At 47.7% G+C, this 71,111-nt stretch overlaps 1 protein-coding gene across 1 annotated transcript; it reads right to left on the reverse strand.

Annotated features, from left to right (window-relative positions):
* Positions 1-20,115: 20,115 nt before the first annotated feature.
* Nfkbia (NFKB inhibitor alpha) lies at positions 20,116-23,237 on the reverse strand. The gene is made up of 6 exons (XM_021659122.2): positions 22,891-23,237; positions 22,352-22,460; positions 21,828-22,038; positions 21,471-21,559; positions 21,087-21,347; positions 20,116-20,652 (listed from the first exon to the last, which is right to left on the reverse strand). The coding sequence occupies exons 1-6, from the start codon at positions 23,115-23,117 to the stop codon at positions 20,605-20,607; spliced, it is 945 nt and encodes a 314-aa protein (XP_021514797.1). The 5' UTR covers positions 23,118-23,237; the 3' UTR covers positions 20,116-20,604.
* Between the last annotated feature and the right edge of the window lie 47,874 nt (positions 23,238-71,111).

A 71,111-nucleotide genomic window follows, 5' to 3' on the forward strand; every position in this document is an offset into this window, starting at 1 on the left:
GAAATGTCTTTCTTTGGCCTGGGGCGCACGCACATGAATGCCGGCAGCCATCGTGAGACAGGAAACATTCAGAGGCTGGTCCACACCTGCTTTTTCCTCGTCCAGAGTCCCACAGAATGTATCCTGTTACCATAACATGAGTCACGCAAATCCTGATGTGGCCTCTTCCCCGGGTGCAGAAATGTAGAGCCCTGGGGTCAGGGTGGGGACTGGAACGCAAAGGAACCTGGACTTTGCAACTTAGGGCAGAAGTTAGGGAGCCTGTGTGACTAACTCTCTGCATATCCTCCGCTCACAGGCAGGGGAAGGAAGGAGCTGGGAGCTGCGGCCTGCCCGTGAGCTGCTAGGTGACCACAGTCTAGGACTCCTGGCCTGGAGCAGCACCTTCTCCACTCCACATGGCCCTCATGGAGCTTTCTTTGTGCTCTCTCTCTCTCTCAACACTGTCTTTTTGGTGTAATTTTGAAGCAGACTCTTCTTGGACCGATCCTCCTGCTGTCTCTTCCGGAGTGTGTGCATCCTGTAGTGGGTGGAGTGCTGGGAATCAAACCCAGGGCTTCGTGCACACTAGGCAAGTCCTCTGCCAACCGAGCTACGTTGCAGCCCTACCATTCTGTCTTCTGTGGCTTTTCTGAAACTCTGGCCAAAGGCTGAAAGAGAGCGGTGGGCTGGTGTGTGGTTGTGGGTGTGTGTCTCCAGCAAATTACTTCCTCCTACATCCAAGGTGAGCCACACGCAGGGACTGCTCCTCTGCTGGAGGCCCCTCTCAGAATTGTTCTAAGTAGTTCCGAGTGGCAACACTGCCAGTCTCCTGCCTCTCTGTGTGCTACCTGTGGCCTTCAGTGGTGGTCTCTGTCCCCTGTTCCTGCCTAGCCCAGGGGAGCTTGGTTGAATTTGGACAATCATTCCAGGACAGAAGCCACAGTCTGTGTCCTGGGGCCATCCAGCTGGGGCCAGGCCCTTGTCTAGGCACCGCTGAGCTAGGTACTGGGACTGGATTAAGAGCTGCTGTTGTGCCCTGAAGAAGACAGGCCAGAGAAGGTTTCACAGGCTTCCTAGTGCCCTAACAGGGATGCTCATAGTTGTTGCTGGCAGCACTGGAGATCAAACCAAGGCTCTGACACATGTTAGACAAACACTCCCCCACCACGCCGTATCCCCAGCCCAGGGCCTGCACAGAGAGCTCACCTTGGGACAGCCATTTGTATTATTTCTTTTACCACTGTAGATGAGGCCTGACCAGACTCCAGCCAGCCCGAACATGGAAAACATGCCTCTGGCAGGCCTTGCCCTTCTCCTGCTCCCTCTGCCTTGCTAAAAACTGTTAGGTTCCTAAAGCTAGACCCCAAAGTCAATTCCCTTACTTGGCCTCTTCCTCCTCCGGAGGCTGATCACCAGGGTGCTGAGGTGCTGATAGCACCAAGGTGCTCTCAAAGTACTGATAGCAGCAATCAAAAGCCCCCTTTGGCTCACCTAGTTAGCGTGCCCAATTAAAGTTAAACACCTCATCCTGACATGGTTTCCCCTTTTGCCTTTAAAAACGGCTGTTTTCCTGTGTGCCGTGTCTGTCGCCTCTCTATCCAGAGGCAGTCTTCTTCTGGGACAAATACCCCTTCTCCCTCTCCTTTGTTCCCTTCCCCTTCACCCTCAATCTCCTGTCTTTGTCTCTTCTTCCCTGCTATTTGTCCCTCTGGGGTAAATGACTCTTCTTTGTGCTAAGAACTGAGGGGTCCTTCGCCAATAAGGACCTCACCTCACCCAGTGTAAAAACTGCTGAACTGAACCAGAAAAGCCACAGCTGTCCACAAGGCCTCGTCTCCATCGCTAAGCAATCCACCTATTGTCCTTCCCCTGGAGTGACTGCACCTTGACCCTTCTACTTGTGCGGCCCTCAGGGGTCCTCTGAATAGGGAGTCACAATGACTGACTAGGCAAGCTGCAGTTCAAGACCAAAGTTGCTCCCCCCCTTTGTCACTCACAACGAGGACTTCCAACAGTTCCTTGACCCTGAACTGTGCCCAGACCTCACCCTCTGATGTCCAGTGGCCTGGGAGACAGTTGTGGACAGCCTGATTCAGGTCCCATTCCTGCCTCTGTGTGCAGAGCGGAGAGCGGGCTCCATTAGCGAGGCCTCAGAACAGTGAGGGCAGCCAGAGAAGGGAAGAGCATCTTTCCTCATGGAGGTCTCGGGGGCCTGGCCAGGGAGCAGCTGGGACAGAGAGTTCCAATTAGGACTCAGAGGGCCGTGATGGGGCCAGCTTGGACGGCAAGTGACACGGTGCAGCCGGACACTCCTTTCCCAGGGGAGGAGCTGGGCCATCTTCCCATCTGTTGAGCAGTGCTGGGCAAAGAGGAAGGGCAGGTCCGGTCCAGGGTTCCTGTCCCCTGCCGGGGTCTCCCCACCCTTTGCGTTAGCCGCTGGGTGGCTTGCCGTGCTCATGTCTTAATCAAGGAAACCTGAGATAAAAAGGGAGTCTTGGGAAATCTAGAAAGCTCATTACAGGAATAACCCACAACCATGACTCAGGGCCTCAGTGCAAAGGAAGCCAGAAGTGTCGCAAACGGTAATGCTCTTTGCCCTAAATAGTGTGTTAAACACGATCCTGGCTCCTAAACTCTGCAGAAGCCCAGGCTCGGTTCTCAGAGGGCTTGGCAGGAATACCGCTGCCCCCTTTTCAGGCAGCTGGGTCTGGGACTAAATGACATGAAGCGCTTCTGTGTGAGGAGCAATGACTATCGCAGGCCCAGTGGTCAGTTCGTACTTCCTTCACCTCGGAGACCAGAAGCAAAGTTGTTAACCGACTTGTGCCTGGCTACCGAGCAGCACATGAAATCACAACCAACCCTGCACGGCGTGACCGACTCGTCCCCCAGTCCTCCCTCCCGCCCCCACGAATCCATTTGCTTTTACAAGTGCTTTAGAAAGATATTAGCATGAGGTGGAGCCCGCAGAGAACGTGGAAGAATGGAAATAAAGTTTTTGGCTTTTTTGGTTTTGTTGTTGTTTTGGTTTTATTTTATTTTATTTTTTTTGAGACATAGCTTGCTATGTAGCTCAGGCTGGCCTTAAACAAAGAGATCTTCCTGTCCCGGCCTCCCAAGTGCTGGGATTACACGCCTCTACGCTGGGCTAAGTTTTGTTCTTATAATAGCTTGTTTCAACAAGATAGCTTTTTTTTTTCTTTCAAGTCTAAGATGTCATGCCCTCCTTACCCACACTATAATTTTCTTAATTTTGCCGAGGCTTCACGTCGCGTGTATTTCAACCCACAAAGCTCTGTCAGCCTTAGAACATGGCAGCTTTGTATATCTCATTGTCCCCTGCTTGCCGGGCACAACCGCAGTGCGGTTTGGTCTGAAGCTGAGTCGAGGAGCTGAGAGAGTACTGCACTCAGCCAAGAGTCCCAGAAAGGCTCCAGAGCTGCCAGAGCTGGGCCAGGACCCAGACATGTGGGCCCAGGACATTCTCTTTTTTAATTGTATAGATAATGTCTTTTCCCTGAGACAAGACACACACACACACCAACACACACACACACACACACACACACACACACACACACACACACACACTCAAAATCCTTTCGTTTGGTGATATAATTTCTTCCTTACCTAAAAAGAAGATGAACCGGCCCTGGTGGCTCATGCCTTTCATCCCAGTGTTTAGGAGGCAGAGAGAGGTGGATCTCTGTGAGTTTGAGGCCAACCTAGTCTAAAAAGCAAGTCCAGGATAGCCAAGGCTACACACAGAGAAACCCTGTCTTGTAGGAGGTTGGGGGGGGGGATGTCATGCTCCTCTGAAGTCATTCAGCCAGCCCCAGAATGGCTACTCAAACCTCTCTGTTCCAGGAGTTATCAGGGTTTCCCTTGAGCTGCCTGGTCCTACCTTTCTGAAGGACTGGAAGTTCTGAGAACAGGAGGAGCCACGCTGAACTATTTTTTTTTTCTACCTTCTGTTTTCTCCCTGCTTCTCCCTCACAAGCCCTGGCATGCTCCCTCACGTCCCTTCATACCTGATTTTTACGAAGTGCCGCCCTAGCACCTGCTCTGCTTAGCTCTGTTTCCGGAGTCTCGCGTGGTTGGGCTGATCTAGAACCCGCTCTGTAGCGGAGAGGTCTGGAAATCTAGATCTCTCTGCCTCAGCTGCCCAGTTCTGGAGCAGAGAGATGTGAGGAGTGGCAACTGCACTTGGCTCACGCACAGCACTTTTGAAATCTGTGCTAAGAAGGAACCTAATGAAGCCGATGTGCAGGCATGTGCCTGAAATCCCAGCTCAAGGAGTTCACGGTCATCCACAGCTTACAGCTAGGGGCCAGCCTGAGCTATGAGATCCTGTCTCAAAAACAAAAAACAAATGACCCAAAGAGTAACCCAATGAGCTTATTAATTTTATTTTCTTAAAAAAAACAAAAAAACAAAAAAACAAAAAACTATGCTGGATGTGGTGGCACACACCTTTAATCTCAGCACAGGGGAGAGCAGAGGAAGGAAGATCATCTCTGTGAGTTCAAGGCCAGCTAAAGGGTGAGACCCTATCTCAGAAACAAAACACAAAAGACACCACATACACACAAATAAAGAAAAGAAACCAAACTACAAATACACAAAAATATTTTACTATTCTGGTTACAGCACACATGTGGAGGTCAGAGGTCAACTTTGTTCCCCCACCCCCCCACCTACCAGAGACTGGACTCAGACAGTCCACCCCAGTAAACACTTTTTATAATTATGTTTTTGTGGGGTTTTTCCTCCCAAACCCCAGCCAGGGTCTCTAACTCACTATAATCCTCCCGCCTCAGCATTCCAGCAGCTACGATTGCATACATGAGCACCATGCCCAGCACATTTTTGTTCTGTTTTTTCGAGACAAGGTTTCTCTGTGAAGTCTTGGCTGTCCTGGACTCTCTTTGTAGACCAGGCTGGCCTTGAACTCACAAAGATCCGCCTGCCTCTGCTGGGATTAAGGGTGTGCACCACCACACCAGGCTCCCATATACATTTTTTAAAAAAATGGCTTTCTATTCTAGTTGCTCTGTAGGCATAGGCTTTATTAGTTCACTACGTGTGTTTTCTTTGTGTTTCCCCTCTTCACACTGATTGTCCATGGCAGTGTAGCTCGTCACCTCGTGCAGCTTGCCACAGGCTTCATTTACTGCTCCTCAGGACCCCGGGGGTGGGGAGGAAGCATTCCTTTGCCCACCTGTTACTCGGTGGCTTCGTCCAGCAGGGCACTCAGCCAGTGACCTCTGTCCTCCGGGGGCGGCCTCCCTCTTGAGCGTCTCCACATGGCAGCTGGCTAGCCAGGCTTTCCTGAAGGCCTGGCTCTCCTTGTGTCAGGCTTTAGAGCCAGCCCTTTGGCCAAGGCTGGTGAGGCACCGCCAGAACCTACAAAAGGGTGTGGATTCTAGGCAAGGAGTTGTTTGGGCGGCACAGTAGGGGTTAGGAGTCCACCACGACTCCCTGCTTAGTGCAGGGTGCCGTTAGTAGTTGGACAAATATTTGAGGGCAAACCTGATGTCACAACTTTGACTTTGTGAGAGGACACAAAGTCACCTCTAGCCCGTGAGGAGAGGCGCCCCCGCTGAGGAGTGAGCCCGGCCACCCACCCAACACCCGTCCCTTATCAAGGCCTGGTTGATCTCGGCTTGACTTGACCGAAGTCAGGGGTAGGGCCAAAGCCTTTTCTCTTTGTGAAAAAGGAAAAAGAACATCATGTAAAAAGAGGTGAGAATGGACAAGACACAGAGGAACCTTCTGAGGACGCAGCTCAGTTTAAGGAGCCGGACACACACTTCCGCTCCAGCAGAGCCCCGGGCAGAGCTGCTGCAAACACCACCGAGTCACCCAATAAGCATTCACTGCTATTAAATGTTCAGTTTAAACATTCAGGGGAAATAACTCATCCGGGGGGACCCTCTGATGCTTCCTCTGATGCTTCTTTACTTTGCTTATTCGTTTTCCATTTCTTTGATATAAGATCAACGCTGGTTGTTCTGGAACTTTCTTTTTCTTTTTCCTTTCTTTCTTTCTTTCTTTCTTTCTTTCTTTCTTTCTTTCTTTCTTTCTTTCTTTCTTTCTTTCTTTCTCCTTTCTTTGAGATAGGGTTTCTCTGTGTAGCCTTCACTGTCCTGAATTCTATTTGTAGCCCAGATTGGCCTCAAACTCACATCAATCCAGCCACGTGAGTGCTGGGATTAAATGTGTGCACCACCATGCCTGGCTTGTTCTGGAACTTTCTGTGTAGCCCTTGCTGTGTGGCCCTTTCTGTGTTGGCCTTGTGTTTGCAGCAATTTTCCCATCTCTTCTTCCTCGGTGCTAAGATTAAAGGCATGTACCCCCAAGCCTGTTCGTTTTTTGTTTAGATAGAATCCTGCCATGTAGCTCAGGCTGACCTTGGACTCTGCATCTTCCTGTGTCTGACTCTCCAGTGCTGGGATGACAGTCATGCAACACCATGCCTAGCCTGAACACCTCTCAGAAAAGAGACACCGCAACGGGCCATGGAGGTGCACGCTGTGGCCTCGGACTACCGTCCCGGGGTCGCAGGCCCGTGTGCGGCTTTATCCGGCTCATTATGTGGATGCTCAAGTCTTCTTACTTGCTGTCTTATCAGGGTTCTAGTGCTGTGAACAGACAGCAGGACCACAGACGCTCTTATAAAGGAAAACATTGAATTGGGGCTGGCTCACAGTTTCAAAGGTTTAGTCTGTTATCAGTTATCATCATGGCTGGAAGCATGATGGCCTGCAGCGGACACGGTGCTGGAGCCGCTGGAGCTCTGCATCTTGACCTGAAGGCAGCAGAAGTGGTTCCACCCTCAGCCTAGCTTGAGCGTGAGACCTTGAAACCTGTCCTCGCAGTGGCATACTTCCTCTAACGGTGCCACTCCCTATGAGCCAAGCTTTCAGACACATAGTAGAGACTCTATGGGGGCCATGCCTATTCAAATACCACACTTGCATAGCAGATACTTTGCCCACTGAGCCATCTCTCCAGCCCCTGAAAGCTTTTAATTTGGGGGAGGTTCTCTTTCTTTCTTTCTTTCTTTCTTTCTTTCTTTCTTTCTTTCTTTCTTTCTTTCTCTTTTTTTTTCTTTCTGTTTTTATAAGACAGGGTTTCTCTGTGTAGTACTGGCTGTCCTGGAACTCACTCTGTAAACCAGGCTGGCCTTGAACTCATAGATCCACCTGCCTCTGCCTCCAGAGTGCTGGGCTTAAAGGTGTCCACACCATGCTCGGCTCAAGATTTATTTCTACCAAAACAATTCCCAAACAATTGAATAGCTTCTTTTTCTTTTCTTCGTTTTTAATGAAAGTAAATAATAAGATTATTGGAGATGAGAGGACTTTCTACATTTAAAAGAAATGATCATAGAAGAAAAGATGGATAAATTTGATTCAAACCATGTTAGGTCACACTGATCTGAATGAATAAATTGCTCTTCTGAAGTGAGGGGAAGGCCGTCTCCGCCGAGACCACTGGCTCTTGTGTTGAATTAGAAGGCGGTGAGGAAAAGCCAGTCAGGCGTGTCCTGGAAGCTGTTGTGAACAGAACAGACTCCGTTAAAACAGCAAGCCGTGCCTAAGGCACAACATTGTGATTGAACATTTCTTTCTTTTTTGTTTCTGTTTTTGTTTTTTTGAGACAGGGTTTCTCTGTATAGCCCTGGCCATCCAGAAACTCACTATGTAGGCCAGTCTGGCCTTCAGCTCACAAAGATTTGCCTGTCTGTGCCTTTCAAGTGCTTGGATTAAAGGTGTGTGCCACTACACCCAGTATGATTGAATATTTTAATCAAGTAAAATACTATCATTATAAATATAATTTTTAAAATTATGTGCATTGGTATGAGGATGTCAGATCCCCTAGAACTGGAGTTATAAACAGTTGTGAGCTGCTATGTGGGTGCTGGGAATTGAACTCAGGAACTCTGAAAGAATAGCTGCTGAGCCATCTCTTCAGCCCCATATATATATATATATATATGTTTATATATATAAACATAGCTTCACCATTTGGCCCTGACTGACTTGGAACTCTCTGTGTAGACCAGAATGGCCTCAAACTCTCAGAGCTCCTCCTGCCTCAGCCTTCCAAGTGCTGGGATTAAAGGCATGAGCCACAATGCCTGGCTTGATTATGCTTTTTTAAACTAATTGAAATCTGTAAAAGGGTAGCAAAGGACTGGTATTCAAACTGTGTCTGTAAAAAGCGCAGCTGAGTATGAAACAGACGCTTTAACAACCAAATCAAAGCACATTAAAAATAAGATTTATTTTTCATCTAGTGTGTGCAGCATCTGGGGTTGCCTAGGTATGTCGAGGAACACGAGTTTCCGCCACCCCACCACAGAAGGACTTGCTAGCAGAAGATGAGCCGACTCAGCATGTGTTCGGAGAACCTAAGCCTGCTCTGGCCCAGCAGCGGCTCTTGTGGAGGCTCCATTCTAAAGCAACAACTTAGCCAGGTTTGGTCCTTTCAGCCCCATCATTCGGAGACAGAGGCCGGCAGGTCTCTGTGAGTTCAAGGCAACAGCAAGTTCCAGGCAAGCTGGGATCACACAGTGAGAACCTGTCTCAGAGAGACAGAGAGAGAGACAGGGAAGGAGAGAGAGAGAGAGAGAGAGAGATAGATAGATAGATAGAGAGAGAGAGAGAGAGAGAGAGAGAGAGAAGAGCTTTAAATACCAAAGATAATAGTCAACATTTATGTTTTCTACTTTATTTCCGAGACAGGTTCTCTTTTCCTATAGCCCTGGCTGCCTTGAAATTTGATAAGTAAATCAATGTGGCCTCAAACTTGTGACAATCCTTCTACCTTTGTTCCCAAGGGCTGGGGTTACAGGTGTGTACTACCATGTCCAGCCTTTTATTCATTTCTAATTCTAAAAAGTAGAAATAAAATATCTAATACTAGAGAAATAATCAGGCAAATTATAACAACACAGTCATTAAAAGTAACATTTAAATGAAGTTTATCATAAAATAACTGCTTATCCTAAGTCACACTTAAAAATAGGTCACCAGGCCGGAGAGTTGGCTCAGCAACATGGAGCACTGGCTGTTCTTGCAGAGGACCCAGGTTCAGTTCCCAGCACATCAGGTGGTCCACAACTGTAACTCCATTTCCAGGGGCTCCAAAGCCTTCTTCTGGTCTCCAACACCTTCATGTGTATGGTAAAAATACAGGCAAGTGGCCATAGGTACTCACACATGCAAATAAAAAAGGTTTTAATCAGTTGCAAAATTATAGATCTCCAGCTTCTTGAAGAAGAAACTGCCCAAGGCAAGGAAAGTGATTGCTCACCGCAGCCACACTGAGAACCAGCTGGTCGCCATAATGAACCACTGAGAACCATAATGAGGCTTCCATTTGTTAAAGTCCAGTCCTGTTTTCTCTACATTGGAGGGCATTTTGTTCAAGAAAATATCTTTGCAAGGAAAAGGGCAAATTCTAAAGAAAAGAATGCATTAATGACCACAGAGAGCTTTTTTGTTGGCAGGGATTTGGCTTTAATGATGACTGGAAAGGGCCGCTTTGTACTCATTTTACTTTTTTCCCAATATTGAGCAGAGCAGAGGGTATGGAGTAGGGAGCATGGAGAGGAAAAGGAGGCCGTATGTGGGCTTTCTTTTTTTTCCTTTTTAGTTTTTTGTTTTGTTTTGTTTTTAGATTTGTTTTATTTTGTGTGAGTGAGTTCTCTGCCTGCATGCGTGTCTGTGCATCACATACATGCCTGATGCGTGGTGAGCCTCCATACCAGTGCTGGGAATCAAACCCAGTTCCTTTGCAAGAACAACCAGTGCTCTCAGCCACACAGATATAAACGAATACATGTAATTTAAAGTAATAAAAATACATCTTTAAGGGGCTGGAAAGATGGTTCAGAGTTTAAGAACCCTGGCTTCTCTTCCAGAGGACCCAGGTTCAATTCCTAGCGCTTACATGTAGCTCACACCTGCCTGTAATTCCCCTCATACAGATATACATGTAGGCAAAACACCAATGCACATTAAATAAATTAAAAGACCAAACAGTATGGCTCCTGTGTGCACAGGTCAAATAAGATATCCACAGCCTGGCGTCGCAGGCCGACCCTCTGCTATCTGATCTGGGAAGCCTGTATTCTCCTGAGTGGGTCCAATGGACCACAGTGCTGATTTCCCCTGATGTGAGGGCCTGCCCCTTTCTTTTTGTCCACTGCCTGGTAAGAGGGTTGGGTCTCCGGACCTGCATCTCACTTCGGGGATTCAATTTGGGGCTGTCACTGACCTCCCCCAGAAGCTACTCCTGTTCTCTGTGGAAGGCCTGGGTTGGGCTGCGGTCTGGTCCGTGGAGGAATCATTCAAGTATTCCCTTTCTTTGCCTCCCTCCCACACCGTGACAGTCCCTTGACTGTCACTGTGGTGCAGGTGGGCTTACACCATCGAACCTTAAGAACCTGGGACCCCCATTGCTGCTGGAGAAAGCCCATGGCGGTGAAAAAGTTCATTGCGAAGAGCAAGAGGCAGGATAACACCACATTTGCCAGCTAAGTGGTAGATTCCATCCTGTTGCTCCCCTCCTGAGCACTGGCCAGAAGCAGCTAATTTAAGCACCAATTCTATGCCGTGTAGGACCTGCCTCTGTGAAATGCCATTCCAGCCACTTGTCCCGCACACCTCGTGCGAAGTCCAGGCCCAATCACATTCTGACCAGTTCTGGCGCTGAATTTTTTTCCCAGCCACGCACACGTGAGCATGTTCTGCCCAGTTCACAAACCCCAAAATACCAGGAATAAACAGACTCCGCTGTAAACACATGAGGTTCTTTTTATTGTAAATTACAAGCTGCAGCTTGGGCCCACACACACCCACCACCGAAGCGGTGGGAGCCGAGCGCATGCGCCTAGGTTAGTGGGGTGATATATAGATTCTGGTCCATCCCAGCATGCCCAAGGCAGGGGCGATTCCTGCCTGGCAAGCATCTATTGGTCAAAATGCTACATTTTGAATCGATTGGCTATAGGAAGGTTCCCAGACCATTAATGACCAGGTGTCCCTCCCTAGGGGGATGGTCCAGTTTCCTAGCAACTGTATCTCTAGTGGGTGGGGAAAGAATGCAGTGAGGTGGCTCTTCCCCTCAGGGCATTACTAGACTTCTTTATGGTACCTACTTCAGGTCTTAATAATAGCTGCTAATTTATCTTTTGGTCTCTCAAGCACAGGCCTATTTGAGACAGTCACCCACTGGGCTGTCTGTCCAGCTTACATGGATGTCCTTCCTTCGGGTCATTGCCCTTGGTCAGTCAAGATTGAGCCAAGGTTTAGCACAGGGCTCCTGGGAGCTGAGCAAGCTCCAGTTCCGGGGATATAATTAGATCTGTCTGAATCTTCTCCCTGGGAGGGAATGTGCGCAAATGTGTGGGGCTGGAGGACTGAGAGTTGGTTCATCTCTGTCACTCTCCTGTCATCCGTGAGCATTCTGGTGGCGCAGTTCCTCCCACACAGAGGAAGTCTTCTGCAGGGAGAACACAAGCAAGATGTCCCTGCAGCTTCAGAGCCGGAGGGTCTGGTGGCTCCCGAAATCCTCTTAGGCTTCTGACTCACCACGGCTCTAACATCCTCCTGGGGTCATCGGTCAAGGGCCAGGTTACTCTGATGCAAGCAATACCCACTAAGATTTAGATTTTGTCCTGTACCCCTTTGGCTCTCCTTTTCCTCAGGACTCAGTCAGTGGGTCATACTCAGCTGTGCATTGTTGTTTCTGAGAAGAAATCAAATTCGAATCTTGTAATCATAGCACTCAGACAGCTGAGGCAGGGGGTTCGTGGATTTAGGGCCACCCTGGACCACATAGAAAGACCCGTCCTAACAAGACGAGGATAGGGGCTGGAGAGATGGCTCAGTGTTTACGAACACCTGACGTTCTTGCAGAGGACTCAGGTTCCATTCCCAACATCCGCATGCTGGCTCACAACCATCTGTAGCTCCAGTTTAGGGGAATCCAATGCCCTCTGGCCTCCTCCAGCATGGGACACGCATGTGGTACACAGATACACGTGTAGGCAAAATACCCACCCACAAAAAGTAAAAATAAATCTAAATTTAAAAAAAAAAAACCAAGGAGGAGGAGGAGGCTTCATTATTTTTATAGATGGAGGAAAAATAAAACCATTGAGTGGAGTTAAATCTCCCCGGTTATTTTTACTAGTGGAAGGACGGAGTTAAATTTTCACTGTTGTGTGTAGGGCGGAGCTGAGCGGCAGTGAAAGGCACAGCACACACTGGGCACTGGGCGTAGTCTCCAGCCATTCCTTACCTTCCTGCCAAAATTACACTTACAAAGTATAACCCTTACCAGGAAGATCTGAGAGGCAGAGGCAGAGGCAAGGGCGTCAGAGGTCAAGGTCATCCTCCGTTATTTAAGGGGTCTGCAGATCATCTGGGGCACATGAGGCACACTGTCTCAAACAAACAAGCAAAACAGGCCAGGCCTTGTGTCTCACACCTCTAACCCGAGACTTTGGGATTTGGAGGCAGGATGATCAAGTGTTCAAGGCCAACCTCCGCTGCATATCTAGTTTGAGGCTTGATCTACAGGAAACTATGTTTCAAAAACAACAACAACAACAATAACAAAAACAAAAAACAAAGAACAACTTATAAATATATGTATAACCTTTAACATTGGGGGTAACTGGTAAAATAGTTAGGGTTGGCTTTTCGTGATAGTCCAGCTGGTGTGGCTATTTGAAATTGGGGAAGGGAGCAGATGAAAGTATAAAGGAAGCAAAATTGCTTGAGTTCCTAACTGAGGTTGGAAAGGGCGGGTATTTAGTGTTCTGTCTGCATTGCAATGCACGTAAAGGTTTCTGTAACAAAAACAAGAGCAACAGCCACCACCCAGAGATAACTGTTCTTGAACTCTTAAAACACTTGTCACTTAAATCTGTCATCTACGATTCTGTGTTCGGAGGCTGTGTTAACTTGAAGAAATGCCAGCCTCTCTCTGTCCCAGCACCAGCCTCCTTATGCGGCCAGACTGGAGCTCAGTCATCATAGCCTTGTCCGAAATCATGGAGACACAGGTGTAGGCAAGGCCAGCCAAGAGGGCTTGGGCGATAGCCAGAAGGTAAGTCTATCCTTCCTCTGGCTCGCTAGATCATCTGGACAGTCTCAGGGTTCCCCAGAATTCTCTCTGCAAATCTCCTGTCTGCCCAAATCAGCCACAGTCAGCCTCTTTTGCTATGTCCCTGGGTTGGTGGAACATTTGAGTGTCGCTGGCTTGCATATGGGGTTAGACTGTGCAAATTACTTGGCAACACTCTTAGTCCCTTCATGTTGCTCACAGATGATGTGTTTAGAGCGTTTAGAGAGATGCCCTCACTCCCTCAGTCCCCAAACCCCTTTCATACTCTACTAGGTGTGGATGCTTTCTGCCTGCTCCACAGCTGGTCCGGGGGAAGGAAAGGAAGGCCTAAATTAGAAAAATTCCCTTTTTGGGGCTGAAGAGTCGGCTCAGCACTGAGGTGCTTATCCGAAGGACCAGCGTTTGAAGTCCCACATTTACACCAGGTGGCACACCTCTGCCTGTGGCTCTAGCTCCAGGATGTCATCATCTTGTCCCCGAGGGCAGCCTATGCCTTTGCTATACTCACACAGACACACAAGTCATGAATCAAAAAAAAAAAACAAAACCCACAAATTCTTAGAGGAAAAAAGCTCCCTCTCTGCATTACTCAGGGACGGTCAGGGCCTAAGACCGGCTAACCAGCTGCTATAACACTGGGCATTATCCACGCTGGAGGTGCCAGGCCCCATGCCAGCTAAGCCTGTCCTGTATTCAGGTTGTGCTGTTCCATGGACACCCATGTCCTGGTGACCTGTTGCCTCTCCCACTGCTGACAGAAAGAGTGCAGGGTGGTTTCTGGGACTCTCAGAGGTCACTGGCCTCCCCTAGCACGCACCCAGTGAGACCCTCAGTTCCTACCTCCCCTGAGCCTTATGGCCGCTCTCGTGGGCCTCGTCTGAGTGGTAGAGGTATGGAGAGAAGACAGGCAAGGAGGCCCCTTGTCCCCCTCTGTTGGGATAAGGTCATCTTGAGTCAAGAGGGAAGATGAGAAGCCCTAAGGGGTCCTGGAGATCCAGTGCCTCTGGTCTCGGATGGCTAAGAGGAAGGAGTGTTGGCTTGAAGGGAGAAATGACAGTCAGATACCCATCATGCTACTAGGACAGGCACCTCGCCCTCATGGCACAGCTGTCATTTGCTGAACACCTCCTGTGTGCCAGTCCCTCACCAGTTTTATTGACACTGAATGACATGTGGGTTTCACAACAACCCTGACAACAGGATGACTGAGAGACTGAGATCTGGGTCACACAGTGCTTAAGCCAGGTGGGGATGCGTCTCCCAAGGGTCAGCTGTCACCTTAGAGGCCACTCAGGCTCGGAAGCTCCAGGGTGTGCTTGAGGTGGGGGGGAGGGTCTGTGGAAACACGCTCAAAGCTTAATCACGGATTACCTCACTAGAATTGTCCTGAAGCTCTGAGGAGGTGGCTCTTCTCTCTGCTGCTGAGCTCCTGCTTTCAAAACTCCTCGGGAAGGTGGAAGGGGTGGTATGGAGCAAAGATACAGGGCTTGCCTAGCATGCACAGGGCCCTGGGTTCCTCCACAGCCTTGCAAAAGTTAACACACACATGTGCACACACACACACACACACACACACACACACACACACACACACACGATTGCACAAACCACTCTTGAGGTGGCCCCTGATCAGGGTACAGAGCTGGGGCTGGAGCTTCCCTCATGCTAAATGTCAGGGCTGTACCCGTAGCTGCTACAATGGGCTAGATACTTATGCGCCCCAAATTCGTATGGAAAATCCTAAATCCCGAGACGATGAGATAAAAAACGTGGGCTTTGGGGAGGGGTTTAGGTCCCTACCGCATCCAACCTGGCAGCTCCTGACCTTCAACTTCGGCCTTCACAACTACAAGAAATAGATTTTGGCTGTTTTTCTCTCTGGTGTTTGGATGTGAGCAGCCTGAAGAGTCTTTGCGAGCTAAGTGGTGTTTTCCTATGCAGCACCCAGGGGCTCTGTCGGCCTGGCATTTTCCAAGTGTGTGTGATCCTGGCTTACATCCCCAACCCCTCATAAATAGGCACCATCGTTCACTGTTTTAATCTTAGCATTCAAGAGGCAGGAGAGCCACGAGTTCAAGGTCATCCTCTGCTACATAGTGAGCTAAGGACGGCCTGTGAGGCAAGACAACCAAATACCATCGCTTCTTTTTCAGACACTCCGACGAGGCAGCGTCCCAGCTTCTCCTGTAAAGGAGTTTTCACGGTAGAAGTGCAGCTAAAACCCGCTGAGAGTGAGCCAGGCTTCATCGCCAGCCTCGGCTTTTTAGATTAACGGCAGCCATAGAGAGTGGCCACCCCGAGCTTCGACTGTCCTCCGCAGAGCGAAGAGGCCCACCTCGGCCTACAGGCAAGACAGTGCAGAAATGGAAGGGGCCGGTTCAGGAGCTCAGCACTGCTGCGTAGCTGCTTCTTCCCTTAGACCAGACTCTCTGAACTCAGATTCCCCACTAAGGCTGCCTGGAGCAGTTCCTGTTTGATTAATGACGCCTATGGCTCTATTCTCCTGCGGCTCATCTCCTGGGCAATTCACGGAGTGCATTAGGTGTGAGCTCATAGAGAGATTGGAGCTGACTTGTCGGTTGCAGGGGAAATTCTAGAAGAGCTGAAACATGTTTCCTGAGCACCCCCACCATGTCCCCAACATTGCTTATGTGTTCATGTCCTGAACGTTTAACCCTTTGCACTTGTCGGGTCTTGGGGCTTAATGGCTGAAGAAGGCTGCCCTCTCCTGCCCCAGTCACTGCACGAACATGATCTGATGTTTCCGTTAGCTGCGCAACAATAACTTTACTATTCCGTAAGACTCTTGCCAGGCAGAAACAGATTGTTCACTACAGGAATTTCCTGAAAGACCCATCGGCGCTTGCCTAGGAAGCATCAGGGAACATCACCTGTGACCTTCAAACCCTCGGCCTTGCTTCTTCCTCCAACATTAAACCCAACAATCCCCTTGCTTTTGAAAGTCCCTCTTCTCTGAAATCAGACTGTGAGACCCGCCCTCTCCCCTCGTTCTTGCAACCAGTTCTTGCAACCAGTTCTTGCAACCCTGTTTTTGGTCCCTCCCTGCCAAGCCCTTAGCTCTGCCTTCAGAGGCTGGAGATGCTGCTGTGAGAGCCATGGCCACGAGCCTGCCAGGGTCTCTTTTCTCCTCAGCAGAAGTTCTGGAGCATTCTTCCCAGAGAGCTCTTGGATCTCATTGAAACCATCTGAGCCCCGAAGAAAGCCAGACTAGGAGACTTCTGGGGGCATGATGGCCAGGGTCCTCAAGTCCTCTGAGCACGTGGAGCTGCTTTTGGGTGCTGGGGGGACTGAGCAGGCAGCCTGTACACAGGGTCCCTCACGACATTTGCCTGGCTGAGAAAGACCACTCCTCTCCAGCCCTCAGAGGCTTCCCCGGTTACTCATGATGGGCAGTTATTCCCCATTGTAGGTCAGAAGAACACCGGAAGAGAGATAGCTCCTCACTTCATTTGACTTGTACACTGTAGACTCATTGCTTAGGTCTCTCCTTAGACTCTCTGTCTCTGTCTCACTGTCTCTGTCAGTCTGTGTGTATGTCTGTCTCTCTCTCACACTTAAAATTTTTTTTTTAAGGTCTTCAGGAGGGCTGCTCCTAGCTTGACCAGACAAAGAGCTTAGCAGGCAGGAGGGGCCCTCTGTGAGAAAAGGTCCCCAGTGTCAGAGCTAAAAAGGCATCCAAAGGAAAATATTAGCAAGCAACTTGAAATGGGCGTAGTGGCACCCACTTTTACTTCCTGCACTCAGGAAGCAGAGGCAAGTGTATCTCTGTGAGTTTGAGACCAGTCTGGTCCTAATAGGTTCCAGGCCAGCCAAGGTTGCAAAGTGAGACCTTGTTTCCAAAAACAAACAAACAAACAAACAAACGAGCAACTTAAGCTGGAACCAGCACTGGACGGTTCTCCTGAAAGAAGTCATTCCCTGGTCCTCACAAAGTCGAGGAGCCCAGGAATGGCACCCCCCACAGTGGGCTGTACCCCCCACCCCCCACCATCAACCACTAAGTAAGAAAATGTCCTGCAAGCTTGCCTGCAGCCTGGCCTTATGGAGGCATTTTCTTAGTTGAGGTCTCTCCTCTCAGATGATTTTAGCTTGTGCCAAGCTGACCTAAGAGTAGCCTGCACACCGCTAGGGCCTAGTTCTTTAGATATGACCCATTCCATTGTCTGGAAATGCAGAACCTCACGCGAATGCAGCCTCAAAGCATTTGACGGAGAGCCCAAGTTTTCAGCAGTCTGCGGTGGCAATTTAAGTGCAGTGTCTGAGAAGTCCTGGGCTAAAGCAAGCGCTTCTTTTGCACTCACTGAGACAGGCTGCAGACTTCCTCCAGGCTCATCTCTGGAATCCGTCCTCACCCGCAGACATGAAAATGAATGGCGAGACATGCTGTGTGGATGGCAGAATAAATCCCAGACTGGAAGTTACTTTTGCTTTGAACTCAGCTTGCTACCTTGCCCCAGTCAAAAGGGTGCCAATGTTGGGTAGAGAGCCTCTCCCCTCCCCCGCTGCGCTGGGTGGCCCTGATCTGAGCTGTCTGCTCCAAGCTTCACTGCAGGACCATTCTTGGTGGACAGTCTCGCTAGCTAAGCAAGGGGCTCTGAGACCAAGGCTCTGACCCGCTGTCTGTGCACCTCTAGGAGACCTGGGGAATAATTTTCCATAATGAATGAATGGATGAGGCCAAGAGTCCCACCTTGTGGGCGGGAAGCACACACAGAACAGCAAGTTTCCACTTTCTATAATGTGGAAACAGCCCGGATAGTCTTGCTCAGGACTCAGAGGCTGGGAACGCTTCTTGGGTGGGTCTGAACGAGGTCCAGAAACCTGGTCTTTCTTGTCACACTAACTTTATACTAGGAAGGTCAGTGAAGACTTGGGGTTTGGAGGAAGCATGCACATCCTTGCTCTGTTCTGACTCTCATCACTCAGTCATTTCCGGGAGATGTGAAGGTTCAACCTAAGCCTCCCTGCCTGCTCCCTGTCCTTCAGCATTTCCAGGCCGTAGCTTGCTCACACTGGAGTTAGTTTCCTCCTTCATAGAAAACCTCTTCCTGATGGAAAAAAACCGGTCCACCTGCCCAGTCGAGGCCATGTGTCCTGCAGCAGCGTGAGGAACAGGCACAGGGAACGAAGGAACAAAATTCAAGGAAGTCACACACATGACTGTTTTCCTCATGCTGTTATTTCCCTCTTCCTCCTTTATTTCTCCTTCCCAGTCCCAACAGAACTTTGACTTCCGGAAGACCAGGCATGTGAAAGAGGGCTTTGCGCCTGTGCCGCCTTGTTTGAAAGCATTTGTTCTTTACTTAGAAAACTGAAGACTTTCTCTAAATTATTTCTGTTCTAAGATTTTCTCTATCCATCCAACCAACCAGTATGATGGAGCCAGAGAATAAGGAACCAGTATGAACTTCAGTCCTTCGCTGGGCCTAGCTACCTCAGAATTTGTGCAGGTCATGAAACCCAGGCCACAAAGATGGGCTCATGTGACCCAGAGAGGACCCTCCTTCTGCAAGCACGCAGGGTGACACCCAAAGCCAAGAGCTGGTCTCTGAGGTCAAGGAGAGGCAGGCCACATCCTCCTGTTTTGTTTCTCCAACCTTCCCCAAGAACCAAAGTGTGCCTGTACACTTGTGTCTGGGTTTTCTGTGACATGTTCTCTGTTCTCCCCCCCTTCCTCTTAGCTGGGATTTTAGGTGTGCACTAGCAAGTGTGGCTTAGAAGGCTAAGTAGGAAGCATTCCAGGCATCATTCCAAAATCAAAGCCACTTTGTTCTTTTGGATACAAGGGTTCTTTCCCTGACCCTCCCACTCTTCATTTAGTTGAATGAGCCTAGGTTGACACTGCTGTGAGAGGCATGGAATGCCCAGATGCTCTGGGGCATAGAGCCTGGGCACCCGGCAGAGAACACAGAGGCTACCACAGTGCTTACATCTACAGGACTGGGCTTGCAGGCACAGGAGGTGGCCAGCTTTTTCCCGGTCTGCACTAGAGCTTTTTACATGTGAAAGCTACCCTGGGTGTTGGCCCCTTTTGGTGTAAGAGGAAGATGACCATCAAATCTATTCTGACATATGTGGACTCAGAACAGGATGACGGAACACAGCAGCAAGATTTTCTAAGCTATAAGCCGGAACAGTCATTGTATTATGTATCATTCTGCAATGAAATAGCATCACCTCACTCCTTTCTACCAAAGCAAGAGCTCTGTTCTAGGGACAAAAACATTAACTACCAAGAGTCTAAATGCAATTTTCAAACATTTCTGATTTATTGTGAAATCAGGGCACTGTGCTGATGGAAACATTCTCAAGCTTACTCTCCCTGAGACTAGTCTGTGATGAGACTCACAGCCTTTCGATTAGCAGCCCAAAAAAAAGTTTCAGATGACTGGACCCGCTTCCGCTCCTCAGGAAGTCCTTGCACAAGCTGTTCTCTGGATTTCTTGCTTCCCCTATGAAGCAAAATGTTGTACAATAGCTGTATTTTTTTTCCCCAATACTAGATGCCCGGTACTGTCATGTTTTCAATCTTACACAATGTCTACAACAGCTCAGTCAGTAAGAAGTCTCAGAGGTGACAACCTCATAGATGTCAGGACAGCACCACATCCAAGCCCATGTCCACCCCGAGAACTTTCCTGTTGAATTCTGCTAATTCCTCCTGTCCAAACTAAGCTCGAAAGTGACAGAAGGGTTCTGGAACAGTTTAAATGAAGGAGAAAATAGAGGCTTCAGTGACAGGCCAGGTGGCTTGCTGGTACCCCAGCCAAAGCTGGCACTTCCTGTCACCCTTGCAGCAGCCTCCCTCCCACACAAGGGCTGGGGGGTACCACAAAGCCTTGCCTGGAGGATGGGCTGCTCTCTGCACTTCCTTAGCTGGCTGCACACACCCGCCCGACCCCCAGCCTCCATCCCTCAGCAACAAGCCACTCTCAGAACAGCAAACGAGCAGGACAATGCTGTCTGTAAAAATCTGTTTAATAAATATACATCTTAGAAGTACCAAAATAATTACCAACAAAATACACCATCTACAACATTTACAGGAGGGTGACACAAACCACAGTGGGGAGTGACCGCTGACCGCCTGTTCACACACAGGACACACTGGGCTCAGCCACTAGGTCTAGGTGGTTCAGTCAAAGGCATAATAAATAAAATGTGGTCCTTTCATTAGATTTTGGAAAATCACCTCCAAAACTCCCACAAACATGAACTTTAAAAAACATTTTCTTTGAATTCCAATGACCTGTTTCCCCATATTACACAAAAATAACAAAACGAAGGCTGAATCACCACAGTAAAACGCTTGGGGCTAGGCGGTATGAGTGTGGCATTAAGTATACCCTTTCTTCTTTTTTTTTTCTTTTTTTCTTTTCTTTTTTTAGAAAAATAAAACTCTTGCTTTGTACAAATATACAAGTCTGTGTTCTTTTTGACACTTTCCACTCATAATGTCAGACGCTGGCCTCCAAACACACAGTCATCGTAGGGCAGCTAAAACAAGAGCGGGAGAAAGGCATATTAAATTCCTAGCACTGTGCCAAGCTGGGGGGGGGGATGACGGGAGAGCTGCTTCTGCAACTATCTCATATTCTTGGACTCCTTCCTCCTTCACCCAAATATACCAAATCCCTAGCAGGAGTTTTCCATTACTGATTCTCTCCTTTAGAGAGAGGTCTACGGTATGGCAGGGGGTGTAGCTGAAGGGCACAACACGTGCCCATTTTACCACGTGTTAAGGCCTGGGTTCACTCTCCAGAACTCCCTCTTACCCGCCCCCCAAAGGTAAACTATTAAAGTAAACAGAGGGACAAATTGTTGGGATCCCGGTTTTGCAGAGTGTGAGAAGTTAAGTAACTATGTTGGGATCCTTACAGTGAACACTAGCGTCCCGGGAATGCCGAGGGAGGGAGGTCACGAGCACTCACCTCATCCTCCGTGAATTCCGACTCTGTGTCATAGCTCTCCTCATCCTCGCTCTCCGGCAGCAGCTGAAGATTCTCCAGGGTCAGCCTGCCCAGCTGCTGCTGTATCCGGGTACTCGGCCGGCCCCAAGTAAGCTGGTACGGAGAGTAGCCTTGGTAAGTGACTCTATTGACGTCAGCCCCACACTTCAGCAGGAGCGAGACAAGGTCGGGGTTCTGCAGGTCCACTGCGAGATGGAGGGCCGTTCGACCATTGCAGGGCTCCTGAAACCAAAAGCAATCAGACACGGTTATGGCTCTGTGGGAGAATCTGCTGGCAGTAGGAACAAGCCCAGCAGAGCCCAGGAGGAACCTGAGCGGCTCCATCTGGAAGGGAGACGTACTCACCTGAGCATTGACATCAGCACCCAGTGACACCAAATGCTCCACGATGCCCAGGTAGCCGTGGATCGAGGCCAGGTGCAGACACGTGTGGCCTAGAGGAAGGAGAGACCAAATGTTAACTGTTTGTTTCAATCCTCACACAACTCATGCCCTATTTTCTTACAGGATAAACCATAAAATATCCTCAATCTTTAAGAACTCGGAATCTGGGTTCTGAGCGACACTATATAGGTAGCAACAGAGACTGTTTAAAAGTCCACCTTGCCTGAACTTTTCATATCTACGGTGTAAGCTCTAGCCTAGCCTCAGGTGGGCCTGTGGCCTCCTTCCCTGTGCCCGTGGATGGACCGGCAGACCTACCATTGTAGTTGGTGGCCTGCAGGATGGAGCTGAGATGCTGGGGTGTGCAGGTCTGCGTGAGGACTCCCACGCTGGCCAGGCAGCCCTGCTCACAGGCAAGATGGAGAGGGGTATTTCCTCGAAAGTCTCGGAGCTCAGGATCACAGCCAGCTTCCAGAAGTGCCTCAGCAATTCCTGGCTGGTTGGTGATCACGGCCAAGTGCAGTGGACTCTACAAATGGAAGAGGAAACAGAAACGGGATAAGCCACAGAGCAAATGCAGTCTTGAGTTTCCCAAACCCCAGACACCTCCCTGCTGTGGACTCTGCTCCTCCCTGATGGCTCCAGGAGGCCCCCCAGGTGGGTCTTAAGGACCTCAAAGAACCCGTGGGATTTCCTTCTTGCCTACGTGGGCTAATTTGAATGTGAAAGGCCAAGGCAGATAAGGACTCGGTGACTCTTAATCTAGAAACTCTTTGGGGGCGACTGAGCTACATCCAACCCCACCACCAGGTCGAAGCGGGCACGGCTGGGCCAGCGCACACCTGCTGCAGGTTGTTCTGGAAGTTGAGGAAGGCCAGGTCTCCCTTCACCTGACGAATCACTTCCAGGGTCAGGGTCTTCTCTTCGTGGATGATGGCCAAGTGCAGGAACCTGCGGGACGGCAGGGAAACCCCCCCAGGGGCGGTGAGCGCCACTGCGTGGGGACCCCCCCGCCCCGAGGGCGCGGGCTGCCGGGGATTGCGCAAGCTCGGGGTTTCTGGAGGCCGCGGCCGCGGTGTTTTCCGCGAGGTTATTATGAGCTGAGTGTTCCTGGCAGGCGCCCAGGGACTTTCCGCGCCCCACCCCCTCCGGGCGGGCGCCGGCCAGACCGGCCCGCCCTCCGCCGCCCGGAACGCCCTGTACTTCCCCTCGCGGCCGCGCGGCCGCCCCGCCGGGCCCGGGGCTCCGCGTGCCCGCCCGCCCGCCCCGCCCCCGGGCCCGCGGGGACCAGCGGGGACAGCGGGGCGCGGGGGGTGGGGAGGCCCCGGCGCGCACGGCCCCGGCCGCCCGCCCGCCCGCCCGCCCGGACGCCGCCACTTACGAGTCTCCGTCCTCCGTGAGCTGCTGCTTCCAGGGCTCGGCGGCCGCAGGCGCCTCCTGCGGCTGCAGGCGGATCTCGCGCAGCTCCTTCACCATCTGCTCGTACTCCTCGTCCTTCATGGAGTCCAGGCCGCTGTCGTGGCGGTCGTCCACCAGCCTCTCCTTCTTCAGGCCGTCCCGCGGGCCCTCCATGGCCCAGTCCTGGCCGTGGCCGGCTGGCTGAAACATGGCTGTGCGGGGCTGCGCGGGCTGCGGGCGGCGGGCTGGCTCGGCGGCTGTGCGCTCCGGCGGCTGTGCGCTCGGCAGCGCCGCCTCGGCGCCCTATAAACGCTGGCAGGGGATTTCTCGGGGCGGGGTCAGGCGCGGGGAATTTCCAAGCCAGTCAGACTAGAAAAAGAACTGGCTCGTCCTCCGCTGCAGGAGCCTCAACCCGGGGCCGGGGTTCATCGGAGAAACTCCCTGCGATGAGCCACTGGGGTCACGGACAGGGAACTTTTTCATGAGCCCTGAGTGTCTGGAAAGTCCTCCCGGCCAGGCCCCCCTCCCTCTAGGTACTTCCCTGCAGCCTGCACTCAGTAACCCCAACTCCTCTGCAAGAACCCTTCTTTCCTTGGGGTTTCCCACCATCGATTTCGATTCGGGGTCCAGAGCTGCCGAGATCCCGAGGACGCGAACCTGCTGGCGGTTCCTCTTAGACGGATCTGCCGGTTGGCAGGTCCTTTCCGGTTTTTGATCTTTTGAAAACCCAGGAGTGGAAATTGGCTGGCTGGGTGCAGGGGTTTGCTTCCCCTCAGTTCGGCGAGGAAGGCCCCTCTGCACTCCTTTGTAGTGCAGGGACATTTGGCTGTCTCTCACTCCTACCCCTATGAAACCGTGGAAGCTTTGACATTAAACAAACAAACAAACAAACAAAAAAAACCCCAAGCGCTTGGAGAATCCCTAGATTATTTCCTAGGAGTCGATAATCTTGTCGCCCGGGGGAGGTGCAAGCTCCGGCTCTGTATGGGGAAAGTACTAAATAGGAACCACTTTTCTTTTCTTTTTTTCAAGTAAAGCAAGGTGTTGATCTTTGTAGAAGCTGTAGCTTCCTTGCAACAGTAACTGTTGAGTTCTTGCTCTAATAGTTAACTCTGGTTGCAGGGGATGGAGCCTGAGCTTATTGTGAATGCCTAGCAGAGTAACTTGGTTTAGTGCCTTAGCTAAGGTTTGCTCTTATAACTTGGCTAAGAAAGTTGCGGTGAGACATCCTGCAGGAGGCTGAAGGCTGCAGTCCTAACACTGACCAGTGCGAACCCTGCTGGCTCTGGTCAGATGCAGCACTGTGGGTAGCTTCTCCCCAGAGGAAGGGACTTGGGCCTGAGGGCCTCTAGCTTGACCTGCAGGAATAGAAGCTTTGCTTCCACCCATCCGCACCTCTGAGCCTGCAGGTGTGAGTTGAATCCATCAACTGCTTCTAGAATTAGCTCGGGAAAATTAAGGCATCTTGGATTAGAGGCCAAGAAATCTATCTCTGTCAGAAATAGAGGCCCAAGAGGCCTCTGTAGCTCTGCATAGATTTCTGGTGGGGTTTGAATGATCTTTTTCTTGATGAGTCCTGTACATAAGGCCTCTTCATAACGCCATCCCTACCCCTCACCCCCGAATATGACTGTGAGGACCCTGGGGGAAAAGATGGAAAATCCAGGAAACAAGCAACAAAACTAAACTAAAATACCATCACCACAACAAAAACCCTAAAAAACAAAAGTCTCCAGACAGTAAGGATCATGTTAAAATGAAAACTTTCCCAGCGAATTCTGAGGCTTGATCTGCAAATATACAATTATTAGACAAGGTGAGGATGATTATAAGTAGGAGATTCCAATTCCAGGCTCTGTCTTTCATTAAATATATATTTTTTGTTGTTTTAAGATTTACTTATTTTTTGTGCATTGGTGTTCTGCCTGCATGTATGTGTGAGGGTGTCAGATCCACTGGAACTGGAGTTATAGACAGTTGTGTATTGCCATGTGGGTCCTGCAAATTGAACCTGGGTCCTTTGGAAGAGCAGCCGGGGCTCTTAACCACTCAGCTACCTCTCTAGCCCCATCTGTTTCCATTAAATACGTTAGATGGAGAAGCCACTTGTTTTGTGGTACACTTGCTTTTATAATAAGACTGGATCTGTGCTGGCGAGGCCGTCAGAGAGCAGGTTTACATTGTAGCCCCAGGGTGGTCTACAACTTACTGTGTTGTCCAGGTTAACCGTGCGCGGTTAGGGAGACGTCTGCCTCAGCTTCCCCGAGCGGGCATTGTAGATGTGTGCCCATCAGTTCTGGAACACTGAGGATGTTTTGTGGCTTCGTGATGGTATCATTTCTCTGCAGATACATGCCCCGCTCTGCCTTCAGAGTATGAGAATGGACGTTTGGAAATATTGTAGTAAAAATTCTCAGAGGAACCCCCCCTTTATGCGTCAGGCTGTGAGTTCTCAGAAGTAGTATTGTAAGAGCTAGGTATTGTTGCCAATTTCCTAAAGAGAAAACAAAATACCTAGAAATTTACGAAGGCACCCAACATCTGTCTAATTTCTACCACAGTGTTTTAATCATTTTGTTAAAGTAGGTGTTATGTTGACACTTGGAAACACCTTGCAAAACAGAAACCAAATATAGTAGAATTTGGAATATACTAAAAAGTGTTTAGCCTAGTCTGGGGCCAATGTCGTCGGCAACATAAGACCGTCTCTTGGAAAGCCCTGCCTTCCTTCTCCTCTCCCCCGTGCAAAAAAAGGTACTTTTCCTTCCACCTGGGAGAGAAAGTAGAGGTGTTTTTCCATCTGGACACAGTTCTCTAAAAATGCATGGCACAGGCTAGGGGGCTGGCTCAGCAGTTAAGAGCACTAGCTGCTCTCCCAGAGTCCCAGCACCCACACAGGGGCCTGTAACTCCAGTTCTGGGGTATCCAACACCTTCTTCTGGCACCAAGCATGAATGTGATGCACATACATACATTCAGGCAAAACAGTCCCATCCGTCAACATTTTTAAATAATAAAAATTTAAACAATGCATTCTGTTTTAATGAATACACATGAAGTTAACCTTTGTGAGATAAAATGGCCGCAGTGTGACCTCCAAGCCCCACTTAGAAAGGATTTGGGCTGCAAGTGTACAAACGTGTTTAGTGCGTATTTTCGCCTTTGAGAAGTCCCCCCCCCCCTTCGCCGCCGCCTCAGGCCCTGGGACCTACCTCCACTTTGTTCACTGTGACACCTAGTGGCAGGAGTCGGCCTGGCGTTTCTGGGTTATCACAGAACGCTTTGAAAAATCTGGGAGGTGCTGAGCCTGGTGACCAGTCCCTCCCTGGGAATTCCCGGGGAGTTATCTTCTGTTTACCTGCAGCTCAGGGACACTGTGTTGATGTACTAAGGTGAGCCGACAGGTTTGCTCTGCGTCACGTGCAGCAAGCAGGTAGGAAGACACTAGACAAAGAGAATGCCTCGCTTTTCAGCGTGGAGAGACCGTCTCCACTTCAGCTCTCCCCCACTGTCAAACGCTCTCTCTAAGCTGGACCACTTTTAAAATGTTAGTGCTTTATATGTAAAAAAATTTTTCCTTTTGAGACAAGGTCTCGCCGTGGGGCTCCAGCTGGCCTCAGCCTCCCGGGTGCTGGGATTGCAGTTGTCCACCACCCTGCCCAGCCCTGGCCTGGTGTTTGTGTGTAGAGCACCGGGAAAGGACCCCGGGATCTCTTGCAGAGGTGATAAACACTCATTTTAACACTGAACTACGCCTCAATCGTTTTTTCCTTTCAATGCAGAAGGCAAAAAATAGTAAGTTGTACCTTGTGGCGACTCGGTGTTTGGGGCTGGGGACTGGTGGATGGAAGCACTTGCCCGGGGGAGCGTCAGCCCGTCAGGAGCCCTCCCGGGGAGACCAGCCCCTACCTTTAGGGAGATTTCATACCAGTTCAGCCAGGTGGTCCCACCCTTCCCTTCCGTGCCCTCTCCACGTCCCCACTGTGGACAGCCTGGCTTATGTCAGTTGTCTGGGCCGATGAATCCCAACTTGTTTCAGCCTCAGACAGCAATTCCTGAAAGAGGCTGCCGGTCCTGGTGCAGCCGGACCACAGGGCAGAGGAGACCTAGAAGGCAAGCGTGGTAGACATACGCAGTGGCCGGACAGCGTGGATACGAGTGAGCAATCTGTGGCTCGGGCTTCTGCGGTAGCCAGCATCCGCTCCGCCGCAGACCCTGGGAGCCCCACCCGCGCCCCTCCCCAGCTATGGAGCTTTTCCCACAGAAAGGCAGCTGTCCGGGCAGCCATTTGCACCCAGATAAAAATAAACCGTCAAAGCCATCGTGCGCTTCCCTTGCTTCAAACCCGACCTTGTAGTGGAGATGAAAGCCTTACAGGATGTCAACATGACATTCCTACCTAAGGCCGGGCAGGTCTCTCCGGACAGCCGTCCAGAGGAAGCGGTGGGCTCTCGGCCGTGCCATTCTGATGTGCTTGGCATTTCGTTTGTTTGCCATTTATTGAAAGAAAAAGCAAAAAACCTGAGTATCTATCTATCTGTTTTTTTTTTTTTTTTTTTCTGAGACAGGATTTCTCTGTGTAGTCTTGGCTGTCTTGTGGACCATGCTGGTTTGGAACTCACAGAAATCTGCCTGCCTCTGCCTCCCTGAATGCTGGGATTACAGACTTGTGCCACCACACCCAGCTGACAAAAAAATGAACATTGATGTGGAGTTTTCCACTTAAAAAAAGGTCTTTATTTGTTTTGTTTTTGTTTTTTCAAGACTGGGTTTCTCTGTGTAGCCTTGGCTGTCCTAGACTTGCGTTGTCAACCAGGCTGGCCTTGAACTCACAGCAAGCCACCTACCTCTGCTCCCTGAATGCTGTACCTCTATGCCTGGCTGAGTTTTTTCTTTCTATTTTTTATTTTTATTTTTAATATTAATTACAGTTTATTTACTTTGTATCCCAGCTGTAGCCCTCTCCCTCATCTCCTCCCTGCCCCTCTCTAAGTCCACTGATAGGGAGCTCCTCCTCCCCTTCCATCTGACCCTAGCCTGTCAGGTCTCACCAGGACTGGCTCCAATGTCCTCCTCTGTGGCCTAGCTAGGTTGTCTGAGTTTTTTCAGTTTTTAAGACATATGACAGCCAGGCCTGGTGGCATGGGCTAGTAATTCCAGCTCTCAAGAGCTCTGCTGCAGGAGGATCAGAAGTTCAAGACCTGCCTGACTACCAAAAGAGTTCAAGGCCAGCCTGGATAGTGAGACCCTGCCTCAAAGTGATGAGAGGAGGCCTGGGGAGAGAACTCACAGATAAAGCACTGACCTGTCATGTATAATTTTTCAAAACTATGAAAACTCAGAGGCCGAGCCTGAGTTTACAGAGTGAGTTCCTGGATAACCAGGGCTATGCAGAGAAACTCTCTCTGCAAAAACCAAAAAATAATAGATTGAAACAGTCCCAGCACTGAGAGAGAGATGTGGTTACCAGGTCTCACCCTTAACCAAGGAGCTTTTTTGAGATTGACACCTGCTGGCAAAGGGAAAAGCAGTTTTCTCCAGCTGAGTGGGTGCCATTGGGTATATTAACACACTCCAGAGCAGACCCCGTGGAGAGGAGCAGTCGGACCTTTTCATTTTCGCCATTCATACATACAAAAAAATTATGAAAACCAAACAGCATGCGCTTCTGCATCCTTTGGCTAAGTAGGCGGCACAGGCCGTGCATCAGCCACGGTACCATGTAAATGTTGTTTTGGGGAGGCTCTTGCTTCTACTCATGTGCCTCCGTCTACGTATTGGGCAGCTGTCGTGCGTGCATGCGCGCGCATGTGTGTGTATGTGTGTGTGTGTGTGTCTCCGTTTAAAATGTGCTAGGTCACTCTCGGCAGGCCAGGTTAGAACTAGGGACTCAAGAGTCTTCCCTTCCACAAACAAGCGTTTCAACTCTACATTGTAAGACATAACGAGTCCAACATGGCTTTGATTTTTCTCAAGAGGACTACGAGCGTCTGCTCGCACGTCTGACTTTTTCAGTAATCACCAGTACACGGCTTCTGCTCACGGGGGAAGTCACTGCAGGCTGGGTGGAGGCCCGCCATGTCAGGCCTGGCCAGAACTGGCTCCCTCCTCTCTGCTTGTTGACAGTAACCAGGCAACCGGCTCAGGTGCTAAGATTGTTCATCTCTGTTGTGTTCTGGGAGGAGAGCCCCAGCCAGGAATGCGGTGATGGTTTGACAGCACATGACTTCATCACAGGCAGCTGCTGCTGCTCTCAGGTACAAATTCATTCTGAGTTTAGTCAGGGGAGGAGGAGGCTTAGAAGGAAGGCAGACTGTCTGTAAGAGGCTGATACCTGCCAGCTCTTAGGTACACAGAGGCCCTTGTCTATGGGCAGCATAACGAGGAGAGGGGGAGGTCACTGAGCTTTCTCAGCCAGGGCCACAAATCCAGCCCACCGGCAGCAGCTATCTGGGAGCAGAAGCCGTCATGGTCTGAGTTTGAAGAATGGTTTGGACAAAGAAAAACAGAAAGATTGGTTTAGATGACAGGGTGGGGGAACCTTGACCTCTGCACTTTCCTGTGGGCAGCTCTGGGCCTCCCTTACATACTGTTCTCAGTCTTCCCAACACTGGGGTAAGGACAAGAGTCTTGTCCCTAAGGCCGCTGTGAGTTGGGCACCTGTAAGAACAGAGGGTCCCAAATCAAGGCTTAGCTAATTTTTGCACAGTAAAAGCAAGCGGTAGGCAGCATAAAAAGAGCCGTAGCTGGAGTGAGGAGCAGGAAAGGCACACCCTGGCCTGGAATTTCTTTTTAACTAGGTCTCAGCTGTTGGAGTTGGGTCCATGACTGTCATGTTCCCTCTAGATAAGTGACTTAGCATGGCTCGGGGATGCGCATCATTTCCTATAGACTATTGCTGCTCAGGGTCCGGGAATACTTTTGTTAAGAACACTGATGTTTTCAGAAAGTCAGGTGAATTGAGATCTCACTAAGTCACCTGAGGCTGGTACTTGAAAATGGAGCCGATTTACCAGACTGGGAGAAAAAGGAGATACAATGACCGAAACTTCAAGGGGTCGTGAGGAAGCTGGATGGTGATGACAAACAATTTCATGATTTTGACGGTGAAGAGAGAGCAAGGAAGTCACTGTAGAATCAGGTCCCCTTGTTGGCACCATTATCTTGCAGGACTCAGGTCCGCCCCCAGAACATCTGAGGGGCATCAAGCTAGACTTGAGAGCAGAGAGCGTGGGGACACGGGAAGACGGGGTTGTACAAGCAAAGCGGAAGCCCGCTTTCCAGAGAAGGCAGAGAGCCAGGTTGGAACTTTTTCTTGCAGGGCAGGTTGAAATTCAGAATTCAGCCGCTAAGAGGAGCACAGTGCACTTGGTGCTGTCTGCAGCGACATCTTCTGGGCATTTTTGGAATAACGTTTCTTTGCGGAATCATATTTTCTTAAGGAAGGGATTAGGGAAAGGCTAGGTGTATTGAGGCTGGCTATCTGGTTGAGGGGAGAGTTCCGCATTTATCACAAAACCAGGAAAATACCTCTTTCGGCCTGGCAGCACTCCCCTGGCAGCCTGTAGCCGGTGAGCCCCACCCACTGGCTGCTTTTGAGATGGTACCCAAACACCATCCCTGTTCCCGCATAACAGGGCTGTGGGTGGTGTAACCTACGGTGCCCTCGGACTTCTGACCCCCAATCTACAGTGCTTGGTTTTTGTTGTTGTTGCTGCTACTTTATTAATGATTCATCTATTTTGCGAGTCTCACTGTCTAGCTGGCTGCGTGGAACTCACTACGTAGATCAAGCTGTCCTCAAACTCACAGCGATCCGCCTGCCATTTTTCCTTCCACCCTGTGTGCTGGGATTAAAGGACCCAGACACTGCTTCAGTTACAATTCAACTGTTTGCATACGTTATAAATGTTATTTTATTTTGAGACAGGGTTTTTCTGTGTAGCCTGGGCTGTCCTGGAACTCAGAGATTCACCTACTTCTGCCCCTGAACGTTCGGGGTTAAAGGCATGGGACACCAGGCATGTTTTGAGTGCTTTAAAAAGCAGTTTTTGTGTAAGCATACACCTGTGCGTGGTTTAGAAGCTTCAGCTGCTGCAGCTGAGGGTGTGGCTCAGCTGACAGAGTGACCATTTAGCATGCATGCATTCCTGGGGTTGTCCATCACGGAATAAAATCAGATGTGATGGCGCAGCCAGGACAGGGAGGTGGACTTGAAGGCCAGCCTTGGGATGTCTGAGAACTTGTCTTAAAGGTAATTAATTAATTAGGTGGTACAAAAAGTGGCAGTTAAACAGTGAAATCTTTTGGAGCTGGCAGCAGGCCTCTTGTTTAGCATGTAAGGCCCCGAGTTCAAATTCTAGTGTCCTAAGAGAATAGAAATACATTTACAACTGTGTCTGATACACATTTTTACGTTATCATTTTCTGGGCTTGAATATCCGGTGAGCTTCAGCCTTTGGGAGCAGTGTGAGTTCCTCGGCCAGCACTCACAGGTCTCCACTGTGGGTTAGCCACTGGGTTTAGTCACTGCTGGTTGCTCCCCAGGACCAACACTGGGGCCCAGCTCTGGCCTCACTCAAGAGCCACCTCAGTCAGCTTCCTTCCAGGGCCTTTCCAAGACTCCTCCCCTGCCCAGCCCTCTTCCAGGCCCTCTGGTTCTTGAAGTCTTGCACATGGGGCCTGTGTTGCCCCCAGCAGCTTATATGTGCTATTTTCACTCCAGGTTGGGTACTCCAGGGTGTGGCGTGGGTTCTGCTGGTCAGGAGAATGTTCTGAAGGCCCGGATATCTTTTTTTTCCCCGTTTGTGCCTGTCATGACTGTTTCTTGCCTCTTGTCTGTCATCCAATCAACTGTCTCCACCTAGAAGTTAACTGCAAGGGCTGTCTGGTCCGCTTCTGCCTTCAGGTGAGTGAATTATCACCAGGGCCACCCCCTGAAAGCGGGCAGTGAAGGGTATTCAGAGGGAGGTGCTAGCCAGCGCCCCCTAGAATCTAGCCCATCTGATTGTAAGCATTAGAGCATGAGTAACAGACCAGAGCAGTGGTTCTCAAACTGTGGGTCTCAATTCCTCTGGGAATGAACATCCTTTTCCCAGGGGTCCTATATCAGGTATTTAGATTACAATCCATAACAGTAGCAAAGTTACAGTTATGAAGTAGCAACAAAATAATATTATGGTTGGGGTCACCACAACACGAGGGCCTGTATTAAAGGGTGGCAGCAACAGGAAGTTGGGAGCCACTGCTCTAGAGGCAGGCCCCACTGGTCCCTACTCCTGGCCTCCTCTGAGTCACCCCCCTAGAGGAGCCCAGGTTACGGAGACTCACTGGGGCTGTACTTCTTGCCACTTTTCAGGACAACAGTCAAATAGTGGCCTGGAGTGATGGCTCCGCAAAGAGCACTTGCTGCTTTTGCAGAGGACCCAGGTTCAGTTCCCAGCGTCTACATGGCAGCCCATGACCATCCCCAACTTCAGTTCCAGAGGGTCTGCTGCCCTCTTTTGGCCTCCGTGGGTACCAAGCACACCCATGCTGTACGCATACCACACATGCGGACAAAACCCTCATATGTGTGTGTGGACATATATATATATATGTATGTATACATATATATATGTATATGAGAGAGAGAAAAAAAACCTAAACTCTGCTTTAAGGAAACAAGAGCCAAATGCAAAGCATAGCATAGGGGTAGACCATTTGTCTAACATGGCTGAGACTTTGGGTTCAGTCCACAGTACTGCCAAACAAACAAATGAAAGAGTTCCTTGTGGAATATGAGTGCCCACGGCTGAGGAACACACTTACCCACATAACCCAATCTCCTGCATGAGCTTTAGTCACAGGGCGGAAAGTTGTGAGCAAGTGTCTCTAAAGCACGCGTGTGGGGTGTTCAGGTAGGGGCTGGGCAAGGCGAGCAGACACTGAGGGACTAGAGGCTGCTCTTCCATCTTCGAGCTGCAGAGTAGGTGGAGGTAAGGGCTGTCAGGCTTATCGAGACTTTTGAAGGGTTTTAGGACCAGCCAGGAGGAGGCTGGACCCATAGCTCAGCCACAGAGCACCCGCCTCGCCCTCTCAGGGTCCTGGTCTCCATCTCTCTTACTGAAAGAAAAAGGAAAATGCCAATGTTTTGCTGGGTGGAGAGGGTGATAGCAAGTGGCTATTAAAAGCATCTGGAGATGAAAAGAAAGAATGAATAAAAGAAACAACAAAAAAGGAAAGGACAGTCTGCTTCTGTGTACGGTGGAAGAGAAAGTTCATTAGAGCCAGAGGCAGACACATCTGGGAGAGTCCAGAGTGGTCTTGACCCTCAGCCACGTGGGGAGGGGGAAGGGAAGGGAAAGGGGAGAGAGGGGAACCAGGGGCAGCAGTCAGGAGGCCAGAGTCCAAAAGGGGCAGTGACCAAAATGTCTGGCTTATACGGGGAAGAGCTGACCCAGCCCCCGGGCTGGAGAGTTCAGGGTAGGCGGCAGGGCTTGCCAGCCATCCCCTGCAACAGGTAGGGACAGCAGGATGCTGGGAGAACCTGGTGGCCACATCTGCTTTGATATGTTAAAGAGGCGTCTCAGCGGCTTGTCCAGGCCCTGGCTGTCCTAGAGGTGCAGATCCTGGCTACAGGTGCAGCTGCTTCAGGGAACTTCAGTTATCACCGAGAAGCTCTGTTTGTTTTACAATTATCCTTGTTGAATTTTAAATTTTTAGACAGATTCTTGTTACGTAACGCAGGCTGGCCCGAAACTCAAGATTCTCTCCTTTCGTGGCCCTGGTGCTGGAGTTAGAGGTGCGCAGGCCGCGCTGTCTGCCTGGCAGGGCTTCTCCGTTAGTGAGTCCTCTGTGGGAGAAGGGCTTCGAGAAAAGCACGCTGGGAAGGAAGGGGCGGAATCAGGCCGGCCGGTGAGAGGCCACCAGGCCGGTCTCCGCACAGTCGCAGATCCATCTCCGGCCATGTAGAGCCAGCTAGTGAGGTCCAGCAGCTAGCCTTCCAGATGCTTGCCGACGCTTTGAGAAGCACATCCAGCGCAAACCGTTAGGCCAACAGTTTGACCGAGTTTGAAATTCATGCGATTGGAATGCCAAGTGAGAAGCCCATTGGTATATGAAGAATGGTTTTTGCTCTCTGATTAGATAATGTCTACAGCAGTTTGTTTCCTAGACAGGCTTCCTGGCAGAGGAAATCCTAGAGAACGACCGAGTCCCTCCAGTGCAGGCTCTGTTCGCTGATCGCAGACGGCCGCTCCAATAGGATTTCCGGTGACCACTCCCGGAAAGGCTCTATAAAGTGCTTAGCGTGGCAACATTCCACTGTCGAAGGCCCCAGTCCTCTCCCTTTGTCTTTTTGTCCTCAGCTTCAGGCCTAGCAGTTTGTGGGGGCTGCGCTGGGTGACTCAGAACAGCAAAAGTGAAAATTAGCGTAGGGCTAGATGTCTGAGGGTTGCTGTCTCGAGGGTGTTGAATTGGTGCTAAAAATAGGCGGGGATTCCTGGGTCAGCTCCGGGCTGACCACGGGCGGGCACCGCAGAGGCAGCACTCAGTAGGCTGGGTCCTCCCCAGAAGAGCGCAAAAGCCCCCGAATCTATCATATCACCTCTGCCCCAGAGGAAAAAGCTCAAGGTGACAATGAATTTGGTGCTTTCAAAATGCTGAAATCCCCTCCCCCCCTTTTTTCTTTAGTCCAAGCACAAGTTCCATCCCTAACTGCCAGGAGCTGAGTTTTGCCAAAGGCCCGTTGAGAAGGATGGGGTGAGCGCATGATGTCCCGGGCTGCTCTTGAGCACAGCTTCCCAGAGTCAGGAGAAAGGACCAGGGCTTCTCCAGGGCTGGGTTGGGGGAGGTGTGTGACAGTGTCAGGCAGGAAGGACAAAGTGCACATTCCTGGGACCAAATGGAGGTACTGAGACAGCACTTTCCGCTGGTGTGTGTGTGTATGTGTGTGTGTGTGTGTGTGTGTGTGTGAGAGAGAGAGAGAGAGAGAGAGAGACAGAAGGCCACCAAGATAGTTCAATGGTGACTGTGGTCAGGCAAAATATTAAATTATGGATTTTAAAACACTTGAGTTTTCTTCTTTTTTTTTTTTTTTTCCTTTTGTTTCTCCTTCCTCTTCTTGCTTTTTTGGGACAGGGTTTCTCTGTGTAACTGTGGCTGTCCTGGAGCTCACTCTGTAGACCAGGCTGGCTTCGGACTCAGAGACCCACCTGCCTCTGCCTCTCGAGTGTCACTTCGACCCAGCAGCAGGGGGTTTTCATTGGTGACTTTTTTTCTCTCTGGCTTTGAATTGGCTTCTGGTGGCCAACTCAGAGAGTGACTCTCCGTACCCCATCTGTCCTGCAGAGCTGTCTCATCTCTGCCCCGCCCTTACGAAGATGTCACCTGCAGGTCACTTCCTTGGGTCTGAGAATCCCCTCAGGCAGAGCTATTTTGTTGTCCGGAACCTTAGGCTAGGAGCCAGATGGACGAGGTGATTTCTCCCGGTGCTCCGTTTACATTGAAGCCTGTCTCCAGCACCCTGCCAGCGTGCAGCTGGTGTCCAACAACATCCTGGGGGTTGAGCCACAAGACCCTAATTCCAGTTGCTGGGTGAGGCCTTTGTAGAAGGTGGATTTGGGTGTAGGTTGTGTTCACTTTAAACTAAAAGAGAGGAAAAGTAGACGTGGCTGATGCCTCTTTTTCTTTGCCAAGTGAAACAATACTGAGGGCGGAGACTCAGAGTATCTGGAACAGGGCGGAAGGGTTCCACACCCTGCCCTCCTGTCCATCCTAGTGGAAAACACCCCTAAATATCAGCCCACAATAACGGACGCTAATGGTGCCCTGGTGCCAGTCAGTCCTCACTCCTTGTGTCTACCAACACAATGGGTTTCATGGCCCAGTCTTTACTCGGATCGCTCTGTGAAAATGATAACACGTGTAATAACTGCAGACAGCTGCAATTATCTAAATGTCTCCCTGTTAGCCGGTGGATTGTCTAAACTCTTGTAATCAGATCAGAGTGAATGCTAATTGAAATCTAATAGGGCTTACAGTCCTGTGAGTTGCTATCAGAATTTGATTTCAATATTGTTAAATTACATACAGATGGGGCCGTCGAGCCACACTAAAAATAAATATTGTAACTTTGATAGCCAAAAAAGATGGATGCTTTCAATAAAGAGATCAATCCAGGCACGCGTTGGTATCGTGCTACCGCCACCTACTGGCACTTCTTGGGACTGCAGAGATAATCTTCTTGCAAGCCCACAGGCTTGTTTGTCTAAGACAGAAGGAACTTTCTTGGGGCTAGAGAGAAGTTCAGCGGCTTAAGAGCAGTTGCTGAGCTTCTAGAGGATCCGAGTTCGGTTCCCCGTTCCCACATGGTGACTCCTCCCCTCCCCCATCTGTAACTCCAGTTCCAGGGGATCCAAACCCTCTTCTGGCCTCCGCAGGAACTAGGCACAGACATTGATGCTGGCAAAACACACACATTTGTCAAAAATAATAAAATAAAACTATGATTAATTGTTAGAGATATTAAGGATGATCATTTCTGGAAAAGCAACCAAGAAGTTTATAGGATGTTCACGGTCACGTGCTCAGAAGCCCCCCGCCCCCCACAAAGAGTTAAAACTGTTTCTCAGCTGAGATATGGTGACAACTTAGCAGGTGACTTTAGAGGGATTAGATGGATTGGTGTGTCAGAGCGGTGGTGAGTAAATGCCTCTTGATATGACGGTCACCATTCCCACCCACCTGATCTTGTTCTTTGGGCTCTGCTGACAGAAAACTCACTTCCTGCTTGTAATATCTCTTGTAAATAACATTTATTGACTCTCTTCCCTGTATGAACATCCTGAGTACTGGCTGAGTAGGGAGAACTATAAGCATGACCTCCTCAGGAATTAAATAAAGCTTCGTTTTTAAAAGCTGTTTGTTTGATTGTTTATTGTTTTTCTAGACAGGCAGGGTTTCTATGTGTAGCCCTGGCTGTCCTGGAACTCAGAGATCCACCTGCTTCTGCCTCCTGAGTGCTGGGATTAAAGTCGTGGCTTTAAGCTTCATTTTTAAGTGTGTGTGTGTGTGCTTGCACACGTATGTTGCATCTCTTCAGGGGTTTACTGTCAGTGCAGTGCTGAGAGCAGAGAAACAGGAAAGGGAGCTCATGCTAGCAACAGAGCGCTGTCGTCATAAAGCAGTCTCTTAAGGACAAATGCCTGTGTTGGGACTTTAATCAGCTTATTCTAGTTTCATGTTTAAGACAGTTTGGCTAAATAAGCCACAGCTTTCTCTCAGATGCTGAATGCGTGAAATCTGTGGTCCTGGAATGTGAAAGGTAGTGTAGGTGAGGTAATACGTTGCCTAATTTTACCAACCACATAGAAATTTAAAGTTAATGTGTCTGCATACTGGATATGGCTTGAATTAACCTTGTCCTTGCTTTTTGTTGTATTTTTTACTTTACTTTTAAAAATATTTTTTACTTTAGTGAATGTGTCAGTGTGTATTCACCTGAGCATGTTTGTGTGTGTGTGTGTGTGTGTGTGTGCGCGTGCGTGCGCACACACACACACACACACACACACACACACACACGGAAGCCAGAAGGGTGTGTCTAAATCCCCGGGACTGGAGTTACAGACAGTTGTGAGGCACCATGTGGGTTCTGGGAATCAATCCCCGTCCTCTGTAAGAGCAGCCAGTGAGACATCTCTATTCATTGTGCACAGTGTTCTGTCTGCACGTACACCTGCACGCCAGAAGAGGGCACCAGATCTCACTATGGATGGTTGTGAGCCACCAGGTGGTTGCTGGGAGTTGAACTCAGGACCTTGGGAAGAGCAGACAGTGCTCTTAACCTCTGAGGCATCTCTCCAGCCCCAATTTTCTTGTAAAGATTTGGAACTCACTATGTAGCCCAGGCTGGCCCAGAACATTTCATCTCTTTAGGTTGGAATGACAGGAGTGTGCTGCTGTGTTTGGCTTGTGCTGTGGCTTCCCTTGCTGCACAGAGAGGGATGGGCTGGCTCCTTCGCAGCTCCCTGTGACAGGATGGCAGTTTTACCTTTTCACTTGTCTAGAGTAAGAGGGTAGGGGGTCCGGAAGGAGTGAGTGTTAGGGCACTTCTAGAGGAGTGATGCTTGAGGGGGTGGGAGAGACCGTTCAGTTGATAGACTAGTGTGCACGAAGCCCTGGGGGAGCTCACTGTCGCTGCATGTGTGGATGTGTGGATGAGCGGCACATGCCTGTGACCCCAGCCCTTGGGAGGTAGAAGCAGGGGAGTCAATAGTTCAAGGTTGTATGCCAATATGTCATGAGTTCAAGAAGAGAAGGAAAGTGTGGTGATAGCACACATCTGTAATCAGGAGTAATCCAGGAAGCAAAATAAATGTAAATAAACGTGTGCTCGCGTGCACACTTGATGCAATAGAGACCTCTTTTCAGTGTGTTCTCAGTCTGGGCTCCTTTTCTTCCTGCTCGCACGTACTCTTGTTATCCACGTTCCTGCGCTTCTGCTACCTCCAACATGGCAGATGCTGCCATTGTTTAAGGCTCACAGGAATGGCATACTGACACATCCCTTTTCCAGCATGCTGGTGACACTTATTCATCCTCATATGAAGTTCCTAATCTGCCTCCTGAAATACCAGCCCAATCACCTCCTCTCTCTCTCTCTCTCTGTGTGTGTGTGTTTTGTGAGAGTTCCAAGGATATGACTGTGTGCCCAGGCTTTGAACTCACTTTGTAGTGTAACTGGCCTCAAGTTCACAATTCTTTTGCCTGATACCCCCAGGGACTGAAATTATAAAATATCTACGATTCAAATATAGTAGTGATTTTTTTCTGGCATACCCTTGCCAAACAGACAGTTACCATACTAAATTTATTTCTTTATTTAGACATGGTCCGGCCTGGCACTCGCTACGGAGATCAGGCTGGCTTCTAACTCACAGAGGTCCGCCTGGCACTGTGCCATCAGTGCTGGGATTAAATCTGTGCCAGGACACCCTGCTCTGAACACATTCTTTGTGCTTCTTCAATGCCACCGTGTGAGACAAGTTCTTAGGGGACACAGCTTTCCTAATGTGTAAAGGCAGAGCGTCCTGCAGCAGGCAAGGGGCTGCGAAGGTGGAGATGTGCGGGGCCCGTGCGTAGCTGAAAGCCTATAAGGTGGGTTTTTTATTTCTAAATGTCTGCTTTCTTATTTTACCCGCATGTGTGTGCCTGAGTGTGTGCGCTGCATGTGTGCAGGTGCCGGTGGAGGTCAGAGGAGGGCACCAGATGCCCTGAGCCTGGAGTCACAGGCCGTGGTGGACTGGGAGGTGTATGGGTGCTGGGAACCAAACCTTGGTCCATGGAAGAGCAGCAAATGCTCTTCACTGCTGAGCTGTCTCTCCGGCTGCTAGGGAGTTTTAATTTTGAATGTGGGCTGGGGAGATGGTCAGCTGGTGTTTGAAAAAAAAAAAAAAAAGGCCAGATGTGGTGATGGACTCTTACAATCCCAGGGATGGAGAGGCAAAGGCATGGGGCATGGAGCCCGATGGGTGGCCAGCCTACTTTCTGAGTTCCAGGCCCCTGGATGGAACTCCAGGAACAACACCCAAAGCTGTCCTTCATGCACATACTCAGGACCTCGAATGTATGAGCATGCACACACAGGAACACGTGAGCACATGACCGTGGCATGTACACACACACATTTGGTTTCTTTTTGTTGTTTGTTTTGTTTTCTGAGACAGGGTTTCTCCTGTGTAGCCTTGGCTCCTTGGCTGTCCTGGAGTCACTTTGTAGACCAGGCTGGCCTGGAACTCACAGAGATCCGCCTGCCCAAGTGCTGGGATTGCAGGCATGCGAACACAGATTTCAGTTAAAGGTTAACAGGGACTCATGGGTATTGTGTCCTCTGGTTGTTTGTAGTGCTGCGGATTTTACAAGATTATTATTTTGCTGCATGATGGGAGCTGTTGCATAGAAGTCCTTTTTAATAGGTGTCTATGTAACTACGTTGTTTTTAAATGTATTGCTTGGAGGTACGGGAGCTTTAGGAGAAATGGCAGGAAAGCAGGTTTGGGAGTGGAATGTACTTCACCACTTCTGTCAGGTTGCTTCTGGCCTCACTGTGGCTCGGGGCAGCATTCATCCTGGCACAGGCTGAGTGCTGGAAGCTGGGGGGCTTCTGCTGGGAAGGAAAAGCCGAGACCCTGGGGGCCACGGAGAGCGGAAGGGGCAGGCTATCAGGACTGCCCTCCTGCTGTCTTAAATAAGTGAAAGGTTTGGGGATGGACAAGGTAGCTCAGTGGGTAAAGTCACTTCCTGGTTTGTGAGCCTGCCGGCCTGAGCTCATTCCCAGCATGCACGTGCTGGAGGGAGAGAACCTGCCCCTGCCGGCTGCATCCTGACTTACTCCAGACCAGCAGTTAGCATGAGCTCAAGGCCAGCCTGAGCTACCCAGCAAATGCCATGTCAGGACAATCACCTATACTTCTCTTTCAAAATTTGTACTGAAACAAATTCTGTAAATGTGGTGTTTCTGAAATATTATCCTACACTTTGTACATTAATGTTAATCATAGATCTTCCCTCCTTTTTGTCACCTTTTCTCCACTCCTCTTTCTTCCTCCTTCCTTCCCTCGTTGAGACAGGTCTTGCTATGTTAACTTGTAACCCAATCTGGCCTTGACTGACTGATCCTCCTGCCTCTACTTCCCCCTCCCCTCTCCCAAGAGCCTCAGTGTTTTAGGCCTAGGTTTTCATTTAACCTACTTTGGGTTACGTTCACTGCAGAAAACACTGTGGGAGCCGGGTTTGGTGGTGCACACCTTTAAAGAGGCATCTCTGTGCGGCTGAGGCCTCTACATGGAGCCCCAGACCAGGGTCTACCGTGAGACCCTTCCTCGACATGCCGGCAGACAAACAGAAACCCACCGCTGCAAGCGAGAACGGGTGGCGTGGCAAGGCTCGGTAGGCAAAGGGCTTGCTGTGCAAACACGAAGCTCTGAGTCTGACCCTAGCACCCAGGTCAAAGGCCTGCCGCGCCACCTCGGGACCTCTGCGGCTCGGCCAGGCTGGCTGCGTCAGTGAAATCCAGATTCAGAGAGACCTGTCTCAGGGAAAAAAGAAAGTGGAGAGGGACTAAGGAAGACATCCGAAGTTTACATCTGGCAGCGCGTATAGAGGTCACACACACACACACACACACACACACACCTCACACACACACCCACATACACACCTCACACACGCACATACACACACCACACACACACACACACACACACACACACACACACACACACACACATACACACACACACCACACACACACAATACTTTTGTGAACACACAGTTGCTTTAGCAACTTCCCAGGGCGCAATGATGAACAAGGAACCTGCAGAAGACAACAGCCGTTATTACAGCTGTACCACACTCACCGGAAGCCTGGCCGAGAGCCTCCCAGGCTCGGGGTGCTGCTGCAGGCCCCCTCCCAGCCGTGCCTGGCTCACTCCTCCAGCCTCTCCCCTCGCCTCCCCACGAGGCCACCCTGTCCCTTTTATTTCGCTCTGCCTGCCTCCATCAAAGCCCGGTGATAAAACGCCTGCAGCTTTAGTTTTGTCACCGTGGAAATCAGACGCGTCTACAGGTGATTTGGTTTTAATTATCATTCGCCGAAACAATCAATGTGGAGGATTGAGTCATTCAAATGGTTAATGGCGAGACATTTAGGTAATTACAGCTGGTGAACGTGCCCCCGCCCGCTAATTGTTTTTATTGAGCAGGATTTATGTGTAGGCGGCGGACATGGGGTCGAGGCGGGCAGGAGCCGCTCACATGCACGTTTTGGAAGGCAGTGATGGTGGAGAGCTAGCTGCCTTCCCCCCCTCCCCCCCCCCCCCCGTCACTGGTTCAGATCCCACCTCCGGGGCTCACAGCGTGCCCTGAGGAGCCGTCTGCGGCCCGTCGGAAATTTTGTTTTTTCCCCCACTTTCTTCCTGTAGAGTGCAGATCTGGGATTAGTTGCCATAGCGTGTCCCCCCATATACATGCATGGGTGCACGCGTCCTCGTGTGTGTGTGTGTGCAGAGGCCGGATCAGGCAGGTCTGGTCACTGCACCTGTTAACGTGTCTCCTGCTGGCCTCAGGGCAGCATTTCGGATGGCCTGGCTGGCCACCAGCTCCAGCAGTCCCTGCCTCTGCCTGCCTTCAGCTGGGATTACCGTGAGCCGAGTGCTCGCGGGGCTTTCCCGCCGCGTCTGGGATCCGAACTCTGGTCCTCACACTTGCGCAGAAAGCACTTTTCCAACAGTCTCTCTTAAGAAGGTGTAAGACAGGGGCCAGCAACACGAGCCAATAGTCAAGAGCAGTGACTGCCCGTCCAGAGGACTGGGGTTCAATTCCCAGAACCCACACTAGGGGCTCACAGCTGTCTGTCTCCGGAGTTCCGGCCTCTGCTTTTCATTTATGCGTGTGGTGCATAGACATACTTTCATGGAACAAAGCAAAGCTCCCATACACGTGAAATAATAACATTTTTAAAAATCTAAAGAACATGTAAAATAAGTAGGGTTGTAGGGTTGAAGGTGTGGCCCACAAAACAAACAAACAAACAAACAAACAAACAAATAACAAAAACAAGATCAGAACCAGGAAAGAATTGCTCTTGTGAAATTTCCTGAGCGTAATTTTGCAACATTTGCTCGACAACAGTTGTCTGCAACATTACCTCAGTGTCTTGCTATGGAGCCCAGGTTGGGCTGACATTAAACTTGAAAGCTTGGCTTCTTGAGCAAGTGTGCCTCGCCTTCTGCTTTCAACTTCTTACATAACCAGGTGATTTTTTACACCTTTTTAAAACATATATCTTTTATTCACGCGCATTGATGTTTTGTCTGCGTCTATGTCTGTAGGGTATCTGCATACTGACAAGCTGTGACCTGCCACGTAGGTGCTGGGACTTGGACTCAGGTCCTTTGGAAGAGCAGCCATTGCCGTAGCCCCCGCTACACCTCTGATTTCATAGCGCCACTGTGTTGGCTTCTTAGGCCCAAGGAGTGAGGCCTTGAACCTGACAGGCACAGCTGCGATAAACAGGAAAAGCAGTGCGCTTTTTATTTATACTAGCCTGAGACCTCACGTAGAGGGGAGTAGAAACCCTCTGACTGAAAAGCTTATATGCCTGTTCTCCTCCCCCCCGACAGGGTTCTCTGTGTAGCCCTGGCTGTCCTGGACTTGCTTTTGTAGACCAGGCTGGCCTCACAGCGATCCACCTGCCTCTGCCTCTCTGAGTGCTGGGATTACAGGCGTGTGTCGCTTCTCTTCCACATCCTTCTTAACAAAGTCAAAAGTGCTTTGGCTTCAACTGATGATAAATTGTGGTGAAGCAGCTGGGGAAGCCGGGAAGGAAACCAACGGAAGATAAGGGTTGTCTTGTAAGGTTGGTTTATGCAGGCTCATCTTGGTATGACATCGCTGTTACGAGAGAGACTTACCTTCCTCAAAGGATCCTGTATGCCTGGTTTTCGGGCAGGTGAGGGGAGGGCAAAGGACCATTCACGGTTATTGCTTCTCATTGCCTGTAGCTCAGAGTAGCTCTTCCATCAACTGGCAAGCCTTCATTTCCTTCAGTGCCTTCTTCTCTACATGGGGAAACCGAGGGAAGGTCTGAGGCCTGGAGGTGTAGAGCATTTGTCCATCACGGTGAGGCCCTGAGCTCAGCGGGGAGGTGGGGGTGGATTTGTGAGGTAAAGGAATCTGTGTGTGAGTTAGAAGGACTGCTGTCTTCTAACCTTTCCCTGTCTGAAGGCCAGCAGCTGGTTGGGAAGTGAAGCGTAGCTCAGGGCCATGGTCAAGTCTCTCTTAGACGGCGAGTGCTCACGTTCTGTCTGTCGCAGTGGGTTTAGCTTGCATTGAAGAATAGCACGTTCTCCATCCTACCCACTCTTTAATTTAAAAAAAATACTTATTGCGCATGAGTGTGTGTGTGTGCCTGTGTGCCCGAGTGTGGCATCCACAGCATGTGGGTGCAGGCCAGAGAAGAACGTCCGTGAGTGGACTCATTCTGTGTATTTTGTGGGTCCCGAGGATTAAACTCAGTTTACGAGATGTAGGCAGCCTTTTCCCACCGAGCCACCATGGCCGCCCTCTCTTCTGTTTATTCCTGCCCCAGCTTCCCAGGTGTGGAGACTACATGTAGGAACCACTGTGTCCAGCTTCTCCCAGTTTTTTCTTTATTGAGTGAGACAATACAAAACAAAAACAACTTTCTGGATCTCACAGTTCTGTAATAATACAATTCACATCAAAACAGATATTTTGCCAGGGCGTGGTGGCACACGCCTTTAATCCCAGTTCTTGGGAGTCAGAGGCAGGCAGATCTCTGAGTTCAAGGACAGCCTAGACTACATGAGTTGTAGGACAGCCAGGGCTACACAGAGAAACTTTGTTTTGGAAAAAAACTAACTAACAAACTAACTAACTAACTAGAAGAGAAGAGAATTTTGAAGTAGTCTTTAAGTTTTGTTTCTAGTTCAATTATTCTCAAATCATGACACTTCTTTTTAGAAAAAGGCTGCCAGTGATAGCTCTTTTCCTAACACAGGAAGCACTTTCCTGATCGAGTTTGTTTTTGAGACAGAATCTCACTATTTGGCCTTGAACTCAGGCTGGCCTTGAACCTACAGAGGTCTGCCTGCCTGTGTCCCCTGAGCTCCAGGAGTAAAGGCGTGCACCACCATGCCTGGTGCTTGGCTGAACTTTTAATTGAGGCAATTCACATCATACACAACTTATCATGTTAACTATTTTAAACGATTCAGGTCAGCACCTCTTATTATCTTATTATCTGTGTTGTGCAACAAACGGCATTAACTGTAGAGCCCTCCGTCTCCTCTGCAGACAGCATACTGCTCCGTTTGTGGTCCTCAGTAGTTTGTGTATCTTCTGCCACAGATCTACACACTGAAAACGACTCACGCTCTCCCGCTGCAGCCTGCTGCAGTGCTTGTGTGTGTGCTGTCGTGAGTGCTCCTCTGCAAGCTGAACCGTGTCTCCAGCCCCTTGAGTCGTATTTTAGAAAATCATTTATGTGCTCATTTGTTTTTATCTTATGTGTATGAGTGCTTTGTCTCCATGGGTGTCTGTGTACCACCACTGTGTGCCTGGGGCTCGAGGATGGTTGTAAGCTACTGCAAGAGTGCTGGGGTCAAATCAGGCTCTTCTGCAAGAGCAGCAGCTGTTTTTATTATTATTTTGATTTTTTTGACACAGGGTTTCTCAGTGGAGCCTTGGGTGTCCTGGAACTCACATCACTCCACTTGCCTCCGCCTCTGTGAGTGCTGGGATTACAGGTGTGTGCCACCACGCCCAGCTTCAGCACGTGTTCTTCATCACGGAACTATCTCTCATCCCTTTCCTCTCGCCCCTTTTCCTCCCCTCCCCTCTGCAGGGATGCTCACGTAAGATTGTGCTTGCGGCCATGTGCCTGTCAAAGATAACTGGTGAGGTGGCTCTTGCCTGCCACCAGGTGGAACGGAACTTAGGTCACCAGGCTTGCCAGCAGGCAACTTCACCCACTGCACCTGTTAGGGAAGAATCAGGTGCGGCCTGTTGGAGGCTTGTCACTGGGTGTAGTCTCTTGAGGTTTCAAAGCCCAAACCAGGCCCTAGAATCCATGTAAGATCTGGATTAATGAGCATCTATGCCCCTAGCACTCCTATGGGAAGACAGGAAGTGGGGACATGAGCACTCTCTCCTGGAAACTCACTGGCCAGGTGGCCTGGAGTATAGCGTGGAGACCTTGTTTCCAGGTAAACAGGTTGTTCTGACCTGCACCATGGCGTGCGTGTACCTGAGTCTACATACATACACTTAAACATGTTTACACACACTAGAAGCAGCAATGTTGAATTAAAAGAAATGAACAAAAAAGTGCTGTAAAAATTGGAACATTTTCTTCCAATAAATGTTGTTCTACAAAACTAAAGTCCAACTGGATCAAAGACCTCAACATAAAACCAGACACACTAAATCTGTTAGGAGAAAAAGTGGGGAAGACCTTGGAACTCATTGGCACAAGAGAAAAAGAGACAACTTCCTGAACAGAACACCAACAGCACAGGCTCTAAGAGCAACAATCAATAAATGGGACCTCATGAAACTGAAAAGCTTCTGTAAAGCAAAGGACACTGTCATCAGAACAAAACGACAGCCTACAGACTGGGAAAGGATCTTCACCAACCCTAAATCTGACAGGGGGCTAATATCCAGAATATATAAAGAACTCAAGAAGTTAAACAGCAACAAATCAAGTAATCCAATTAAAAAATGGAGTACAGAGATAAACAGTCTCTGTAGAGGAATATCGAATGGCAGAGAAACACTTAAAGAAATATTCAACGTTCTTAGTCATCAGGGAAATGCAAATCAAAACAACCCTAAGATTTCACCTGATGCCCATCAGAATGGCCAAGATCAAAAACTCAAGTAACAATACATGCTGGAGAGGTTGTGGAGAAAGGGGAACCCTCCTCCATTGCTGGTGGGAATGTAACCTTGTACAACCACTTTGGAAATCAATCTGGCACTTTCTCAGACAATTAGGAATAGTGCTTCTTCAAGATCCAGCTATACCACTCCTAGGCATATATCCAAAATATGTTCAAGTATACAACAAGGACATTTGCTCAACCATGTTTGTAGCAGCTTTATTCATAATAGCCAGAACCTGGAAACAATCCAGATGAGGAATGCATACAGAAATTGTGGTACATTTACACAATGGAATACTACTAAGCAATTAAAAACAAGGAAATCATGAAATTTGTAGGCAAATATGGGATCTAGAAAAGATCATCCTGAGTGAGGTATTCCAGAAGCAGAAGACACACATGGTATATACTCACTTATAAATGCATATTAGACATATAATATAGGATAAACATACTAAAATCTGTACAGAAGCTAAGCAAGAAGGAGGACCCTGGGTAAGATGAGCAATTCTCACTCAGAAAGGTAAATGGGTTGGACATTGGAAGAGGGAGGAAACAGGACAGGAGCTTACCACAGAGGACCTCTGACTCTACCCAATACGGTATCAAAGCAGATGCTGAGACTCATAGACAAACTTTGGGCAGAGTGCAGGGAGATAGAAAGACCTGGAGGGGACAGGAGCTCCACAAGGAGAGCAACAGAACCAAGAAATCTGAGCCCAGGGGTCTTTCCTGAGACTGATAGTCCAACCAAGGACCATGCATCGAGATAACCTAGAACCCCTGCACAGATGTAGCCCATGGCAGCTCAGTGACCAAGTATGTTGCCTAGTAAGGGAAACAGGGGCTGTCTCTGACATGACCTCAGTGGCTGGCTCTTTGATCACCTCCCCCTAAGGGGGGAGCAGCCTTACCAGGCCACAGAGGAAGACAATGCAGCCAGTCCTGATGAGACCTGATAGGCTAGGGTCAGATGGAAGGGGAAGAGGACCTCCCTCTCAGTGGACTTGAGAGGGGCATGGGAGGAGATGAGGGAGGGGGCTTTAGCTGGGATACAAAGTAAATAAACTATAATTAATATAAGAAATAAAATTAAAAAATAGTTGTACTAATTATCAATCTAAGAAAAAGGTTTATTTCAAGACAAGGTTTTCTTTTTAATTTAAATTTTATTTTTCTTCACAATTTATTCAATATATGAAGCCCCCTCCCTCTTACCCCATCCCCTTTTCCTAGTCCATTGAAAGGAGGAGTTTTCTTCCTTTGCCATCTGCCCATAGCTTGTTAAGTCTCATCAGGACTGCCTGGATCCTCTTCCTCCGTGGCCTGGCAAGGCTGCATCGTCAGGGGCAGTGATCAGAGAACAGTTAACTGAGTTCATGACAGAGGCAGCCTCTGATCTCCTCACTCAGAGATCCACATGGAGATTGAACTGCCAATAGGCCACATCTGAGCAGGGGGTCAAGGTCCTCTCCATGCATGGTCCTCCATTGGTGCATCAGTCTCTGCAGGACCCCCTAGGCTCAGATCTTTTAGTTTTGTTGGTCTCCTTGTGGGGCTCCTGTCCCCTCCATGTCTCTCTATTCCCTTTTCCCCCATAAGACTCCCTGTGCTCTGCCCAAAGTTTGGACCTGAGTCTCAGCATCTGCTTCAATCCCCTGTTGGGTGGATCCTTTCAGAGGACCCTCTATAGTAGGCTCCCATCCTGTTTCCTCTCTTCCAGTGTTTCTCGAGTTTATCCTGTTTGCCATTTGAATGAGATTTAAGCATCCTCCCTAGGGTCCTCCTTAGGGTTTAGCTTCTTTAGGTCTGTAGATTTTAGTATGTTTATCCTATATTATACAGCTAATATCCATTTATAAGTGAGTGTATACCATGCCTGTCTTTCTGTTTCTGGGATACCTCACTCAGGATGATCTTTTCTAGTTCCATCCATTTGCCTGCAAATTTCATGATTTCCTTGTTTTTAATTGCTGAGTAGTATTCCATTGTGTAAATGTACCACAATTTCTGTATCCATTCCTCAGTTGAGGAGCATCTGGGTTGTTTCCAGGTTCTGGCTGTTACAAATAAAGCTGCTACGAACATGGTTGAGCAAATGTGTAGCTTGGGAAATTACCCTGTAGACAAGGCTGGTGTTGAACTCAGAGATCTGCCTGCCTCTGCTTCCCGAGAGTTGGGATTGAAGTTGTGCGCCACCACTGTTTGGCCTATTGTTCAGTTTTTTAATTTGTCATCTCTCACCCTTTTATCTGGCCTGTTCTCCCTTTTTCAGTCAGGGGCTGGGATTGAACTTCGGGCATATGTGTGTTATATCTCTAGCCCTTTATCAACCTTGAACATATCTAGTATGTACGCCTTCGCCAATCTTATAATGAGATTGTACTATTGTCTTTACTTTTTATTTGCTTAATTATAAGGGAAGTTGAGTTTCTCTTAGCAATTTGGTGTGTGTGCTCATACTCTTTGCCCATGGGTCCTTTGAATTACTTTAATTTTCTTACTGGTTTTTAGATAATAAGAAAATTCTGTCTCGGAAGAATTATTTTTGGTTCCCATCTTAAAAATCAACCTTTTTCCTTCTCTGTCCCAGGAACACGTTCTCCCTGATTCGCCCGCGTTAAGAGCTTCCAAGCTATTTAGTTAATGAAACCGTTTCCTCTGAAGAGGGCCTGGCCTGCGATCATCCCGCGTAATAGCACCCTGCTTCCATTTCCTCTGGAGCCGCTCTCGTCTCTTTCTCTTGCCTTAATTGCTTTGTGTTTTCCCGAGTGATGCATTTGAGCTTAGGTTTTTCCTGTAGTTCTTTCTTGCTAAAATCCAGTTGCATTCTCTCAGAAAATTAATTCCTTTGGTCTTTGGATTCACTGTATTAGGTAACTCCACTGCATCCGACTACCAGACTTGTCTAATTTTTTTTAAGGGTTTCCTTTGGATTAGCCTTCGTGCTCTGGAGTCCACCGGTGCTAAGTGTTTTTGACACTTGAGATAAGGACCTCACGTGGAAGCCGAAGACCAGCCTGCCGGCCGCTTAGCGAGGCGCGTGCAGTTTCCCCGAGCTGCCGGTAGTGGGCGCCGCTTCCGTCCGCATTCCAGTGGCCTCCCTGGACCTCTGCACAGGACCAGCTCTGCCCTGAAGCAGCCGCGGTGACCAGAGGGCCTGACCTTCATGAAGGTCAACGGCTCCGTGCGGCGATGAGCAGGGCTGTGCTGACTTGCCTGTATGTACTCCTCCCAGATAGGCACTGGTGACAGGGCAAAGCAACTGGCCCTCACCTGGTGAACCAAGGGGTTCATGGGCCTACAGGTACGGCGACATCACCGAGGACAGCGTGGGTGATGGAGGGTGACCTCCTCACAGCTGCAGAAGCGGAGTCCACCTTCGGGTAACCTTCTTGCTTCTACACACCTCAGCACCTACTGAGTCCGCAGGCAGCCGGGGCAGAGTTACAGGCACCTGACAGCAGGCTGGGGATCTTAGACGACCCTCCCACTCCTTCCTATGAGGGAGCATCAGGAGGCCTCCTCTTGTCGGGAGTCTCCTGCCCGAAGTCAGGGCTCTCTGATTGAGATAATGTAATAATTAAGGTAATGGTCGTTATGCCCGAACAGGGGCCCAGCCAACAAGAATTGCCTCGTCTGTGCCTTTGACAAGAAAGGAGCTGGCGGGTTTTGTTGTATTTTTTTTTTTCTTTTAGATTTATTTTATTTTATGTTTATGAGTGTTTCGCCTGCATGTATACATCTGTACCACGTTCATGTCTGGTGCTCCTGGAGGCCAGAAAAAGATGTCAGATTCCCTAGATCTTCTGCAGCACAGGCTGGCCTCAAAGTGAAAATAATCCTCCTGCCTCCCCCCTCACTCCCAGTTCTGGGATTACAGGCATGAGCCACCTTGCCTCTCCAAAGTTTTCTTTTAAAGAGCAAGCAGGAGAGCGCTCAGCACGTTTCCGTATTGGCTCCCACTCATCCCTCCAAACTTCTGGCCCCAGTCCTCCAGTGCTGGTCAGCTGGGCCACTAGAGGCTCCAGCTCTGATTTGTTCACCACCTTTTATAATGTCCCGGATGATGCTAAGGCCTTGCATGGGCATGCTCACTTCTCAGGGTCTTACAGAAAACCGTTTTTTAAAAATCACACGTTACCCTTGCTGCCGAAAGAAAACCCGAAAAGGTATAAAGGGATTAAAACCAGCCTCCTTCTTATCAGAGATGACCAGGGTTAATAGGATATATATTCTTCTATGTTGGATATACATATACAAGGGCTGGCAGAACACTTGCCTGTCAGGTACCCTTATGTGTAGTGGGATTGCATTACTTTCCTAGATCTATGCTGGTATTATAGAGGGTAACGACTTAGTGAATACAATCATTGCTCTTTGGCATGCAAAGGCCCAGGGTCTGTGAGCTGCCAATCACAACATTCTTATAAACTGACCAACGAATAAGCTCAGTGTATTCACGTTTCTGTCTAAAGACACTGATGATAAGTATCATTACTTTGTTAACTTTGAACTTGGCTAACAGCAGGATAGCTCATGGGTGATGGACATGGCCTGAGCATGGCCTCAGAAAAGCACTCCAGGTCTTTTGTGCATAGGGACACTAGCAACATGTCAGCATTGCACTGGGGTAGAGTTCAATACTAACCTCGCCAAGAAAAGTGGGAAAATAGGAAGTACATGGCAGTGAGTGAAAAGATACTCGTTCATTGTATGAGAGCTGGAGCAAGAAGATGAAATGCAGCTTTTCATCTCCAGCTGGGAATGCGCAAGCTCCAGCGGGCAGAGGTGGTGCAAACACCGATTTCTTTTTAACTCCACAAATACGTTTTAATTAGGCTTATATAAGAGTCACAAGCATAGATTATGGAACCTGGGAATAATTTTTTAAAAACTTACCACCGTATGCACTTTATTAATTTCTGTGTGCCTGTGTGTGACAAACTGAGCCGCCATGCTGCCACCGTTCACCTTGGGAACCAGTGAATTTACTGGGCTTCCTTATCGAGCTTGGGTGAGGGGCTCCTCACAGGAAAGTGCACGCTCCTCCCCTAGACATCTGGAAGGCCTCACCCATCACATATGAGCGCTTCTCCGTAGCCCTCTCCCCTAGCCTCCCCGCAATGCGTTCTAGTCTCTCCCTCCTCCGCCATGTGCCCGTGGCCGGTGCAGAGCGGCCTAACACAGGCTGGGCGAGCAGGCCGATACTCAGGTGAGGGTCTCACGACCCCCACCCTTCTGTGCCGACAGCCAACAAGCCCAGCTGGGAAGGTCTTTGGCAAGGGGACGAAGCTGAAGAAGGCAGACCACCGTCTTTTTAACTTCAGCCAGAAGTCCCCGAGAACCGCTTGTTTGTCCCCGAGGACAGCCACCGTGTAGACCAGGCTGGCCTCAAAGTTGCAGAGATCTGCCTGCCTCTGCCTGCCGGGTGCTGGGATCACAGGCATGCGCCACCCCGCCCAGCCCAACAAATGCATTCTAATAGCAATGCAGTAACTTAAGATACCAATGCGTCATGATTTAATTTTTAAGTTTTGAGATAGGCGCTGTCTCAGCCAGTTTCCCGGGCTGGTTTGATCTTCTGAGTCTCTCACGCTCTCAAGGACTACTGCCTGCTCCTCTAGATCTGGGTGTTCAAATATTTTTTTTTTAATTTAATCCTTTGTTTTTTCTTCTTTCCTCCCCTTCTCCTTTCTCTCTGTTTGTTTTTGTTTGCTTGTTTTCTTTACGACAGTGTGGCTTTGTAGCCTCGGTCTGGAACTCAGTATGTCTCCCAGGCTGGCCTTGAACTTACACTCCTTCTCCCTCAGCCACTCAAATGCTGAAGTGAAATTCACGGTGAACTCCTGTTCTTGTTTGCCTGGCATCCTGGGCCAAGCTGTGTCAGTGGCACGGCTGGAACCCAGCCGGCTCAGACACACCGGCACCTATGGATTGACGCTCTCTGATAACACCTGGGCTGTCCAGGTCAGGTGTCAGCCTTTACCTGCCAGTACTCCGCACTCAGTTAAGTCCAGGCCGCGTGGTCTGCTGGTTAAAATGGGAGGGAGGACTCAATGCTTGTGCTTGCTTATCCTTCGGCTCCGTTCTACACGGTTCTTACCCCATGGCTGACTTGACCAGATAACCTGTGCTTTGAACTGTAAACCTGAGTTAACAGTTTGGCCTGAGTCCATCTAGTGAATGAAAATGAGAGTGGCATGGGGAGCTACAACATATTTAACATGCCTGTAGTGTAAGACCTGGGGTCTCACAGCTCAGGAGTTCAATCGCGCCCTTCCCAGAAACTCCTTCAGACCAAGACTCGTTGCAAAAGCAAGAGGTTTATTAACCATTGTACAACGGGGTCACCCCTGCCGGTCAGCAAAGAGTGGCACCGGGAGACAAAGGCCTTTAGGTTTTTAAAAGAAAAATTGCAGGAAATTTGAAGTTGCAGTTTTGGCAAGTTAGGATTGGATGAGGAAGCTATTAAGTAAGATAACTGGTTAGTCTTAGGTGCTCAAGCTTGGCCAGTCCTGCCAAGTGTGGATGCAGCTGCAATTGAAGGTGGGGGTGGTTAGCTCATCCTTGAAGATTAGGGGCTACAGACTTTTGGCTGGAGGTCAAAAGCTACTCAGAAGAAGTCTAGGTTTGTTGCTAAGAAACGCTATCTCAAGGACAAGGGTCTGGTCGTTCTTTTGCTGAGTGAAGGTCATTGCTTGCTTGCCCTTTTTTTATATCTGTCCTCACAGATAGGGTCACATTCCTTCACTCTCTGGAAAGGTACTAAGAGGCTTTAGCTTAACCTGGACCTAAAACTCAAAACTATAGGCTTTAGAAGACATATAGGTTACAAAGTTAGTCTAACCCTTTCGGTAGGATTCTATGTTCTCCCTCTCTTTCTATGTGTATATACATGTATCTATATCTCTATAAACATTGTATTGTGGATTTAAGAGGTTCTCAAGGACAACTGGCTACACTACCCTTGACTTGGGCATTGCATTCTATTTTTAGAAGCCAGTCCTTACCAGTTCCAAATCTACCCTGAACATCTTTTTAAATGCTTAGTGGTCATTTGGATTTCTTCCTCTGTGATTTGTCCGTTCTGGTTCCTTTCTTTACTAAGCTGTCCTTGAATGTGGAAAACAGTAAGCCCATTCACATGTGCACAAAGGAAATCCAAATGTTTATTTCTCTGTTGGTCCATGGAGCTTAGTGCTTTCTGTATGTTAGTGGTGTGCTTTGTCTGAATAATCCCCGAAATTGCTCACCTCTCGGGAGGACCAGCTTTCTCCGACTCATATTCTCCCTATGCCATGCCTTGATTTTTAAGTCTTGTCAAATCCACCCCCTCTCTCAGGGCTTTTTTCCCCCCCCAGGTAAAATTTTTACTGAATTTAGTTCATGTTGTTTTCCCTTAATTATATACAAAATTGGGCCTGTAGAATGTCACATTTGATTGTTATGACTGATCCCCAAATCCAGTAGCTTTTGTCCATAAGTCCACCGTACAGATGACAGATGAACTTGGAAAAACTTCTGATTCTTGTTGCATCATTCTTGCTCCAAATCTTCCAAGATTTTCCTTATTATTATTATTATTATTATTTTTTTTTTAAGACATGAGTTCCTTTGAGGCCAGGCTTGGAGATCTGGCTGTTCTGAGGTCTGACCAGTGGGTTTGCCCATAGAGTCTCTTCAGGATCAAAGACAGGTTAGCAAGATACAGGCACTTTTTAGCTCAGGAGTCTCCATGAGGAAGTAAAGACCCAAGGAAACTGAAGATTGAAGAGCCTGTTTTTTTTTTTTTTTTTTTTTTTTTTTGTTGTTTTTGTTTTTTTCTGAGACAGGGTTTCTCTGTGTATCCTTGGCTGGCTTCAAATTCAGAGAGATCCGCCTGCCTCTGCCTCCCCGAGTGCTGGGATTACAGGCATGCACCACTGCGCTGGGCTTGAGACCGAGATTTTATGTTAGGTTGGATGAAGCATGGAGAGTGACAGGAAATGTGGTCAGCACGGTAGGATGGAGTAATTTGAATGTGCAAATGTGCATATATTTATACCTGTGGACGCACAGGGTCAGCGTCCCTGATAACTCTATTATCTACTTCCAGGTGAGGCGGAAACCTCCTGTTTGATGTGGTGGGGGTGGGGGTAAGGGTGGGAGGCAGACTCTAGGATTGTGTAGAGCTTTGGTTTGTCCTAAGACCTGGGTCTCCACCGGGAACTAAACAGACTTTTCCAGTCCGCATGCCCAGAAGGAGCTTCCCATGATGCTTACTGGAGCTCAGCGGGACAGTGCAGGCTCGCACGGGGAAGGTTCAGAAGGGACTCTCAGGTTCTGGTAGGAATTCCTGCTTTAGAGGGCTCTGTGGCCTCCGCTGGAGGTCCGCCGTTGCCTGACTGCCTCTGGGCTGATTGTCCTGTGCTGTCTGTCCTGCTTCCTTCCCTAAGGCTTCAACAAGCCTGCCTCCGAGCTCACTGGATTCCCGTCCTACCCACTTCCTTCCTCCACTGTGGCTTCCGTGGCCAGGTGGTTATCCCATTACTTGCACTGGGCCTGGAAATCTCGCTAGGATTTGCTCTCAGGATTAGCTGGAGCTGAAGCAATGGAAGGTTCTTCTCCTATTTTCCAGCCGTAGGAAGCAGCTGTTAAGTGGAAGTTAAACTAGCATTAAGAGTGTTCGTGGACGCTAAAGTGTGCCTCTCTCAGTTTCTTCTACCGGGGGACCGGCGGGGTACCCGCACACGGACCCCGGCCCCCCCCATCCCCTTCACAGTTTTGCACACTTCATTCCCCTGTGTTAGCAATGGCCCTTCCCTTCATTTATCAAAAACACTTTTGTGTGTGCTAGTGTGTGCTAATAATAAAATGAATACATGATATTGTAGATAATCAGAAAAACTTGGAAGAAAAAAATTCAACCTTTCCCCTTCCTTTCCTGTATGTCTTACCAATGTGTGATATCAACACTTATTAAAAGTGAAGTCATTTAAATTCCATTTTCTATTGAAGTACCATTCTCCTGTCTTCTTCCCGTCTAGAGCAACATATTCCTCACCCATCTTCACAAAGTATCCTCACCTCTTTCCCTGGGCTATATTTTAAGGACAACTTAGGTTTGTTTTGTTTGTTTTGAGACAGGGTTTTCTCTGTCTAGCTCTGGCTGTCCTACCTCTCTCTCTCTGTAGACCAGGCTGGCCTCCAACTCAGAGATCTATCTGCCTCTGCCTCCCCAGTGCTGGGATGAAGGGTGCGTGCCACCACCACCCAGCTGACAATTTGATGCTAGGTCTCAATTTTATCTGATAACAAAAGTACACCTATGAAAGCAAGGCACGGAGCTGGAGAGATGGCTCAGTGGTTAAGAGCACTGGCTGTTCTCCCAGAGGACCAGAAGGTTCAATTCCTGGAACCCACATAGCAGCTTACAAGTGTCCAGCTTCAATTATAGGAATCTGGCACCTTCAGACATCCAAGCAGGCAAAACACCAATGCACATAAAACAAAAATAAATAAATCGTAAAAAAGAAAGTAAGGCACATGTACTAGATATTTAATTTATATATTACATGTATATTTCTTTTTTGAGATGGTCTCAATATGTAGCTCAGGCTGGCCTCAAACTCGTGAGCATGCTGGGAGCTGGGATTACAGGAACTGGTTACCACACAGTTTGCATACATATTTTTGAATTTTTGATTGTATACTAGTTGTATTTCATCACGAAAAATAAGCAGTGTTTTGATGTTGAGGAAAAGAAAAGAGAAAATTCTGTGTATTGGCTCAAAGTTTTAAAATCTAGGAAAAATTAAGGCTGAAGGGATGGCTCGGTGGTTAAGGGCACTTGCTGCTCTTACAGAGGACTCGTGTTTGATTCCCAGCACCTGCTCGGTGGCTTTCTACAATCCCGGTCCAGAAAACCTGGTGCTGTCTCTTTTCTGACCTCTAGGGGCACCAGACACAAAAGTAACGCAAAAGAGGCAAAATATTCATACACAGAAAAAATTAGTTTAAACTGTGACCAACCTAAGGATCCAGAAATGCTATTAATTCTTTGTATATATATATATCTTACAAATTTTTGTATAAAGTTTAAACGTAGGCTTAGAGTTTTGTTAGTTTATGAAACTTTATTGCTATTAAATAACGGAACCTAAGGACTCTTTATTATGGTTCTCTTTAGGTTTTTAGTTTGTGTCTGTGAGTGTTTCGCCTGCATGCTTGTGTGTGCACCACTGTGTGCTCCGTGTCCCTGGAGGCCAGAACAGGACATCAGATCCCTTGGAACTGGACATAGAGATGGTTGTGAGACACCACGTGGAAACGGAAGCCAGGTGCTCAGACAGGCATGGTGGCGCACGCCCGTGATCCCAGCTTTCGGGGAGGCAGAGGCAGGCGGGTCTCTGTGAGTTCGAGGAGGCCAGAGCTGACGCTCGATTTACAGACTGCCCAACGTGGGTGCTGGGAGAGGAACCCGGGTTTTCTGCAGGAGCTGCAAGTACTCCTGTATCTTCTGTTTTGTTGCTCTGCTTGTTTAGTTTTATGAGGCAGGGTTTATTTATTTAATTTAGTCCTGGCTGTCCTAGAACTTGCTGTGTAGACCAGGCTGGCCTTGAACTCACTGAATTCCGACTGCCTCCTCCAGTACTGGGAGGTGTGTGCCACAATGCCCAGGGGCAGCAAGTGCTCTTAACCACTGAGCCATCTTTCCAGACCCCGTCTCCTTTTCCTTTTTCTCCCCCTCCCTCTTCCTACCACTTTTCCTTATGTTGACAGTGCTGGGTATCAAGCCCAGGGCCTTGTGAATGCCGGGAAAGCACTCTACCACTGAACTACATCCTTACCCCCTTAACTAGTCTTTAAAAAGGTACTTTATAGCTATGTATATCTCATCGCTTGGATTAAGAACCAAACACAATTAAGTCTTGTTAACCAAAGCGGGAAAGAAAGCCAACGATTCACCAGCCTAAGAAGAAATCGCTCTGGGTTCTCATCAGTTTATTTCTCCAGGATCGCTCTGTGCCACTTCGGTTTTGGTTATGTATAGTTTATGTTTTAAGCCTAAGTACGTGTAGTTGGGGCGCATAAAATTGCCATTTGGTGATAAAAACGGCAGTTACACACACACACACACACACACACACACACACACACACACACAATGCTGTGCCCTGTGCCCTGCCTTGCCTCTCCCTGTGCCCCACTCATTGTCTCCGCCGCGGCCACTGCTGCAGCGCCCATCCCCAGGCACTCAGCCCCTCGCGGCGGCGGCGAGGAAGCTGGATCACCGCCCTCAGCCTTTGTGCTGTGTCGCTGTCGCTCTCCATTTGCTTGCTGGCTCAGAAATGTCAGAGGCAGCTGCAGCCGAGCCACAGCAAACATCCAGGCTCCTCTAGCGGCCCGTTTCTTGCCGTCCTCTGGGGAGACACACTTTAAATGCGCTTGAATTGCGGCTTTTGGCAGATTGTTACAGTAGAATATTGACTCTCTGATCCGAAGCCAGGTTGGGCCCAGAGACTGTGTGCTTTTCTGAGAGCTACTAATGAGGATTGATCAGCGGTGCTGGTGGGGGAGGAGGTGGCGGGAAGGAAGGCCTGGTCACTGTTCTGAGCATGCTGGCTCCTGAAGCTGCTTGGCGATTTGTCTTCATTTTTTCATCATCATCGTCATCATCACCATCATCACCATCATCGTTATCATTATTATTCTCTCCTCAACACAAAAACAAATTTCTAATGGACATTATATGACTGATCTCAAACAAAGAGAAACAAACCCAAATGCCGCCCTTCTTGGCGCACCTGTGGGCCCCCTTGCCTTTCCACAGCCACCACATCCAAGTAGGTACACGGAGCCCACAGGAATCGCATCACTTTCCTTGTTACAGAATTTCATTATTAGAGAAGGAAGCCCGGACATACAGTACTGGGCCTCAGGTTGTCCCGGAAGAAAGAAATACACCCACCATTGCGATTAATTATCATTTCCCACCCACAAAACAATCAAAGAAAATCCGTATGCATTCAGGTAGGGTGAGGACAGTGAAAAGAGCTGATTTCTTTTTTTTTTTAATCTGGAATTCTCTTTTTGGATAGGTGATCTTCTGTGGACAGTGTAGCTAGCTTAGCTTGCTTTCTTTTTCATTTTAAAAAATGTGTCTGGGTGTTTTGCCCGTGTGTGTGTGTGTGTGTGTGTGTGTGTGTGTGTGTGTTCTCTGTGGGTGTCTGTTGCTCACAGAGGCCAGAAGAGGGCTCAGGGTCCCCTGGAATGGGCGTTACACCAGGCAGGTGCTGGGAATTGCACCCAGGTCCTCTGCAAGAGCACCAGTGCTTTTAACTCTTGCCAGCTCATTTGCTTATCTATCTATCTATCTATCTATCTATCTATCTATCTATCTATCTACCTATCTATCTATAATCTATCTATCTATCATCTATAATCTATCATCCATCTATCTATCTATCTATCTATCTATCTATCTATCTATCTATCTATCTATCTATCTATCTATCTATCCATCCATTTATTTATTTGAGATAGGATCTTACTATGCAGCTCTGGTTAGCCTGGATTTGCTGTGTAGACCAGGCTGGCCTGGAACTCAGAGATCCACCTGCCTCTGCCTCCCTCTTGCTGGGATTAAATGGGTGACCACCAAGCCTGACTAGCTTGGCTATGCTTAAAGCAGCATTTTTCTACTCCCGGGTCTGGTGCATGCTCATGTGGAAGATGGCTCCCATCTGGCCAGATGCCCATCACCCCCGCCTGGAGAGGACTCTTTAAAGTGGCATTCCTTTGGCTGATGAGCACTGTCTCTTCTGTGCATCTTCAGTAGCTAGAGCGAGTTTCACTGTCTTTGCATTAAGTGAGCAAAAGCAGTTTTCCTCCAGATAAAGAATCACACTGCTGATGAAGTGCCTTACAGTGACATCTGCTCTCTTCGCATCTCTCTGCCCTGGAAGATGATTATAACAGCGCTGGAGGTGCTTCTCAGAGGAAAACAGTCTTCAAGAACCCTTTGCTTTTGCTTTTGAGAATGTCTGTATGCCTAGGGCTTATCAAAAGTTTCTATCCTTCCTTCCTTCTCTTTTTTCTTCTTCTGTGTCTTTATGTAGTCAAGGCTGGCCTTAAACATCCATCCTTCTTCCTTAGCTGTCATATTGGTGGGATTATACTTGTATGCCACCACGCCTGCCCGTAAATTTCTATTTTTATATTTTTCTTTGGAGCCGATGCTCTCTCTCTGTCTCTGTCTCTCTCTCTCTGTATGTGCAAAATGGTAATATTTAAAGTGTTTTGGGTCATTTCTCTATGTAAAAACAGCTTTTACCCCTTTTTGTTTTCTGTGACAGGTTCTTTTGTTTTTGCTTCTTTTCGAGACAAGATATTTCTGTGTGTAGCGCTGGCTGTCCGGGAACTTACTCTGCAGACCAGGCTGGCCTTGAACTCCTGACCGCCCTGCCTCCACCTCCCATATGCAGCGCTTACAGGCATGCCTGTAAGCCACCACACCTAGCTAAAACCACGCTATTTAATTTTCAGAATTGTTCTACGTGTGGCCGCCATTGCTCCCACTTTATAAAGAAGAAACAGGCCAAAGTCACAGAACTAGTGAGTAGTAGAGTCAGGACATGACCCCAATCACTGGGCCACAGAACCCAGGCTCTAAATGACCTCTTTACAGATTATATTGCCCAGGACAAGGAAAAACCACATTGTGATGACAACTAATTATTTGGATCAGATCAAGTAGTATAAGTAACTTAAAAAAATTCTTTTGGAAATATTTGAGTTTATTGGCTCAACTGTTTCAAGCAGTACTCAATTCCTTGTACAGAGAGAATGACTGGAAGTTTTTGGAATTTTTAAAATTTATTTATTATTTTGTTTGAGACACAGTCTCACTGCATAAGCTAGGCTGGCCTCAAAACCACTAGATAGACCAGACTGGCCTTGAATGAGAGAGCCTCGGCACCCCGGTGTTTGGATCACAGCCATGCCTCACTGTGCCCAACTAATGGGCTGATTTCCTCCATTCCTTCTCCTTCCTCTGCCTCCCTCTCTCCCTCCTTTTCTCCCTCCCTCCCTCCTTCCTTCTCTCCTTCCTTCCCTCCTTCCTTCTCTCCCTCCCTCCCTCCTTTCTTTTCTCCTTCCTTCCCTCCTCCTTTGCTTTATTTTATATTTTAACTAATTTTTTAAATTAAATTTTCTTTTTTTATATTTTATATTTATAAAATTACAGTTTATTCACTTTGTATTCCAGCTGTAGCCTCTTCCTCATTCCCTCCCAAACCCACCCTCCCTTAATGAATATTTTTATTATTTATAGTTACCTGATACTACAAACAACATTGCTATCTCTATATTCTTTTTTATAATTTTTTTTAGGTTATAATATAATTATGCCATTCCCCTCCTTTTCTTTCTTCCCTCCAACCCTTTCCATGTACCTCCAACCCCAACTCTCATTCAAATTTATGGCCCCCTTGTTTCTTTTTACATATATATGAATTTCTAACTATGTAAGTATAACCTGCCAGCCTGTATAATGTTACTTGCATGTATGTTTTCAGGGCTGACCAACGGGATAACCAACCGGTGTGCGCTTCCCCTGGGGAAGACTATTTCTTCAGATCTTAGCATTCCTCAGTTATCTCCTTCTTTCTTCTGTATATGTTACTTTTCCATTGCTGTGAAGAGACACTGTAACCTAGGCGACTTATAAAAGAAAGCATTCAATTGGGGGCTCGGTCACGGCTCAGAGGGCAAGTTCATGACCATCATAGCTGGAAACATGGCAGCAGGCTGGCAGGCATGGCACTGGAGCAGCAGCTGAGAGCTCACATCATTTCCAAAAGTTAAAGGCATGGGGGGCTGTGGTACTGGGACAATGGAGCCATCAAGCTGAAAGGGTTAGACTAACTTTGTAACCTATATGTCTTCTAAAGCCTATAGTTTTGAGTTTTAGGTCCAGGTTAAGCTAAAGCCTCTTAGTACCTTTCCAGAGAGTGAAGGAATGTGACCCTATCTGTGAGGACAGATATAAAAAAAAGGCAAGCAAGCAATGACCTTCACTCAGCAAAAGAAGGACCAGACCCTTGTCCTTGAGATAGTGTTTCTTAGCAACGAACCTAGACTTCTTCTGAGTAGCTTTTGACCTCCAGCCAAAAGTCTGTAGCCCCTAATCTTCAAGGATGAGCTAACCACCCCCACCTTCAATTGCAGCTGCATCCACACTTGGCAGGACTGGCCAAGCTTGAGCACCTAAGACTAACCAATTATCTTACTTTATAGCTTCCTCATCCAATCCTAACTTGCCAAAACTGCAACTTCAAATTTCCCGCAATTTTTCTTTTAAAAACCTAAAGGCCTTTGTCTCCCGGTGCCACTCTTTGCTGACCAGCAGGGGTGACCCCGTTGTACAATGGTTAATAAACCTCTTGCTTTTGCAATGAGTCTTGGTCTGGGGGAGTTTCTGGGAAGGACACGATTGAACTCCTGAGCTGTGAGACCCCAGGTCTTACAAAGCCATCAAGCAGACAGACGAGGGCTTTGAAACCTCAAAACTTACCCTTGGCGACAACCCTTCTCCAACAGGACCTGATTGCAGCTTCCCTTCCATTCTCTCCTCCCAGTTCCTTCCTCTCTCTCCTCTCTCCCCTCCCCCTCCCATTCTTCTTAGAGAAGGAGAGGCCTCTCAGGTATATCAACTTGCCTTGGCATATCAAGCTGTAGTAGGACGAGGTGCATCTTCTCCCACTGAGGCCAGACAAGGCAACCCAGCTAGGGCAAAAGGATCCAAAGGCAGGCTACAGGGTCAGAGACAGCCCCTGCTCCCACTCTTAGGCCACCCACATGAAGACCAAGCTGCACATCTGCTACATATGTGTAGGGGGCCTAGGTCTGCCCATGCAGCTCTTTGATTGGTGCTTCAGTCTCTGGGCCCTGGTTAGTTGACTCTGTAGGTTCTCATGTGGTGTCCCTGACATCGCTGGCCCCTTTTTAAAAATAATTTTGTCCACCTCTTCCACAAGATTCCCTGAGCGCCTCCTAATGTCTGGCTGTGGGTCTCTGCATCTGTTTCCATCAGTTGCTGGGTGAAGCCTCTCAGCAGACAGTCTGCAAGGATAGCAGAATATGATTAATAGTGTCAGGGGCTGGCTCTCGTTCATAGGATGGGTGTCAAGCTGGGCCAGTCACTGGTTGATCATTCCTCAGTCTTTGCTCCATCTTTATCTCTGAGCATCTTCTAGGCAGGACAGATTTGGTGGGTGGGCTGGTGTCCCCATCCCTCCATCAGAAGTCTTGCCTGAAAGTGGCCATTTCAGGTTCCATGTCCCCTGTTGCTCGGAGTCACAGGCAGGGTGATCCCCATAGATTCCTGGGAGTTTCCCTTGTCCCAAGTTTCTGGCTCATCCCAGAGCTGCCCTCCACACCAATTTCAGTACTCCTCCCCAGTTCTTTCTCCCTCAGTCCTCCCCACACTCGATCCTTCCCTTTCCCCTTCCCCACCCCCTCGCCTGCCTAGTTCCCTCCATCCATTCACCCCTTCTGAGTGAGATTCAAGCATCCTCCCTTAGGCCCTCCTTGTTACCTAGCTTCTTCGGGTCTGTGGATTGTAGCATGTTTATCTTGTACTTTATGGGTAATATCTACTTATAAGTGAGTGTATACCATGAGTGTCTTTCTGGGTCTGGGTTACCTCACTCAGAAAACGTTCTAGTTCCATCCATTTGCCTGCAAATTTCATGACGTCCTTGTTTTTGATAGCTAAGTAATATTCCATTGTGTAAATGTACCACATTTTCTTTATTCTTCAGTTGAGGGACATCTAGGTTATTTCCAGTTTCTGGCTATTATGAATAAAGCCGATATGAACATAGTTGAGTAAGTACCTTTGTGGTTTGGTGAAGCATATTTTGGGTATGTGCCCAGGAGTGGTATAGCTGGGTCTTAAGGTAGAGCTATTCCCAATTTTCTGAGAAACTGCCAAAATGATTTTTAAAGTGGTTGTACAACTTTGCACTATCACCAGCAATGGAGGAGTGTTCCCCTTTCTCCACATCCTCTCCAGCATATGCTGTCACTTGAATTTTTGAACTTAGCCATTCTGACATGTGTAAGATGGAATTTCAGAGTTGTTTCGATTTGCAGTTCCCTGATGACTAAGGATGTTGAGCATTTCTGTAAGCACTTCTTGGCCATTTGAGATTCCTCTATTGAGAATTTTTGTTTAGCTCTGTACTACATTTTAAAAATTGGGTTATTTGTTTTTTTGGTGTCTAATTTCTTGAAAATTTTTGAAACATATATTTTGGATATTATTTTTCTGTTGAATGTAGGGTTGGCGAAGTTCTTTTCCCATTTAATAGGCTGCCATTTTGTCCTACTGACAGTGTCCTTTGATTTACAGAAGTTTTTAGTTTCATGAGGTCCATTTATTAATTGTTGATCTTAGAGCCTGAGCTATTGGCATTCTATTCAGGAAGTTGTTTCCTGGGCCAGTGCGTTCAAGGGTGTTCTTCACTTTCTTGTCTTTTAGATTTAGTGTGTCTGGTTTTATGTTGAAGTCTTTGATCCCCTTGGACTTGAGTTTTGTACAGGGTGATACATATGGATCTATTTGCATTTATCTACATGTACACATCCAGTTAGACCAGCACCATTTGCTGAAGATGCTGTCTTTTTTCCATTGTATGGTTTTAGCTTCTTTGTCAAAAATCATGTGTCCATAAGTGTGTGGGTTTATTTCTGGGTCTTTGATTCAGTTCCATTGATCAACCTGTCTGTTTTTATATGCTCTATGGTACAGCTTGAGATCAGGGATGGAGATACCTCCAGAAGTTCTTTCATTGTTCTTTCTTGTTCATTTTAACTATCCTCAGTTTTTTATTTCTCCACATGAAGTTGAGTATTGTTCTTTTAAGGTCTGTAAAGAATTGTGTTGGCATATGTTCATGATGCACAGCTTGGTCTTCATGTAGGTTCTCTAGTAAGGGGAGCAGGAGTTGTCTATGACAAGGACTCTCTTTTGGTCACTTGCTGCTGGCGGGGCTGTCAGGCCACTGTGGTAGAGGATGCTCTCAGTCCTGATATGGCTTGGTGTGCTTGGATGGGTGGAGGGGTGGATGGGTGGGGCTTTCCTGAGGGGGAAGAGGGGTACAGGGAAGAGGGAAGGGGGTGGGACTGGGAGGAGAGGAGGGAGGGGGCTACGATTGGGAAGTAAAATGAATAAGTAAACAAATTAAATTAAAAAAGAATTGTGTTGGAATTTTAATGGGAATTTTGTTGACTCTGTAGATTTAAGATGGTGTAAGACCTGGTCTCACAGCTCAGGAGTTCAATCTTGCCCTTCCCAGAAACTCCCCCAGACCAAGACTCATTGCAAAAGCAAGAGGTTTATTAACCATTGTACAACAGGGTTACCCCTGCCGGTCAGCAAAAAGTGGCACCGGGAGACAAAGGCCTTTAGGTTTTTAAAAGAAAAATTGTGGGAAATTTGAAGTTGCAGTTTTGGCAATTTAGGATTGGATGAGGAAGCTATAAAGTAAGATAATTGGTTAGTCTTAGGTGCTCAAGCTGCCAAGTGTGGATGCAGCTGCAATTGAAGGTGGGGGTGGTTAGCTCATCCTTGAAGATTAGGGGCTACAGACTTTTGGCTGGAGGTCAAAAGCTACTCAGAAGAAGTCTAGGTTCGTTGCTAAGAAACACTATCTCAAGGACAAGGGTCTGGTCCTTCTTTTGCTGAGTGAAGGTCATTGCTTGCTTGCCCTCACAGATAGGGTCACATTCCTTCACTCTCTGGAAAGGTACTAAGAGGCTTTAGCTTAACCTGGACCTAAAACTCAAAACTATAGGCTTTAGAAGACATATAGGTTACAAAGTTAGCCTAACCCTTTCATTTCCCCCTTCTCCTTGTAACTGCTTCAATCATGAAGCAGCTGCAGAGTGAGAATTTTATCTTAAGAAATTTTTTTTTCTTTTGACTCAACATTTCAGCCTGTAGAATGGGACAATGGGCTGATGATCATCTTCTGGAATTTCTTCATGCTGATGATTGGATCGTTGATATCTCAGTTTGAAAGAGGCTGAAATGCTGGTCAAAAGTTGGGGAGAGTACATGGGTAAAGATTACTAGGAGCCAGTCAAAGGCTGGTCAATGAGGCAGTCCTTAACAGTCTCTGGTTAGTTGATCCAATTGAAGAGACAGGGAGCAGTCATGTCAGCTTTCAACAAGTCCAGATTTCAGTTTGCAGCCCAGAGTCAACCAGGTGAAAATCTGCTGAGACAAATTCAGACTAGAGAGAGAAGTTAAGATTTGTCTGTTAAATGGAAAAAGTGAGGAATCCCAACAGCAGGGAAAAACTCTTCTGGGATCCATTTGAGCTATGCCAGATCTAGGTCTCATGACCTTTTGATTTTTATAAATTCATATGAATTTTTGGTACACAAAAGAAAAAAAAATATATATGTATATATATATATATTAAAAAACTCAGAAAAGTAACATATCAGCAAATCTAATACAACAACATTTTGAGAGTAACAGATAAAAACTATATCCAACAGAATGGGCACCAGTCAGCTGTTTGGTTTATATCTTTTATAAATAACTTAAGTGTGTCCATGTGGCAGCCTTTTTGGAGTTAACGGCATCTGAGCAGCGGAACTCAGCTTCTTGGCTATTTTTTAAAGTCCAGTCTCTCACAGACTGACCTTGGTGGTCCTACAGCGGACTGCTCTGACCCTGAGAAACTCTGTGCAACCATAGTAACCAGACAGCAGGCTCTGTGCAACCTTGAGTAAGCCCTCTTATATTTTGGCTAAGTAAAATTGCCTGCGTGAGAAACTGCTTGTACTTTTTTTTTTTTTTTTACTTAAGTGTTAAGATTTGAAGTTGCAGTTGAAAGGGTTAGACTAACTTTGTAACCTATATGTCTTCTAAAGCCTATAGTTTTGAGTTTTAGGTCCAGGTTAAGCTAAAGCCTCTTAGTACCTTTCCAGAGAGTGAAGGAATGTGACCCTATCTGTGAGGACAGATATAAAAAAAGGGCAAGCAAGCAATGACCTTCACTCAGCAAAAGAAGGACCAGACCCTTGTCCTTGAGATAGCGTTTCTTAGCAACGAACCTAGACTTCTTCTGAGTAGCTTTTGACCTCCAGCCAAAAGTCTGTAGCCCCTAATCTTCAAGGATGAGCTAACCACCCCCACCTTCAATTGCAGCTGCATCCACACTTGGCAGGACTGGCCAAGCTTGAGCACCTAAGACTAACCAATTATCTTACTTTATAGCTTCCTCATCCAATCCTAAATTGCCAAAACTAAAACTTCAAATTTCCCGCAATTTTTCTTTTAAAAACCTAAAGGCCTTTGTCTCCTGGTGCCACTCTTTGCTGACCGGCAGGGGTGACCCTGTTGTACAATGGTTAATAAACCTCTTGCTTTTGCAACGAGTCTTGGTCTGGGGGAGTTTCTGGGAAGGGCGCGATTGAACTCCTGAGCTGTGAGACCCCAAGTCTTACACAGTCTTGGCAATTTAGGATTGGATGAGGAAGCCATAAAGTAAGATAATTGGTTAGTCTTAGGTGCTCAAGCTTAGCCAGTCCTGCCAAGTGTGGATGCAGCTGCAATTGAAGCTGGGGGTGGTTAGCTCATCCTTGAAGATTAGGGCCGCGGGCGCTTGGCTGGAGGTCAAAAGCTACTCAGAAGAAGTCTAGGTTCGTTGCTAAGAAACGCTATCTCAAGGACAAGGGTCTGGTCCTTCTTTTTGCTGAGTGAAGGTCATTGCTTGCTTGCCTTTTGTTTTTATATCTGTCCTCACAGATAGGGTCACATTCCTCCATTCTCTGGAAAGGTACTAAGAGGTTTTAGTTTAACCTGGACCTAAAACTCAAAACTATAGGCTTTAGAAGACATACAGGTTACAAAGTTAGTCTAACCCTTTCAGAAAGTAGAGGAAGACACAAGGACACAGTGCTTCTGGATACCATTTGAGTTTGTTTTTCTTAGCATACAAATAATTTTTTCAGTGATGATTTCAGTTTTGTATATCCTCTTTGGGAAAGATCAGGACGAGACAGACTTGGCAAAAGAAGAGACTGAGAAAATAAATGAAAAATTAAAGGCCATAGAACAGAGGTTGGGGGAATCTTTGAATCAAAATAGAGAGCCTTCAGAGCAATCCAGTCTGGTACTTACAATAACACCAAAAGAGGTGTGGTTCCAAATGAGAAAAGTCCACGGAGGCTTGAAGATATTGCAAAATGGCAGCCCATTGAGTGCTGGAGAGAAAGTCTTCAGCTATAGGCCAGCTTGGTCAGACTGGATATGTATGTGTATTCCTTACTTTATTTTATTTTTTTAATGTTTTTTTTGTTTGTTTGTTTTGGTTGGTTTTTAAAGATTTATTTATTTATTATTATTTATACAGTGTTCTGCCTGCATGTGTGCCTGCACACCAGAAGAGGGCGCTAGATCTCACTATAGATGATTTGGTTGCTGGGAATTGAACTCAGGACCTTTAGGAAGAAGAGCCAGTGCTCTTAACCTCTGAGCCATCCCTCCAGCCCGGATGTGTTCTTAATGTTCAATTACTGGATAAATGTCTATATGCTAAAATAGAAATGCAGATCCTGTTTAGTGTTGTCTTGGAACAAGGTCATACAGTGGCTGGTGTGCCCATTTTACAGAGTTTGGAGAACTGAAATTCATGCACCATGCCATAGATTGATATATATGCTGGAGAGCATAATCCTAAGGCTACACATTTATTAGAGATGGTGAATGTTTTGGAGATGCCCTTACAAATTGGGGCTGATGTTTCGGCATGTATATCCATTGGAATTCTACAATATTTTAGACATTATGACATGAAACCTGTTACAGATATAACATAATCCTACAGGTCAAACAATTATGAAAATATCTAACAGTAATTTTAAAAAGATAGTCATAAAACAAAAGGGAAATATAATATCTTCCCAAAATAGATTAAATAATGATTTAATCAATTTAAAAAATTTTAAATGAGATAAGTAGCACACCTGCTAAGACACAGTGGACTTTAGAAAGGACTGCTGAATTAGAGCAGCATATAAAGGTCCTAATTAAAAAATGGAGAACAGGGAATATGTTACACTGGGGAAGAGGTTTTGCATATGTTCATACAGGAGAAGAGAAATTATGGGTTCCATCAAAACTAATAAAAATCGTAAATGACAGAGGAAGACATTGGCCACACACAGGAAGAAAGAGATCAAGAAGACCAAACAGAACAAGTAATATGAATTGATGGTCCTTTCGCATGGGAACAACGCTAAAACTGACTGAAGCATAAAAACTTCTCCAGCTGAAACTTCGACAATACTTGCTTAATAAATCCTTGGCTAAAATATCCTCAACATTTATTATGCCATTTTTAAATGGCATAGATAAAATTGGTTTACAGTTTAGTTTCATCCTGCACATCTCATACATTTATAATTTCAGAACTACATAATGCTTGTGAGAAGTTACATGTTTGCAGAACAAAAGGACTGGACACCAGAAACGCTGGATCAAACCTGACAGAATTTATCCTTCCAGCATGCTGAGACATTGACACATCTGTTCCAGCATTCTGCTTGTTCCTGCCTCAATCACTTCAATTGCTGTTTCTCATCAAAGCCTACTCCCAGGAGACCTTTGAAGAAAGCTACTAACCTCAACTGGTCCAGCATTTTAGACTGTTCCAAATAGGACTTCTAGTAAGCCTGAAAAAGTTTCAACATTCAAAGACTGGACCACAAATGTTAATGCTTGCTTAATTAACCATTTTCCCCAATTTCCTTTGGGTCCCATAACAGGATTTCTGTGTGTCCAAAGAATCAACTAGAAAAAAAATTCATGAGAACAATGTCCAATTTCCTTTAAAGGGGGTTGGGTAGGTTTTTGGTTGTTTTCTGGGGCTATGAATATCTGTCATTGGGAGATGGGTATAAGTTGTTAATAATCTTACTTAGAGAGAAAATAAAGTTAGGATATTAGGTAATGCAAGTTAACTGTTAATTAATCAACTCATAGTCATGTCAGACACTAGTCTAATCTATCACAGGAGTATACATCTTAGGTTTAACAGATAGATATGATTCTATAGACAGGTCAATTATATAAAGATAGGTAAGTCTTCAAAAACCTTAGAGACCTACAGAATATGGCAGTTAAAAACGTTTTCATTATTTTAAAGATTCTTTGACAATGAGACATGTCATCTTCTGGCAGCACCCAGCCTACCTCAAAGAAGATGATGAGCATCAAAGAACCTTCATATGGAGATGGCTTCAAATGTGGCAAATGAGCCACTAGAGCAAAAAGAAGATGCCATCACTTCACGACAGACAGAATTCACCTAAAATGGGCAACCTTAAATGCAGGACAAGTCAACTGCCGAACTCTGCCAAGACAGGGTAAGCAAGTCCTAAGTAGTTCCTGCTTCACATTTATGTCTGTCAAATATACTGAGCCTGAAGGCTGAAGATGATGCTCCAATGTTATAGAGAGTTATGAGTGACTGTTCAGGCAGCAAACTGTCCATGTCAATTTTTTGTTTTTTTGGAGGCTGCTAAGATGCACTTCCTTATTTACTCTAGTAACTAATTTTATTCCTTCTCAAGTCTCTGGTGGGGTTGAAGACCAAATAGTTACAGTTCCACAATTAAGCTTAAGTTGTTTAGAATTTAAGAAAATGTTTTTATATAGGTAATACCAATAAGGATAAAAGTTAATTTAGGTATAGAACTCTAAACTTGTCAAGCTAGGACAGATAATCAGATACTTTCTCCTAAGTAGCTAAATGCATGTGGACTGGATGTTGCACATATAAATATTACCTAATAGTTTTCATAACTTTTATAATTATTATTGTATTGAAAGAAAAGGAGCCTTTTATTGGACTTAAAGGGGGAAATGTTGGTATAATGTTCTTGTGGAATGTATACAATTTACTCTTGTTCATTCAAATGCTGATTTATCTATCCCACTATCTGATTTCAATCTGTACACTGCATTGTGATGTTTATTCTAAGCATCACCTGTCTCAAATTTGTGTAAACATGCCACCATTTGTTTTCTGTAGTGTCAATAAAACAACCAGCCAATGCTGAGCAATGGAGAGAATAGGGTGGGACATTCTGGTCTGGAGAGGAGGAGAAAGAAGGGAGTGGGAGGAGTTAGGGAGGAGAGAGTGGCAGAAGAGGACTTGGAACCATTAGGAGAGATGAACTGGACCTAAGATATGACTAAAAGCAAGTATAATGTGGAAAATCTGAATGGGAGGAAACTATTGAGGGCTTGGAGGTTTAGGATGGAGTAATTATTGCCCAGCATTGTGCCCTAGGTTAATTAAGTAAATCCTAGTCTCTGTGTGGTGATTTGGGTATACAGCTGGTTTAGGAATAACCTAAAAGATAAATCAATATTAAACTTTAATAATCAGCAACATGTTTGTGAGGATTTTATTGAGTATTTTTGCATTGATGCTCATAAGGAAGATTGGTTGTTGTTGAGTTTTTGTGTGGTTCAGGGTGACTGTAGCTTCATAGATGAGTTTGGCAATGATTCTTATGTTTCTATTTTGTGAAATAGTTTGAGGAATATTAGTATTAGATCTTTGAAGGTCTGGTAGAATTCTACACTAAAGCCATTTGGCTCTGGCCTTTTTTTGGTTAGGAGCTTTTATGATTGCTTCTATTTCCTTAGGGGTTATATGTCAGTTTAAATTAATAT

The sequence above is a fragment of the Meriones unguiculatus genome, chromosome 7 (assembly GCF_030254825.1).
Source record: "Meriones unguiculatus strain TT.TT164.6M chromosome 7, Bangor_MerUng_6.1, whole genome shotgun sequence".
NCBI classification, from domain to species: domain Eukaryota; kingdom Metazoa; phylum Chordata; class Mammalia; order Rodentia; family Muridae; genus Meriones; species Meriones unguiculatus.

What these genes read in the sequence shown, in the direction of transcription:
- Nfkbia (XM_021659122.2), bottom strand. Translation starts at nt 23,117, where the DNA reads ATGTTTCAGCCAGCCGGCCACGGCCAGGACTGGGCCATGGAGGGCCCG. An exon ending in CTCACGGAGGACGGAGACTC is followed by an intron (nt 22,461 to 22,890) that starts GTAAGTGGCGGC and finishes GCCGTCCCGCAG; the next exon opens with GTTCCTGCACTTGGCCATCA. An exon ending in GTGCTGATGTCAATGCTCAG is followed by an intron (nt 21,348 to 21,470) that starts GTGAGTACGTCT and finishes TTTTGGTTTCAG; the next exon opens with GAGCCCTGCAATGGTCGAAC.